The sequence below is a fragment of the Haliotis rufescens genome, unplaced genomic scaffold (genome assembly GCF_023055435.1).
Source record: "Haliotis rufescens isolate VD_foot unplaced genomic scaffold, xgHalRufe1.0.p SCAF_24, whole genome shotgun sequence".
Classification (NCBI taxonomy): Eukaryota; Metazoa; Mollusca; class Gastropoda; order Lepetellida; family Haliotidae; genus Haliotis; species Haliotis rufescens.
Genome location: NW_025963935.1, coordinates 10,153,163 through 10,225,251, shown reverse-complemented (window position 1 = coordinate 10,225,251; position 72,089 = coordinate 10,153,163). Strand labels below are relative to the sequence as shown.

Below are 72,089 nucleotides of genomic sequence, written 5' to 3'. Positions count from 1 at the left end.
TTTCATGACACTTTGCACACACAAAGATCAGGTTATCCACTGGTGCATTTACCTATGAAGGGATTTTTAGAATTTACATATTTGTTTTCGTTTCCATGGCAACAAGTTTGACTTTGACTGTGTTCATAGTGGTGTTTTTGTCCCCTATCCCTAAAACTAATTGGCATTCTTTCAAGAAACTTTCCAAGCACAAAGACCAGTTTGTGAACTTGTACCATGGGCTACTTTGGTAATATTTTTTCCATACACTGATGTTTAGAATTGCGCCCTTTAGCCGTGTCAGGATCCCCTATATAAGCACCAAAGCCATACTCGTGCGTTTCATCAAAGTGATAAAAGCCTTTTAGCGTGACCTTTGTTAAAACAGAATTACCTGCCAGATTATAATTAACATACCGTCATACAACTGAACTGCTGTTTGAAAGGACACATTATTCACTCACTCGCCGACGAGAACCAAGACCTCAATCTCCAGAACGTTATCATTGATTGTCCTATTATATTATGGTCTGTGGATCTACACTCTCTCCAAGGTAATATGCTGGTTAATCGTCCGAAGTCAGTTCTGGAGCAAAGTAACCTTGCGTCATTCTCAAAATCCGGTCCACACAGGGTGCATTTCTGTACTGAATTGTCTCACGGATTGATAATCTTTAGTTTGTGACTGACAATAATGACACAAAAACCTATTTTCTCATGTTTTTCTAAAGCCTTCCTAATGGCGTAATAATTGTACCATCGATCAGCCATTAAGATTTCGTATTGAATCACACACAAATGGGAGGCTGTCATATTGATCAAGTTCAAATTGAATACCTCAACGATGCTTCCTAATGATACCTTATTGCCACAGAGCGCCAACTGTTAAACTGACAAAGCTGCTGAAGACGTGGGATAAGTCATGGTCAATGTGCCTGCAATAACGTAAAATGGTCTTGTCTCACACATATACAGCTGAATCACAAGTCGTATTTAAACGTTCACGGATTCACACATCTCAGCCTTCACACACACACACATACACACACGCATACGCACGCACGCACGCACGCACGCACGCACGCACGCACACACATACATATGCACACACACACACACACATACATACAGCTGTATCACAAGTCGTATTTAAACGTTCACAGACACACACACACCTCAGCTTTCACACACACACACACACACACACACATACGCCCCCCCCCCCCAACACACACACACGCGCGCACGCGCCCATACACACCAGCCTTCCCTCAAACCCACACTCATCCACAATCATTCTCACACACACCTCAACCTTCACACACACACACACACACACATACGCACACACACACATACGCACACACACCAGCCTTCCCTCAAACACACACACACATCTCTCGCGCTCACCCCGCACACACACACACACACACTCACATATACAGAAACACACACAGGGATAGAAGAACACACACAGAGGTAGAAACATTTTGTATATTTATTTCTTGTTTAACGCCTCACTCAGCAATATTCCAGCTATATGATGGCAGTCTGTAAATAATCGAGTCTGGACCAACAAATCCAGTGATAGATAACATGAGCATCGATCCCCGCTATGGGATACAATTACATGCATCAACAAAGTCAGCGAGCCTGACCACCCGATCCCGTTAGACGCCTTGTACGACAAGCATAGTCGCCTTTTATGGCAAACATGGGTTGCTGAAGACCTGTTCTACCCTATCACTCACATACACTCATTCACAAACACATTCACGCACACGCACGCACACACACACACACGCACACGCACACGCAAACACACACACACACTCATCCCACCTCCATCACTGGATAACCAATATCAAGTCTACATGACAACTGGTCGTCGTTCATTGAGGCGCTGAGTAACGTCAAGCATACTACATACAGGATCCCACATGGTATGTTCCACGATAAGATATTCACTACCGTCAAGGCACACGGCACACGTCAAACGTACTTCATACAGGATCCCACACGGTATGTTCCACGATAAGATATTCACTACCGTCACGGCACACCAAACCGATTCAAACACACATTCACAAACACATTCACGCACGCGCACAGACACGCACACACGGTCGTCCCACCCCTTTGTGGCCTTATGTGACATGACAATGAACAGTTTTCAATGCATTTGTACAACGACATTAAATGACTATTGACCTCCAAAATGTCATATTTGTATCTATGATATTCAATTAAATATATCGACTTTATTAGGTACAATAAATTTACTAAAAATGTACCTGTGCATTTCCTTTTTTGAAGAGTGTATGTTCCACGATAAGATGTGTTACGGTCATGGCACACCAAACCCAGCTTCCTCCAGGTTCAGGGGCGGTCGGGTAGCCTAGTGGTTAAAGCGTTCGCTCGTCACGCCGAAGACCCGGGTTCGATTCCCGACATGGGTACAATTTGTGAAGCCCATTTGTGGTGTCCCCCGCCGTGATATTGCTGGAATATTGCTAAAAGCGGCGTAAAACCAAACTTACTCACTCACTCCTCCAGGTTCATAAGCGAATCTGCGTCACATTGCAGTGTTTTCCGTCACAGGTCTGACTCGCTGTTCAATAATTAAAATGCCAATTAGTGACATGCTTCCAAAGCTTCGTCTTTGTTCATGTGTTCATTGTCTTCCAGAAACTTAATAATGTTGGCATGACTGAGGTGAATCCGTTTCGTTTGCTTTGTCAACAATCTTCTTGTTTTTTTAGACGAACTGATTCGAGTCCATCGTTCAGTGTCACATTTGCTGTGTACGTTTGAAATTTGAAATCTGGCCTTGACTGAGTGATTGTTCACTGTTGACAGTCATCCCATGACAGCTGAAGAGGGATCTCTATTGCGTTGCCTGCGACGCCGAAATTCACACGGCCCCGAATGTGCTCAAAACCCTGTTATAGTTGGGTCGAATCATCGACAAACCCTCGTCATAACCTTAATTGGTGTTTAGCGCCTATTTCAGCCATATTCCAGCTATATGACGGCTGTACATAAATACTGCACCCTGGTCTTCGGCGTGACAAGCGATCGCTTTGTACAATAGAAGAATATTGTTTCTTTGTTTGTTTGATGTTCAACGCCGCACACAGCAATATCCAGCTATGCGACGACGAGTTAATATAATCGAGTCTGGACAAGACAGTCCAGTGGTTGACGTCATGAGCATCGATCCGCGCAGTTGGGATACGGTGACATGCATCAACCAGGTAACCCAGCCCGACCAGCCAACCAACTGAGTCGACTTTTTGACGACGATTGTATGTTGCCGGATACCTATATGCTGACCGGTATCCCTACGGGTGTCCTCTTGTATTGAGCTATGACCCTAAAAGCTGAAATAGTATTCAAAGTAGAATGAAATCCAACTGTGTGTAATCTAGGATTGGACCAGGCACTTACAGTTTAAGGTTTCTTGTCGTAAGCTAGGTAACAAAAACTCAAAAAGGGACACTGACTCAATCAGCCTAATTATGCATCCTCTCATTATGCTTGCAACATTGTGCTCATTGAAGTCCGACGGACGGAGCCAGAAACTATATCCCGTATATCCTGCATCAATTAGTTGAAGGTGGTGTTCATGCTTTATTTATGCGTCTTGAAGCAGTGATAAATAATTTGACCCGTAAAGATCCGGGTTAGAATATGTCTCAGCAAACCATGCTTGTGAAAGGCGAATAAGTTGTTATCGTATCCCAATTGCGTGAACCGATGCTCATGATATCAGTCACTGGATTTGTCTGGGCCAGTCTCGATTACATGTACTTACAGACCGCCGTCATTCAGCTGGAATATTGGTGAGTGAGACTTTAAACAACAAACAAACAAAGACATATGAATAATCTCACCATGCCGAGGATGATATTGTTTTCATTCAAACAAATGATTTTATTGATTTTCTAGTCATGTTTATTTTGTCATACTTACTACATTTTTTTTATCTCTAAAGGATCCACTAAATGTCAAATTTCCTCACAAATACGACCAAATCTATTATGAAACTCAATACTTTTATTGTCACACGTTATCAAACCTCGATAACATAATAATCGGCAATATACGACTTTGTGTTGAACTTCATTATAGATGGGGGCACGAGGGGTCCAGTTGTCTAAGTCGCCGCGATTCGCTGTGCAGAGTTGCGTCCCTTCGGCACGCCAGAAACCTATGATCGTGGGTTAAAATCCCGGTTCGCCCCGATTATGTTTCTAGGTGTGACAGCACCATACACGTGCTCCTGGGTTTCACCGAAGTGGTAAACGTCTTTCACCTGCATCACTTCGGGCTTTCCTCCCACTCTAAGCTGACACGCCGTGATATAACTGAAATACTGTTAAAAGCGACTTTAAACCCAACTCACTCACTCATAAAAGCTGAAATGGAGAGAATTATCATTAAACCGTCTACGTGTTATCACAAATGAGCGGGCCACTGTAACTTGATAATGTCCTCATATTGCTTGACGACGGTACATTATCACGCCTTTGTTAGGTGACGTCATAGTGATAGGGAAATGTGACGTCACGTTTAATAGTGACGTCATCGCGACGTCATCTGATTTGTTCTCTGTCTTTATTTGTCATATTTCTTAATGTGGGGCCATGAAATTCGTGTTGATTGCAGTAATTGTTTTAAAACCGAAATTGTTGTTTATTTTATTTGATAACAAATTTCATCCATTGTTGCAATAATAACGGTAATGCTATTTTTTAAGGCATTAGGATTTGTAGAAGCCCTCGGTCTTTCCAACTGACCTCCTTTGTCCGGCAGTTAATGGAAGACCTCGGGCTTCTGCAAATGATTATGCCCTTAAAAAATAGCGTTTCCCTTATAGTAAACAGTTTAACCGAAGTGCAGCGAATCGGTATTCCCAATGTGTCTATACAAGCGTGTTTGCTTATACCAAAACATCAGCCGCAGCGAACATTGGCAAAAAACTTATGTTATACAGGTAACACACTCTATTGATTCAGTTTGTTGATACCTCATAAAAGTATAATTCTAAAAGGGCCGTGGTTGGAAATCCATTCATCATTTTTATAGGAGTCGCTTCGTGCATACTTCCTTGGCAGTGTGGCAATTTACATTCTCAATTCAGAACATGTACAATAGTACGATGATTTTCAAAGGGCGTTAAAAATCAACAACAGAAGACATGACATGATGAGAATTGATTTCTGTGTTGTTCTCGTTGTATCAACAGATTGCTGCTGATTGACTTCATCGGGCATCGATTCTCACGCCGACGGGGAGCTGTGTCGGCATCAGTGAACAGCTTCTCCTTAGAAACCACAAGAACAGTGACGCTGAAACTTCACATGTTTGTTTCTACAAATGATGACACTTGATTTTGATCAATGTGTTCGAATCCGATTGACTTTTTACGGACATTGCTCCACCATTTTTATGTGTCATGTAACGATGAAATGTGTATGTGGAGTGAGTAGTTGATCACGACACATCTTTTCCTTTTTGCGATATATATATGATCTACCTTGATAAAAAACCTTTGCAGTTTGAATAGATTAAGTGTTGGTTGGATTATTTGAATCTTCATGCAAACGTGAAACTACTGTCGAGTAGCATCTTAATGTTAATACATTATTAATTATACAGTCAGGTGCGCTACAGTGATGAGGCACTATCTTTAAAGAAATATGTGTATAGGATCCAGTGAAAAATAACACCAAAATGGGAATATTACTTTTGTATTAATTTAGCTGGAAACATTGGATGTTCTACTGTGGTGTTCATGTTAAATTGATTTCACAACACCAGATCTAGTCTTTGAAAGGCAGGTAAGGGAATTCATGGATGTGACTTCTTTATTATGAGGAACACAACGTTTCGGAGTATATGCTTACTCCTTCGTCAGGTGAATGAATTCTATGAGGCAGAGAGCACATATATGTATATGTAAGGGCAACAAAAGTAATAGGAGAACCAAAGGTTGGAAACGTAACAAGGGAAGATAACAGATAATTGGTGCTGATAGGTGATCAGCAATAGACAATGGAAGCCAACACTTTATAGTTATGAGCCCTGATAGTAATGGACCACTGGAAGCCAGGACTTAAATTATCACTGACTGCTAATTGACAAAGGACAGTGGGCAAGCGGGAAGCCGGAGGTAATTAGCACTGATAGGTAAAAGAATACAAATAGCAATGGACAAATGGACGCCAGCTGGATAATTAGCAAGACAAAGATCACAGCAATAAGGGATGTGGGGATGTATATACCAGATCCCCTCCAATAGTGGCCACCAGTACATTGGTGAAACCCCCAGACCCCCCAACACCCGACTCGAAGAACACCAGACCCATGTCATCAAACAAGAACACATATCTCAGGAACCAAGACACCATGTGGGAAGCCACCAACGTCATGTCTACCAACAACAACTGGAGACAAAAAAAACTATAAGAAGCCATTGACATCAGGAGACACCAGCCAGCCATGAACCGTGACCAGGGAACCTATCTGCCTAGTGCTTGGGAATTGCTTTGAATCTTGTCGGTGCTACTTTTCTCTGACTTTTGTTGCTCTTACATTTATGCTCTCTGCCTCATAGCATTCATTCATGAAGGAGTAAGCATATACTCCGAAACGTTGTGTTCCTCATAAAAAAGATGTCGACATCCCTGAATTCTCTTCCATAATAACAGATCTGTCACACAATTTAACACATATGGAACACATTACCGAACGATTTATACCGTTTTAAAATATGAGGTGATATTTTTTATCAAAAGTCACCAGGATTAAAGTTTGGTCTCAGAATGCAGGATTTGTACGGCAATTAATCTTGTGTGGGAAAAACTGGAACCTGATTAGGCATTCAGCGTTATTATTGATATTCAAAAAGTACAACGGTAGATCGTTACTGATCACACCACCGTGTCTAATTGATTCCAGGAGTATTGCTATAATGATACAAACAACATCCGTCAGGACTTGAGAAAAGCTGATGCTAATTGTAATTCGCATTTAACGACTGTAACACATTTTAGATAAGTGCACAGTTATTTTCCATCTTCTTCATTTAGAGATTTTGTCTGAGATGTTGGCTTTGCGAAATGATACTGCGACGTTGTTGTGTTGGATGTTAATAATAACGTAGCTGTAGTTACGAAGGATAATCCAGTAATTAAACACTAACAGAACAATTCCAACTTTAATGCCAATGACATAGTGTATGCTATTTCTCATGCCACTTTCAATACATTGTAATTTTATGTGTATCATGTTTGGGAGAGGCATTGAGATAAGCAAACCTTGTGTTTTTGCCAATCCCTCAACTGTATAGAAATAACTATGTTTATATCAAGCTTTCCGCGCACCTGGTGTATAGTTTTCTACTGCAGTCAGACAAGAACAATTATTATGCAGAGTGTTCGCTTCTTTATACGGGTATAATCAATATCTAATCATTAACCTGTACATACTCAGATCTCGCACAACTACCCGTTTGTTTGGGTTTCCATAAACTCCGCCCAGTCATGCAACACAAACCTCTTTGGTGATTCGTGGCACTCTTTCCCACTCTCTCTAGTGTCTTCATCTTGGACGTCAGAGACAAAGTGGTAATAACAGATATATCACAACGATTGTTGCTTCATATTGGACGTCAGAGACACAGTGGTGATAACAGATATATCACAACGATTGTTGCTTCATCTTGGACGTCAGAGACACAGTTAGGATAACAGATATATCACAACGATTGTTGCTTCATATTGGACGTCAGAGACACAGTGGTAGTAACAGATATATCACACAAAGTGTTGCTTAATCGTGGGCGTCAGAGGGACAGCGCTAATAACAGATATATCCCACAAATTGTGGCTTCATCTTGGACGTCAGAGACAAAGTGGTAATAACAGATATATCACAACGTTTGTCGCTTCATCTTGGATGTCAGAGACACAGTGGTAATAACAGATATATCACAGATATTATTGCTTCATCTTGGACGTCAGAGACACCGTACACAACAGACAGATATCACACACATGAGACACACCACTAAGGACGATGGCGGTGTTACTTCTCCCCCTTTTCATGACGGCTGTATTTGCTGGCAATACTTGTTACTGGCATATTTTTCAACGGTTTATCACACAGGACGACCTGGCAGCCAATGAGGTCGCATCCGACGTATTCTCAACTCAACATCTGACATCCTGTGCTAAACGTTGTGCCGAGGATGAGAAGTGTGTTGCTTTGACTTATCATGGGGACCAGTGTTCCATCTACAGATCATCTTTGTCGTCATCTGGCATCCCAGGATCCAGATCCTACATCAAGCAAGGAGGTGAGACACTGTTCAGACATGTTTCTTTCCCACAATGTGCATGGCCTCGTATGTGTCCTTAAGTTGTTACAGAATGTAATTGTTTGAATTCGGTTATAATATTATGTTTTGTTTGTTGTTTGACATCACAATGCTCTAGATATGTGACGGTGGTCTGTAAATAATCAAATTTGGACCAGACAACCCGTTGATTAACACCATGAGCATCGATCTACGCAATTATGACACGATGATATGCCTCAACCAAGTCAGCAAGCCATTATACATTTGGGGTGGACATTTTTACGTAAATGGTGTAATGATGTAGCCATTAAAACACTTGAGTCACTTTGAGAGGGCATGGGCTACCTGAAGCACTGCAGTTAGCTTTGTAGAGTTACACGACGTTAGAATGACCGGATCCGATGATCGATGGTACCGAATATCTTATTAGTATCTTATCTTTGCTCGCGGTGTAACTGGATTATGGTATGAACTAGACATAATCGAAACGAGTGAGACCGCCGCATCTATTTCCTAGTTAGATCTATGCATAAAGATCCAGAGTGACAAAACACTCTCCACAAGTCAGTATGACAAAAGGGATGACTTTAACCTTCCAAGAGTCAACTTTCCTTTTATGTAGAACAGTATTTCAGCAGCTCCAAAACGTTTGAGGTACAATCGAGCATGCTTTCAAAAGCGTCATAAGACTATTGTTCAGGAGTTGTTTGATCAAGGTTGCAACATTCAAGGTCTCAGTAAAGATATCAAAACGTTTTATGGTAGACACGTGATGGACAGTTCCAAACTTGACGCGTCCGAAGTAGTTCCCTATTTTGACTCTTTTTTCAGGCGAACAATTTACTTCCCCTTGCATGTGTTTGTGACGGGTGCCACCGATGGAGCAAGATACGCTCACCTTTTCTCGAACACATGGTATCGTCACTATTTGATAGTGATTCATAATCGCGTGCTCATGATACATTCGGCATCGCACAATCGACTCGATTTCCTTTGAGTATGATTTAATTTAGACAAAATTCTCAAAGCAATAATCAGTCTCGATACCAAACCGAAGCAGATTCCATTGGGCGTGATAGGCAATAGAGCAATGGTTTCTGTGGATGGGTCACTGAAAAGAACGTTGAAACCAGGTGTGCACGAAAAGGCTTAGCATGTCCTTCTCTACCCTTAACATCCGGCTCTCACTGACTTGTCTATTTGCGACCTGACGCCGCACAGCTGTACTCGAGTCAATTACTTAAATTGCATATCTAAATAGCTTCCAAACCATGGCTAAATTTTCACAATCATATTATTACTCTTGAAAAACGAAAACGTATTTTCCCGTATACGGTCATTAGACGAGAAAAAACGACGTTTTTTGGACGCTTTCTAACATTCGGTTTTCCGTCCATATCACTGTCAATCAAGCAACAGCGTGTACATATATTTCTATTTCTCAACATTCATTCATTCAATTTTGGAGCTCGATAGTCCTATGTTGTCGTTGTACGAAGGCATTGAAAACTGTTCATTGTCATGTCAAATAAGGCCACAAGGTTGCGCTGAACTCAGTGTCTCGTGGTGACCGCCCCGGGCAGCAATCACGGCACTGCATCCTCTCGGCTCTGACTGGATATGTGTACAAATTCTGTCCTGCGGAATTCTGCGCCATACTGCTTGTAACGCGTTGGCCAGTTGTAGTAGTTCCTGTGGCGTATTCTGACGTTGACGTACACATCGATCGAGTTCATTCCAGAAGTGTTCGATTGGGTTGAGATCTGGAGATCTCGACGGCACGGGTAAGCCGTTGATGTTGGCATTATGAAGATAGACTGCCGGGACACGAGCTGTCTGTGGTGGAGCGTTGTCCTGCTGAAACACCTCCGTCTGGCGGTCAATGGTTGGTTTGGTAGCTCTTGGTCGGCCGGTTCACGGACGGTCTGCAGTGGAATTGAACTGGAATTGAAGTGTATCGGTCACAAAGGCGGACAATGGTGGACGTTGAAGTGGCGTACAACAGAAGACTGTGATTCCCCTCTTTGGATACGTCCTATGGCGATGCTCCGATCGACAGCGCTGAATCTTGTCAGTTTCGAGATTGAAAAATGTTGACAATTGAATGACAAATTATTGGCTTATGCTTGCCTTTTTTATAGCCACTACCACGAGTTACGAATGCCATAACTTGCACGTGCACTTTGCTTAACTGTTTTCCTCCATGACATTTTTGAACAAGTTTGAAAAGAATGCCGTTTAAGACTTTGCAAATCGACAATGCCTGCGTTCGAATATCACACCACCAACATTTTCCAATAACAAATATCCAATTTAGATACCGGATTTTTTGTGTAGTCAGGTTCAATGAACTACATACTACCTGTGCGTCTCTTTTTTTTTGAAGAGTGGAGATGTTAGGAGTCATATGTTTTGGGATACTTTAAACTCTTATTGACATTGGTTCAGTGGCTGACATTGCTGACATATTTAACTGATGACGTCATATAAAGGTATCCCACAGTGACAGGAGACTACGTTTCATATCATTCTTTGTAAATAACTTGTGTCATTATTGTGGATGTGTGTTTAGCTCTCCCGAATGCAGACCCGTGCCCCGTGTCTCAAGGCTACACATCGGTCCTCTACCCACGCTTCTGTTTCAAGCTGTACAACACCAACCCTTGGAAGAACTGGGCAGACAGCCAGGCCCGATGTCAGAGGGAAAACGGACGTCTGATCATCTTGAACACGACAGAGAAACACGACTACATCACTGCGTTCATGACGAAGGCATCTTCTACGAATGGTAGGTAACACCAAACATGTTCCTTTACAATTGGGTGCACGGGTGGCCCAGTCGTCTAAGGCGCAGCGACTCCCTGTTCAGAGTTGCGTCCCTTGGGCACACCAGAAACCTATGATTGTGGGTTCGAATCCCCGATTATGTTTCTAGGTTTGTCAGAACCATACCCGTGCTCGTGGGTTTCACCGAAATGGTAAACGTCTGAGACCTGCATCGCTTCAGGCTTTCCTCCCACATTAAGGTGACACGCTGCGCTATAACTGGAATACTGTTAAAAGCGGCGTTAAACCCAACTCACTCACTCCTTTTCAATTTTTTAGTTAATCTGAATGGAAAATATACTTGATAATAGTGGTGATACGAGTAACATAGACTAAAGCCTACAGTAGAGATGTGAATTATTGGCCCACAACGTCTTCTTCACAGAACCGCCTCCGTGGTCTAGTGGTAGAGCGTCCGCCCGGAGAGCGGAAGGTCCGGAGTTCGATTCCCGGGCGCGTCATACCAAAAGACGTTAAAAGATGGTACTTGCTCTTACTCTGGCACACACTAAGGGGCTAAAACAAGGACTGGTCGGCTCGGAGTCAGTATACTGTGTCTGAGTAGGGTATTCATGTTAAACTGCGGCATGGTATCTCAGTGAGCTGGCACTATATATCGGCATCAGTCCGGACTAGTACAAGCAGTCATACAAACACACACACGTACATGCACGTCGCTATATAAGCGCACTAATCTTGGACGCGACGTTAAACCCCATTTCACCTTACCTCTTCTTCACAGATACACGTACGTGAGATTAACGTCTCAACTGTTTTTGTTCACAGGGGCATTGATTGGACTGCAGGTGACCAGTTTAACCGACTTTGCCTGGACGGACGGATCAACCTTTCTCCGGGCAGGATCAAACGGATATGGTGGCTTTAGCAGTGGATGTGCATTCCTGGTTGAAGAGAGAGTAAAAACCACCTCTTGCTCAACTACAGGATGGTCCTTGTGTGAGTTAGTCTGACGCTTGATCAAAAGGGGAGACAGAAACATCTTTGCTTTGGATTTAATAAACTACACCGTCACATTGATTCCCTTTATGGCCTGTATACTCGAATATCCTTGGTAGTATTTTCTATTTTATTATTATAACTTCGTGTTGAGCCTATCCACATTGCACGAGGGGCGCTAGGGTAGCCTGGTGGTTAAAGCGTTCGCTCGTCAAGCAGAAGACCCGAGTTCGATTCCCCCCATGGTTATAATGTGTTAAACCCATTTCTAGTGTCCCCAACAGTGATGTTGCCGGATTATTGCTAAAAGCGTGGTACAACCATACTCACTCACTCCCATGAGTTGACATTTTGTCTGTGAAATATTGATAAGAGAAACTCACTAATTATTTAGCTACATTAATAACAATGTTATTAGCATCCAAGTTAACTAACACCACCAGTCTGGATACATACTCACAGCCTATGCAGTATATCTTTGAAACAAAAGTCTGTACGCCCTTAGCTACGTTAATAACGGTTATAAACACTCCCTGTTTGAGTGGATAGTGCCCACGTCAGTACAACTTTGAAACAAACAAACTATACCTCGATTTTCCCTAACGACATCAGTTTTACGTCAGTTTTTCTAACATCACTTTTTAGCAAACACGTCCAACATAAAGTACAAATTTCTATTCCTCAAGCTACCTTAATAACACAGTCAGTAGCACTTTCCGTTAAATGAGCTGCCTAGAGATCATGTATAAAAACTGCTAAATTTCGATCGTAACTGCATAAAATATTGTGTTTACATATTGCTGTGGTGATGCCTACGTACCATCGAGTGACCTTCACTTTCATCGTCATCCGGCCACATAATCACAGTTGTTGAGTGGGCTACTTTGAGTTCATTAATTCCCTAGCAAAACTGTGGGCGTGACAGACAAGTTCAATAAATTCCATTTATCAAATATCAAGTTACAGTGTACACAAACTGTTATGTCAAGTTATATTTTTACGAGCTTATAGTGACATTGATCGCATCCTATCATACGTCAGAATAATTCCCTAGGCGTGTATAGGAGGTATAAGAGGTATGAAGTGTCCGGCATCAGTCATACGCACGAGGTTGCGAAAACCAATTGCGGAGGCGAAGCTCAAATTCGAGCAAACGTTAAGGAGCCGGTCTGGCAAATCGTCACGTTAATATTTAGATATATCTTTACGAAAACATGTAATATTTAACTGATGCACTTTAGGTTATATATAACCTGTGATATCGAGCACTGTCCATTGAGCCATTGTCCCACAGAACTATATTATCCACGTCTTTGAAAGGCATTTAGAAGTGATACACATGAGGAGGAGAATGTATTGATGTTAAGTTTTTAATGAGGAACACAACGTTTCGGAGTATATACTTACTCCTTCACCATTCACGTGTTCCTCATAATAAAGAAACTGACCATCCATACTAAATTCGCCTCCTCATGTTACCCGACCCGTGAAGGTCCGGGGTAGAATAGGTCTTCAGCAAGAATTAAACTGACCGCCTCCGTGGTCTAGTGGTGATACGAGTAACATAGACTTAACCCTTTAGTAGAGATGTGATTTATTGGCCCACCACGTCTTCTTCACAGAACCGCCTCCGTTGTCTAGTGGTAGAGCGTCCGCCCGGAGAGCGGAAGGTCCGGAGTTCGATACCCGGCCGCGTCATACCAAAAGACGTTAAAAGATGGTACTTGCTGTTACCCTGTCTGGCACACACTAAGGGCTAAAACAAGGAGTGGTCAGCTCGGAGTCAGTACACTGTGTTTTAGTAGGCATGGTATCTCAGTGAGCTAGCACTATAAATCGGCATCAGTCCGGACTAGTACAAGCAGCCACACAAACACACACACACGTACATGCACGTCGCTATATAAGTGCAATAATCTTAGACGCGACGTTAAACCCCATTTCACCTCACCTCTTCTTTATAACCGTTGTTTTCTGTAGAAATCATAACTGCTCAGTGTCGTTGAAAAAAAACCCAACTGAATTTCTTTTAGAATTGTAAATAAAATTCAGATGCATTTAAAAATACCTTTGTGTTTTATTCCTGATTGGGACCCGTGAAGATGCAGCATAGAATGGGCCTTCAGCAACCCATGCTTACCGTAGAAGGCGACTATGCTTGTCGTTAGAGGGGACTAACAGGATCGGGTGGTCAGGCTCGCTAACTTGGTTCATGCATGTCATCGTATCCCAATTGCGTGGATCCATGTTCATGATATCAATCACTGGATTGTCTGGCCAAGACCGCCGACATATAGTTGGAATATTGCTGAGTGCGGCGTTAACCAACAAACAAACAAACATTCCGGATTGGAGAGGTACACCAGCCTCACTTTTAACTTTACCGTTCGACATTAGGCTTCGTGTTGTTTATTGTATCCACAGTGAGAAGTTTACAGCATTCTTTGTATATACAGTTTAGTTCGAAACAGAAATGAAATCGTGTGATGTGTCACGCAGCAGTTAACAATATGTCAGCTATGACATGACGTACCGCCTCCATGATCCAGTTGTAGAGCATCCGACCCGGTTCGATCCCCGGCCGCGTCATACCAAACGACGTTTAAAGATGGTACTTGTTGTTACCCTGTCTGACGCTCGGCATTAAGGGGCTAAAACAAGGACTGGTCGCCCCGGAGTCTGTATACTGTGTCTGGGTGAGGAATTAATTTAAAACTGCGGCATGGTATCTCAGTGAGCTGGCACTATAAATCGGCATCAGCCCGGACTAGTACTAAGTAGCCACACACACACAAGTGCAGAAATCTTGGACTCGACGTTGAACCCCATTTCACCTCACCTCATCTATGACATGACGGTGTTAAATATCGAGTCTGGGCTCGGCGGTTCTTAAACGCATGATCAGTGTCCTAGCATGGACTAGCGGGACCATATTCTGCCCCGGACAGGGACTGCGACAACATGAACACACATCACACGACGGCGTCTCTCACTAAATCTGACTCGAAATCCTAACAGAGTTATTCTTATTCTGCTACATTCACCACAGCTCACCCCATTCCGGATCCTGCAAGGAGACTCCCTATTATAAGTAATTTCGTGATCAGTTGATATGTTTTGTTTTTAGGTATAGTTTATACATCTAACATTGACCAAACTGACAATCAGTGCCAAACGCGTTTAGAAACTACCCATGAATACCTACAAAGCAAGACCGGGTATGGTACAGCAAGTTGATGGACATGAAGTTATTATTTGTTCTGGATAACAAGTGCTTTGTTGTATGTAGCGACGTTTATGTGCTTCTTCCTGTCCCTTCACCAGTTGGGGGGCACGGGTGGCCAAGTCGTCTAAGGCGCCGCGATTCGCTATGCAGAGTTGCGTCCCTTGGCACGCAAGAAACCTATGATTGTGGGTTCGAATCCCGGTTCGCCCCGATTAGGCTTCTAGGTTTGTCAGCACCATACCCGTGCTTGTGGGTTTCACCGAAGTGGTAAACGTCTGAGACCTGCATCACTCCGGGCTTTCCTCCCACATTAAGCTGACACGCCGTGATATGACTGGAATACTGTTAAAAGCGGCGTTAAACCCAACTTACTCACTCATTCACCAGTTGAAATGACAAGCTGTCTGATCTATTGGCTGAGTCTGTTTTTGCGAAGAGTTTGTTCGTTTATTTGTTTGTGTGTTGTTTAACGCCGCAATATTCCAGCTATATGACGGCCGTCTGTAAAAAAATGAGTCTGAAACAGGCAACCCAGTGATTGACATCATGAGCATCGATCCACACAATTGGGATACGATGACTAGCTGGAATATTGCTGAGTGCGGCGTTTAACAACAAACAAACAATCACAACCGTTGATCAACTTAACGAAATGGTGTGTCCTCTGATGTTCGTATGCAGGATTGTACGTGAGAACTTTCGTTGATTCAGGGATCGTACGTACATAATTGTGCAATGGAAGTAGTCAGAAACATTCTGACAATCTTCGTGTTGTTATTTGTTTCATGTTTTTCATTGTAACCAAGAGAAATAGTCAGAAATACCGACTGTCGCTGTACGAGATTTTGTGTCAGCCATGTCGTCACACAGGACGGAAACTTTGACAATTTCTGTTAAATTTACCAAATCATTGTAATGAATACAATTTCTAATTCCCTAATTCTTTCTACGGCACTCATGCATATTCTAAGCATATTGAGTCATTGTATCTCTCACACAAGGAGACAATGCTGTGTAACAAGTACAGGTTTCCGAGCACAGCAATCGTTTTCACACCTAATTTATTTCGCTAATTCAAATTCATCTGGATACTAGGTATTGGTGACAAAGACCATTGATCATTTAAATTTGATTCTAGAATGCATGAGGAATTCAGGGCTGTCTGTATCGCACATGAGTTTAAAAAATGCATGATGTAATAGGCATCTCATTACCGGCCCACGTGAACGTGATTGTTAACACTGTCCAATATGGCGGAGTGTTCCTTCAAGGTTCGTCTTTGCGTATTTTCCAAAACTCTGTTTCGATTGCAGGGTTATCGGCGACGTTTCACAATGATCATTTGTGATTTGATGTAAAACTAAAACAGAGATCACCGATATACTATTTATGAAATTCCATTCTCCGAGTAAATATGCAATATTTTTATTTCAAATCATACACTAAATATAGCCGTGAATGGGGATTAAGTAATGTGTCAACTATAGTGAGTTTTACGATGTACCTAATTTTCAGAGGTCATTTTCAGTAATTTTCCTTTGCCTAAAATGAGATTGGATGTTATCACAGAACAGGGAACACATTTCATCTCACACCTACGACCTGTGTCACGTTAAAATTCCACAACCTGTGTGACGTTACCTCCCATTTACGACCTGCGTCACGTTTACCTCACATGTATGACCTGCGTCACGTTTACTTCACATCCACGACCTGCGTCATTTTACCTCACATGTATGACCTGCGTCCCGTTTACCTCACACCTACGACCTGCGTCACGTTTACCTCACATGTACGACCTGCGTCACGTTTACCTCACATGTATGACCTGCGTCCCGTTTACCTTACATCTACGACCTGCGTCCCGTTTACCTCACATCTACGACCTGCGTCACGTTTACCTCACATCCACGACCTGCGTTACGTTTACCTCACATCTACAATCTGCATCACGTTTACCTCTCATCCACGATCTGCGTTACGTTTACCTCACATGTATGACCTGCGTCACGTTTACCTCACATGTACGACCTGCGTCACGTTTACCTCACATCTATGACCTGCGTCACGTTTACCTCACATCTACGACCTGTGTAACGTTTACCTCACATCCACGACCTGCGTTACGTTTACCTCACATCCACGACCTGCGTCACGTTTACCTCACATCTACGATCTGCGTCACGTTTACCTCACATCTACGATCTGCGTCACGTTTACCTCACATCTACGATCTGCGTCACGTTTACCTCACATCTACGATCTGCGTCACGTTTACTTCACATCTACGATCTGCGTCACGTTTACCTCACATCTACGACCTGCGTCACGGTTATCTCACACCTACGACCCGCGTCACGTTTACCTCACATCTACGACCTGTGTCACGTTTTCCTCACATATACGACCTGAGTCACGTTTACCTGACACCTACGACCTGTGTCACGTTTATCTCACATATACGACCTGCGTCACGTTTACCTCACATCCACGACCTGTGTCACGTTTACCTCACATCCACGACCTGCGTTACGTTTACCTCACATCTACAATCTGCATCACGTTTTCTTACATCCACGACCTGCGTTACGTTTACCTCACATCTACAATCTGCATCACGTTTACCTCACATCCACGACCTGCGTTACGTTTACCTCACATCCACGACCTGCGTTACGTTTACCTCACATCCACGACCTGCGACACGTTTACCTCACAATTACGACCTGCGACACAACTTCTCCCGTCTATCGTCGTGATAAAACTTAAATATTATTCAACCACCCTCACTTACGCTACTCACAGTCAACAAGTCCCATCAACGTTGGTCGAATTAGGTGGCCTCGATTGGTGTGTGAATTTACATTTTAACTCACTCACTCACAATTGGTGACTTGGATGACTTTTCTGAACAATGTAGACAGTCAAACACCGTTGTGTCGAAGTTAAAGGGACCTACGTAAATACTTCGACTTACCCGAGGTCGACACAACCGAAAATGAGGAAAAGAAAAGGAATACGCAGTGACCAAACTTTTACTTCGAGACAACCGCAAGTTCGACATATAAAAAGTTTCGATACAAAGGTGCTTGACTGTACATACATGTAGGACATTCAAGACGCAAATTTCCACTCAGTGGAACTAAGTTCTCAAGAATTCCTAGCCATTTCTTTTTTGCCAAAGTAAACCGAAAACAAAATCATGACAAATCTGTAGCTATTCTTTCCTACCCTCTTAACATCTTGTTTTCTTTCACTAATTAATGGATACCTTAACCCTCTTTGAAATATCACATCCATAGACATGATTGAGTGTTGACTTCAATATGGATGCCTGCCAAACAACTGTGTATTAATAAGTCACCATTCACAAGTGTACGTGAGTAAAATTTAAATTTAATTCTACCACGATTGGGTTATTCAGCTCTTGAATAGTAAATGGAAGATGGAACTCATTTGTAAACAAAACATCAACAGTCATGATTTTCTAGACATATTACATACCCGCGCCTTGTTATTCAATGTCACCAATCGATGGTGTGACAAAGAAGTGTTATAACGAACCTGAACAAAATGAAAATGTTATGAATGTTTCTTTTCGTGGGTACGTTGCCATTGAGGACATGTCACGAGAACAATGCAAAAGCCTTGGGAACATAACACCATATAATGTGTGTGTGTGTGTGTGTGTGTGTGTGTGTGTGTGTGTGTGTGTGTGTGGGGGGGGGGGGGGGGGGGGGGGCGGGTGTTTGTGAGTGAGTGAGTGAGTGAGTGAGTGAGAGAGAGAGAGAGTGAGAGAGTGAGTAAGAGAGTGAGTGAGTGAGTGAGTGAGTGAGTGAGTGAGTGTGTGTGTGTGTGTGTGTGTGTGTGTGTGTGTGTGTGTGTGAGATTTCAAACGGTACATAAAAAGGTTAAATCAGAGCGTTATGTTTGTAAGTGTGTCTTTGTGAGTTTGTTTGTGTATGTGCGTGTGTGTTAGTGTGTGTGTGTGTGTGATTGTGTGTGTGCGTGTGTGTGTGCTCGTACCTGTGTGTACATAAAAATGTAAAGCGTTTGTGAGTGTGTTTGTGTGTGTGTGTGTGCTTGTGTGTTGTGAGTGTGTTTGTGTGTGTGCCTGTGTGTTTGTGAGTGTGTGTGTATGTTTGTGAGTGTGTGTGTGTTTGTGGGTGTGCGTGTATGTTCATGAGTGTGTTTGTGTGTGTGTGTGTGTGTGAGTGTGTGTGTGTGTGATTTCTAACGGTACATGAAAGGTTCAATCAGAGCGTTGTGTTTGTGAGTGTGTGTGTTTGTGAGTTTGTGTATGTGCGTGTGTGTTTGTGAGTGTATGTATGTGTTTGTGAGTGTGTATGTGTGTGCGTGTGTGTTTATGAGTGTGTTTGTAAATGTATGTGTGAGTGTGTGTGTAAATGTGTGGGTTGTGCTCCTGTGCACGTGTATGTGTGTGTGATTTCTAACGGTAGATAAAAAGGTTCAATCAGAGCGTTACCTTCACGATGGTTGAATTTAGTGTGTGTGTTTTTATGTGTGTGTGTACGTATGTGTGTTCGATTTCTAACGGGAGAAGAAAAGGTTCAATCAGAGCGTTACCTTCGTGACATTTAAATGAGTGTCGATTAGTGTGTGTTGTTTTTTGTTTGTGTGTTTGTCTTTGTGTGTGTGTGTCTTTGTGCGTGTGCAAGTGCGTGTGTGTGTGTGTGTGTGCGTGCGTGCGTGTGTGTGACAGATAGGGTAACGACAAGTACCTTCTTTTAACGTCTTTTGGTATGACACGGCCGGGGATCGAACCCGGTCGGACGCTCTACCACTAGATCATGGAGACGGTCCGTCATGTCATAGCTTACATATTGTTGACTGCTGCGTGACACATTTAAAAAATTCATTTAACTAACATGACATTCTTCGTCATTAGCTGAAAACTGAAATGAAATCGCATGATTATACAACTTTAGAAAAGAATTGGTCAATATTTGACGATCAAAAGCTCACTAACGCCCTTTGATTTCTAACGATAGACGGAAAGGTTAAATCAATGCACAGCGTTGCCTTCGCGTGTGTGTCATTGAGCAATGAAAATAACCGAATGTCAAAGGAAAATAACGGACATACTTATCTCCCTTGCACCATGTGATTGTTGACTGCAAACTGCTAACACGATTGACACAGTTATCTCCCTTGAACTGCCGACGAGCCTCGAATACACGGTTATACTTGTGATCATGTAGGAAAATATTGCATGTAGAATTTTCACGCATAACCTGAAATATATCTGCAAGGTAGATATAGACATAGCTTGATAAAGTAATGTAATATGGAAATACTGAATGGTTATATGGTTTGTTTGTTCGTTTGGTCGGTGTTTTCAGATAGGTATCCCATCCGCACTTGAAATGTAGGAAAATCGCAAGTCCTAGAAGGCCTCAAATCGCCCCTGTCTAACTCCTATATACATGTAAGTACAGCCAGCCGTCAAGAACATCTTATCTCATGGCTGTTTTAGGATCAACTGTGCACTTTGCGTTAAAGGCGTGGACGTTAATAATAGATAAAGGTAATACCATCTTTTTATAGATATGGGCCAATTAAAAATCCAATATGGCAGCCAGACATTCGTTTTAGGTTATATTTTCCAGAAATATGTACGTCATACAAAGTTACTGATTAAAACATTTGCATCTAAGTTAATATTAGTTTGTAAATACCTTAATATTTGATTAAAGATGATTTTTAGTTTTTATTGCTATTTTTGTAAGTGTAAATGAAGTTTCACTTTAAAGAGTCTGCTTTCCAAAGCGCACAAACTGTTTAAGTTGTATAATGATTTGATAAACGTAATGAACAAGTATTGTATATGACTGTATACATAACTTAGGATTTTACAAAATTAATGATACACAAAATGTATTAAAACGTATTGCTATTTTGTTGAAAATCATTACAAATCACATTAAACACATGACTTTTTATCTGGTGCAATGTTTTCTATAATAATATGCTTTGCATTGGAACAATTTAGTTTCTGTACACCATTTGAAACAAGAAAAACAAACTCTACCGGATCAAAGTCAAGTATAACTGTGAAGTATTCGTAAGAATTATTCCTTACACAATGCAACAATACATTTCATAAATACATGCTATAAACTATCAGCTAAACCAGACACTAAGACAAACATGATGTTTTAATGAAAAAAAACAAAAAAAACGTTTTTGAAGATTTGAATAATAATAGACAACTTGCAAAAAACTCTTTGATCTGAAAATGAACCTTGTCCGAGGGTCTACATGAGGATATGTAGGGCCTAGGATCTCGTTTGTAAACAAGACAACAACAGTCATCATTTTCCACACATCTGACATTCAGGTGCTTTGTCATTCAAACTTTTCAATTGATGTTGTAACACAACTTGCAAATATGAATACAAACAACAATAAATGTCATCATTATATACTTTTTTTATTTTAAAGTTTACACGATATACGGCTTTTCCATTGGACAAGAGGTCGGTTACGTGACCGCGAAATTGACGTTCATAAGTGCATGAACGACGCATTTTGACGTTCATACGTTTTTCACGAGAACGTGTTCTTGAAATGACGTAAACACTGACGGACTACTTCACGTTTCTGGGGGAACCCCTAGGAATTCCCTAGCATAAATTTATAGTTACAGAAGCGTTCTTTCTGATCATTTAGACCCGTTAGTCTCGACTCGATCCGTCGCTTGGCGGGCAGTTACAGTGTACAGCAATCTATGCATTTACCTAAGTGTCTATTTGACACATCTTTATTTACCTTTAATGACCGGTTAATTGATCAGTGATGACATGTAACTGCCACAGGTTCATTAACTTCTGATATGTCTCCCGTCACGTTTATCGTGTCGGCCATTTTGACGTCTTGTACTTGATGTAAATGTATTACGACACGCTGTCATTATGACTGACTTACTGAGGTAGTTCTTGACAGACCCTTCTCATCTAGTGGTGATATTTTTGGTGTGTGTGTGTGTGTGTGTGTGTGTGTGTGTGTGTGTGTGTGTGTGTGTGTGTGTGTGTGTGTGTGTGTGTGTGTGTGTGTGGCCGTGCAAGTCTACTCCGAGCTTGACAGCCCAAATACACCAGGCAGGGTAACACCAAATTTCGTATTTTAACGTCTTTTGGTTTGACGTGGCCTACGATCGAACCACCGACCAAATATACGCTCTCCTGGTATCGTTAATGTGAATTTATATCATGTTAAATGTTATCAGTCTAAACACGCGAATGAGCCTAGCTTTTCACTGCCGAAGTATTCGATCACTGGTCGATTGCCTTGCCGGAGTGTTTGTATAACATCGATTGAAGTAGATGCGATAGACAAGAACCGTCCACAACATTATCATTTCTGTTTGCACCCTAGATTCACAAACCTACATTGTACTTTGCTTCTGTGTTCCTCCGTCAACATAATTAGTGGGGAAAAACGAATGAGGAGTGCCTTTATTCCGTTCGGATTCCACATGAGCGATTTCCCAGCTCTGGGACTCTCAAATACATGTCATTCTACCATGAATTTGGAATTTTCTCGATTCTGATTGGTCAATCAGAGGCTATTAAATCACAATTAACCCCCTCTGATTCAAACAGCTGGTTTGACGGCCGCATCACCGCGGAAGCTAATAATCATAGAATGACACTTTTTTCAGTCATTGTCGGTTGGCATATTTAAATAATTATATCTACAATTACAGGTTACACAATGCACAGATGCGGTTACTACAATATTCAAAAGATGTGTGGCAATACATTTCGTGCAGAAAACACGATAGAAATCTACATAGGGAATGTATTTACGTTTTGGAGACAACAGAGAGCTTGGAATTTTGGCGCTTTTCTATATACGATTGTGACGTCATAAATTTTGCGTCACAATGAGCGATATGACGTCATAATGGTGACGCACGATTTAGAGCGAAAGCCTTGCAAAGCTTGCTTTGTTTTCTTTAGGGATGCCCACCTCGTGTTAGGTAAACAAGTTGCCGTGCTTATATGCTTTCAATGCCTGTCATATGCTCGAGTGAAGTATTACCGTGTAAACAAACTGCTTAAGTATATACAGCGTCATATTTTGTTCGGTGATTCCGTAATTCAGATCGATAACCCACTCAAAACACTGAATTCAACCCATGCCGCTTCACTCAGTATATTTGCTAACATGAGGTGAAAGGACGTTTCCGTCGCGTTCAAGATTATTGCACTAATATAGCGACGTGCATGCACATATATAAACACAATATTAAATACTCTCTATGTGCGTGCGTGCGGTCTAATGTGGATTTTTTAGTGCTAGCATACTGAGATACAATGCCGCAGTTTAACATGAATACCCCACTCAGACACAATATACTGACTCCGATCCGATCCGTCCTTGTTTTTTCTCCTTAATGCAAAGCCCTATCCAAGGCAACAACAAGTACAATCTTTTAATATCTTATGGTATGGAGGGTCTGGGCATCGACCCCAAGCGTCCGCTCTCCGGGCAAACGCTATACCACCAGACCACGGATGTGGTCACAGGATGTATCGAAAATGAAGCCAATCATTAAGTGCTTTTTGGTCTTAAATGTACGATAGGGCCAGTGTATGAATGAATAATCTTGTTTTCCTCCATTAGTATCGGAGAGTACAAACATGGAAATTAATCGGTATGTACGTGCATGATAACATATATGTATATAGTCAGGTTACAAATAGGGAATAGACGCCAGCTGCCATGAACTTATTTCTTTGCTGACTATGCTTATGAATTGAGCCCATGTATCGAGTGTCATGTCCTCTACAAGATGCGTTATGCCACCAAGTAGTGTCACAACTCTCACTTCGTTGTGTGTGCAATCTTCTATTTTGAGATATTGGGTAAGGCACAGTAAATCAAACAGTTTTCTCATAGAGGATATTTCTTTCTTGCACCAGACTGTCACAGTTTATTAACTGGTGCAGTACAACATCGTTACATTCTCCGTCACACATCATGCATATACCAGTTGTTATAGGTAAATTAATTAGTTTTACTAGGGCATACATTGGCCTGCTATTCATGTTGTAAAAGTCATATTCCACAATCTGTGTGGAGCTAGTCTTTCATGCACCGTATGAAAACGTTTCAGATATTGGCGAGTAGACACCTTTTCTATCCATCTCTGTCTTTCAAATCGAGCTACCGATTCTTTGGTCGGAAATGCCCTTCAGTGAGATACGTTTGTATGAAATGGAAGAGCTTGTACTTCTTTGTAATGCCTAGCAGATCATGGACAACAGAGGTATCTGAGACACAGTTAAGGTACTGTCCTAGTCTAAAGTAAAATAGAGTTTTAACAAAATAATCTGCTTTACATCTACAAAGTCTACCGAGATAGGCGAGTTTAGTCTTTCAATCACTGATTCCATTGTCCAGAGACCAAGAGTTTGAGTTACATCAGTTGGGGATCGTTTGTGAAAGTTCTGTATTGATCTGGCAAAGTAGCGTTGCAGTAGTTCTAATTCAATGAGTTCATTTGATGATATGTTTGTCCATAGTTCACAAGCATAGAGGGCACTTGGGAGAACAACACGCCGCCATATTTGAACATTGGTCCGTGGATTTAGACCCCCAGCTCTTAACCCAATATCTCTGAGAGAAGCAATGGCGAGTCTTGTCTTAGCGCATGCTCTTGTGGTCCTATCACTCTCTTGCTGTGACGTCATTAGAGACCAGCCGTATATAATACTCCCTTTTTCTGGCAGTTTAGTTCTGTGAAGTTTCAATGTTATGTCTTTTTCAACTATGTGACAGCCTGTATATATGAGAACACAGCTTTACCGTGCATTGTGTGATAAACGCCATTGACAGGCGTATTGAATTAAGTCAAGCGACAACTGGAGACCTGTTTGTGTACAGCCTACTTATCGTGTATAACCTATAATTTGGGGTTCAAATTCCAGTTCGCCCCGATTATCTTTCTAGGTTTGTCAGCACCATACCCGTGCTCGTGGGTTTCACCGAAGTGGTATACGTCTGAGACCTGCATCACTTCGGGCTTTCATCTGCCAGTAATACTGTAGTTACATGTTCACTTCCAATGATAAGACCATTTTTGTTGGTGTCTAGGTTAGTTATCAAGCCATCAATATCGATGAGAATCATCCATGCTGTTAAAACTCGGCCTTGGCCACAGGTGGCCTAGTCGTCTGAGGCGCCGCGATTCGCTGTGCAGAGTTGCGTCCATGGGCACGCCAGAAACCTATAATTTGGGGTTCAAATTCCAGTTCGCCCCGATTATCTTTCTAGGTTTGTCAGCACCATACCCGTGCTCGTGGGTTTCACCGAAGTGGTATACGTCTGAGACCTGCATCACTTCGGGCTTTCATCTGCCAGTAATACTGTAGTTACATGTTCACTTCCAATGATAAGACCATTTTTGTTGGTGTCTAGGTTAGTTATCAAGCCATCAATATCGATGAGAATCATCCATGCTGTTAAAACTCGGCCTTGGCCAACACCTTGTTGGACTTGGAAGAAGTCACTGGTATAGCCATCATATCTCACACAGGCTGTTGATCCGTGATACGAGTGATGTATCACATGCCACGCACGACCATGTATTCCGTATTCGAAGAGTTTTAGTAGAGGTCCATCGTGCCAGATTGGTCAAACGTTTTTTCATTGTCTAGGAATACAGCATATACTCTCGTTTCTCTCTCTACATGGTTTGAGACCACTTCCTTCAGTACATGAATAGCAGTTGTAGCTCCATGTTCTTTTCTAAATCCACACTGAAGTCTGTTGGGAAATGTTGGATTTTGCATAGTCATGTATACTTCTAGTCTGTTTAACAGAATCCTTTCAAAGATCTTCCCGATAGATGAAGTGAGCGTTATACCTCTATAGTTCGTTGGATCGGATCTGTCTTTGTTGTTCCCTTTGTATAAGGGTATAATCATTCCTTTTCGCATACCTCCAGGCAGATAGCATTCACGTATAATCAAGTTGGACATATGTGCGAGGTGTTTATGCAATAGAGAACTAGCGTACTTAATATGCTCATTAGTGACCAGATCAGGGCCTGGTGCTTTCTTGATCTTCGCGTCTTTTACTACATTTTTCACTTCTGACACAGAGACTGGATTCGCCAATATTGGGTCTGTATGTGGCAGAGGGTCTGTCATGCAGATCCTAAAACAAATATATCAATTACAGCCCCTACACGTTTATAATATTTGGCAAGTCTAGATTACTGCAGTATTAGGGTGAAAATGAAGAAAGTCTCTGGGCTCCTTTTTATTAAATTGTATAACTGTTTTTTTTGTAAGATATGTTCATTTCAGAGAGGACACAGGTGGCCTAGTCGTCTGAGGCGCCGCGATTCGCTGTGCAGAGTTGCGTCCATGGGCACGCCAGAAACCTATAATTTGGGGTTCAAATTCCAGTTCGCCCCGATTATCTTTCTAGGTTTGTCAGCACCATACCCGTGCTCGTGGGTTTCACCGAAGTGGTATACGTCTGAGACCTGCATCACTTCGGGCTTTCCTCTCACATTAAGCTGACACGCCGTGATATAACTGGAATGATGCTAAACGCAGCCTTAAGCCCAGCTCACTCACTCACTCATTTCAGAGACTAGATGTTAGTCTGTGGGATTGGTAAGATCAGAAGCACATGGCTATGGACTTTTGTCGACAACACTATCACAGGCTTTTAACTCATGCCAAGTGCTTCTGAGAATGTAAGTCTGATTGAGGGTGCAGAGCAAGCTGTACATGTTTTGTGGTCCAGTTGATCGTACACTGCTTTGCAAATGTTATCGCATTTTATTCTTACAACCCAAACAAAAGATTTGCCCTGTACAGCATATTTCAATAAATACAACAATATTTCGTCGGCATTTTATTGACCACTTGAGTTGATATTTGTGGAGACATGTTTTTTTAATGAAATAAGAGACATAACGAGATGCCAAAGAAGAAAAAAAGTGTGGAATTATTTTTTGCCATTTTCTCACTTAGAATTACCTAAATCAAGATAAATATTCTTTTATAGTTATGTATTTTGCAGATGTACTGCTAGGTCAAATATTCAAAAAAATTCATTTTTCATAACATAATTAGGTTGTGGGTCATGTTCAAACTGGATTTGTTTGGGTGACCCCATAACTTTAATTATTATGCCGCAAAGTGAGATTGACCAATCAGATAGCAGAACTACTAACCCCATGTCAACCTATGTACCGTCAGTAAACATGGTTGATACTGACCTAATATGAGACGATATACCGTCAGTAACAGCCATTTTGGATTTTCACTTGAAAGTTCTGGTACAGAAATTCTTTTTTCCTTCCTGTTTTGTGTTTTACAATTATTAATGGTGATGTGCAAAAACATTATTTATTTCAAAGGAAACCACGTTTGTGACTTTATTGACAAAAACTAAAGAGAAAAAGACTAACAACGGAGGGCACGGAATTCCAAATAGCAACGTCATAGAACATAATATAGGATGACGTCACAAACAGGAAACGTGAGGTCAATGGCGTCACATAGCAATAGAAAAGAAAAGATAGCAGCCCATCGTTAGGGAAAAGCGGACTGCAATTAGGTTACAGTGGCCTCCAGATTTCTGATCACATGCAGACATTTTGAGATAATTCTATCTATTTTAGAATAATACTTGTTAAAACGTTTTCGCGTTAAGTGTATTGTATATTCCATTGTTAACGTTTGTGTTCACATTAAAGCTTTGAATCGGACTGGTCCTGTCAATTATTTCTGTTGTAAGTATCAAGTTTATATTTTGACATACTAAATAGTGTACTTCTTTTCGGTATAATAAATTCGCTATGGTGTCTTCAGGTTCGTTTCCTGGTCATTTTCCGATCTCTGTGGCGGCTTCTCAATACAATTTGCAAAACAATACAAGAAAGCAACGAATGACATAACAAATAAGGTGAAACATAACATTATAGCTTTTCGGTAGCCTTTCAAGTGTATCCACTCCATACTGCGAAAAAGTATCTTACATATATGTAAAACAAACACGTGATGTTTTACACTCGCAAAGTTAACAAGCTTCCTTTCTTCCTTGAGTACTTGCTGTTAAGTTCTAAACTGTAAGTCATGAAAACATTACAGCAACAACGTTAAAATGTTAATGAATGCATAACCATCAGACTTATGATCATCTCCTTGATGTCTCAGAATGGAGAAGATGACATTGACCAAGGTAGAAATAATTAATGTTACGTGGTCCTGGCGCCATGTGACCCCTTCCATCCACGGCTGCCATGTGCAAAGTACCAGCAACTAAGGGAATGGTGTATATCCTCCTTGGGTATCTATAGTTCTTCAAAAAAAAGGCACTGACCTAAAGATTCCAGTATGCTGACAACGTTAATTGCTGGTGATCTGTGCTGCGTATGCTGGTGTGTCATTGTGATTGTGCACAATACTGGTTGTGTTAGGGACCGACCGTTTGAAAAGCTATGCCAACTTCTTTGTTCCAACAAATATGGTAGTAATGTAATAGACGTGAATAGTGTTATTAAGTGCAAATGCATACCAAAGCCTTCAAATAATGATCACTGTCACGAAAGATTCATTCATTGGTGGATAAAACGCGATGGCCACATACGGTATGAAACTTGAAGAACAAATACAGGGAATTGATAGACCTATGTTTTTGGCGTGATTGTTTCGAGACTGTCGGTGCCATTCAAACAGATTCACTTTCATAATAGAAAACAGGGCGATGCAGGACATCAATAAAGGGATGACGAATCGGTCAGAAGTTCACAGGATATTACCGATTACGAGACACGTAAGTTCATGGACCGATATAGTTTTTAACGAACTACTTTGATGTATTGTGACATGTTAAAAGGAAAGGGCAGGCTCGATCACCTTAAACAGATATCTCTGACACTAGCAGAGCAGTGCGGACTTTGAAGTTGACTGAGGCACGTTGCCATCCCTCCATTTCCCCACTCTGTGACGGGCCTACCCTGTCTTGTTTAGTGTTACATCTGAGCGATGGACTGAAGTTATGTAAACGTGTGTGAGTATAACCTTTTGTTGTGTTTAATATTTGTGTGTGTGGGCCGGTACATGGATGCTGATGAGGACCAATCACTCTTGTGTTGTGTTTAATCTTTGTGTGTATGGGCCGGTACATGAATGCTGATGGCCAATCACTCTTGTGTTGTGTTTAATCTTTGTGTGTATGGGCTGATATATGAATGCTGATGAGGATCAATCACTCTTGTGTTGTGTTTAATCTTTGTGTGTATGGGCCAGTACATGAATGCTGATGAGGACCAATCACTCTTGTGTTGTGTTTAATCTTTGTGTGTATGGGACGGTACATGAATGCTGATGACCAATCACTCTTGTGTTGTGTTTAATCTTTGTTTAACCACCTGAGCTACACTACCATGTCACTATTGCCAGTCCAATAGGCGTTATGCCACATCGAGCTAGCTTGAAGACTGAAGAAGACGTTGTAGTGAGTGAGTGAGTTGGGTTTAACGCAGCTTTTAACAGTATTCCAGTTGTATCACAGCGTGTCAGCTTAATGTGGGAGGAAAGCCCGAAGTGATGCAGGTCTCAGACGTTTACCACTTCGGTGAAACCCACGAGCACGGGTATGGTGCTGACAAATTAAACCTAGAAACATTATCGGGGCGAACCAGAATTCGAACCCACAATCATAGGTTCCTGGCGTGCCCAAGGGACGCAAATTTGCACAGCGAATCGCGGCACCTTAGACGACTAGGCCACCCGTACCCCCAGAAGATGATGTAACTGAGCAACACTGACACAACGTGTTTTGACAACTGATTTATTTCTGTATCACTCTGGTGTGTCTACTAGCCAGGCACTTTGTTTCTAGATGTCAGACTTGGCTAAACCTGATAATGATTTGTGTGAAACGTCTTTAGCACATATGAACATGGTAAGAACTAATGATCAATAATATTGGATCTCGTGATAACTACACATATTGGTTGAGAAAAACAGGTTTTCTCGGTCATGTCAAACAGTGCATGCTACTCAACCAGTTTGGTCGTGCATTATGTCATCCGAATAAGCAACATAGCCAGTTAGGCCTCAGAAGAAGGAGGAGGTTAATATGTATAACAGATACTGTTTGTGAACGAGGCTGAAACAGAAGAAGGCTGGTGCTACAGGTACTTCAAGACGAAGGCTGGTACTAAAGCTACTTCAAGACGAAGGCTGGTACTAAAGCTACTTCAAGACGAAGGCTGGTGCTACAGGTACTTCAAGACGAAGGCTGGTACTACAGCTACTTCAAGACGAAGGCTGGTGCTACAGCTACTTCAAGACGACAGCTGGTACTAAAGCTACTTCAAGACGAAGGCTGGTACTACAGCTACTTCAAGACGAAGGCTGGTGCAACAGCTACTTCAAGACGACAGCTGGTGCTACAGCTACTTCAAGACGACAGCTGGTACTACAGCTACTTCAAGACAAAGGCTGGTACTACAGCTTCTTCAAGACGAAGGCTGGTACTACAGCTACTTCAAGACGACAGCTGGTACCACAGCTACTTCAAGACGAAGGCTGGTGCTACAGCTACTTCAAGACAAAGGCTGGTGCTACAGCTACTTCAAGACGACAGCTGGTACTACAGCTACTTCAAGACGAAGGCTGGTACTACAGCTACTTCAAGACGAAGGCTGGTGCTACAGCTACTTCAAGACGAAGGCTGGTACTACAGCTACTTCAAGACGAAGGCTGGTACCACAGCTACTTCAATACGAAGGCTGGTGCTACAGCTACTTCAAGACGAAGAAGAATGAATGAGTTGCTTCACGTTTTCTACCTTTTCCTCTCTGCTGCGTTTGCAATGAACACTTCATCGAGACATTTGTTTTCAAGGGTAGTTACTCTTGACGACCTGAAGGCCGACGAGGTGAGCACTAATCAATCTGGAAGCAAACTTGACTGTGTGGCCCTCTGTTCAAAGGACGCCCTCTGTGTTGCTGCAACATCCTGTCAGGATGAATGCTTCATCTACAGATCATCAGTGTCATCAACGGAGACGACAACCGCGGGGGCCAGAACATTCATTAAACAAGGGGGTGAGCAGTTAATTCTTAAAAAGAATAAGAAAACTTTGTTTTTCAGATGTGATATTGTCTGTTCACAAACTGTTATGATTTAATGCCCTGGGTAAAATGTGTCTTCAGCACACCATTGCTGGTCGTAAGAGGCGACCGTATTGGGCATCCCGTTTGCCGTGCGCCACTGTGTCGGCGGAGGACGGGAATCTGGAACAGGTGTTTCCTTAGCCCAACACACCATTTCAAAGCTCACTTCATCTATATGTGTGGTAGAATTAACCCGATTCTAAAAAAACGGCTGATGACGTCATGCCCTGTGCATGGTAAACTTGTATTTAGAAATATCATATATAAAAGAGTTTATCATGAAATATGACAACGTTACTGATGTAAATTTATATTTTGCCTAGAGTCCTATGCCAGAAGGCGGTGGCGCATGGGCGAGTCTGATGATGCTGTGTTTTATAGGAAAATGCCATGGGCTGAACCAGCCTGACATTTCTTCTTTTCTTTCACTAACAACAGACTTGTGAAGATCCGGGCTAGAATAGTTCTTCAGCAACCCATGCTTGCCGTCAAAGGCGACTAACGGGATCGGGTGGTCAGACTCGCTGACTTGGTTGATGCATGTCATCGTATCCCAATTGGGCGGATCGATGCTCATGATGTTAATCACTTGGTTGTCTGGTCCAGTCTCAATTATTTACAGAACGCGGTCATATAGGTGGAATATTTCTGAGTGCGGTGTTAAACGACAAACAAAAAACTGTGTCTGTATAAGTTGCAATAGCACATAATATAATAATATATATTAGATACTTATTGTAGATATTTTTTACTAGTGGTTGAGAATGGTTTTACAATTCAGTGAGTCCACTGGTATGATAACTCACAAACCTAGCTATCAATTGCATGAATTGATGCTCATGATGTCAATCACTGGATTGTCTGGTCCAGACTCGATTATTTACAGACCGCCGTCATATAGCTGAAATATATGCCGTCTGTAAATAATCGAGTCTGGACCAGACAATCCAGTGATAAATATCATGAGCATCTATCCACGCAATTGGGATCGATGACATGCATCAACCATGTCAGCGAGTCTGACCACCCGATCCCGTTAGTCACTTTTTACGACTAGCATAATCACCTTTTACGGCAAGCATTGGTTGCTGAAGACCAATTCTACCCCGGAATCTTCACGGGTCTGAAAAAAACAATTGAAGTGACAAATCAAGGAGCCACTACAGTTAAGTCTGGAAATAAAGCAAATACTCAGACCTACCTTTTCACTTTCAAGATTTCAACTCTTCCTAAATCAATCAAGGATGGTTTCTTTAACTTCGGAGTGGACGTTTATGTCCCAATTCCACTCCGATGTTACGAGTGTCAGAAATTCATGAAATTGAGCTCGGTGATCTATAGCCTGTTGTTAATAATGTATATTGTAATGTATTGATATGTACAGCGATATATTTTTATGGTAAATTTACATATATGATAAATGGAGGATATTTCATGTGTCGAGTGAAATATCACGTTTCTCTCAAGTGACGGGGGGAAAGGAGATATTTTCACGAGTGGCGTACCCACAAAATCTCCTTTTCCCCCGGCACGAGATTAACAAGTTATTTCACGAGACACATGGAATATCTTATTTTTTATATACTTTTTTTGTGTATTTGTCTACCGGAAAATTAAATTATTTCGATACAAATGTAAAACCTTTAAATGTAAATTCTCACTCACCACCCCTTGTATTTGCGACTAAAAAGGTAGTTTCATGTTTACAAAATCTTAAGATATATTTTCAAAAGTAACACAAAATATTTAGGGTCACGAAAATTCTATATCATGCATAAAGATATGATTACATACAAAATCAACTTTAACAAAAAATATGCTTGTAAACTTCGAGACCGCTGTTGGAATTGGAAGAATACAGGCCGGTCAAGTCACAAAAATCGCGCATCATAAGAGAATAACAAACGGCATAAAGAGATATTAACTCCATAGATGACCATCTGTTATTATTTTGCCTTGTCAGTGTTGAAGTAACGTTAAAAGGAGGACAACAGTTTGTGTTGGGGCCAGGTGTTTACGATAGGGGGAGACAGTTTGAGGGGAGATCACTCTTGTATGACTATAGTTCCGTCAAAGTGTCATGTTCACGGCAGTGAAGTATCAAATCTTTTGTTTACTGCCGTGAAATATCAATTATGTTCACTGCAATTAAAATGTCACTTTTCTCAACTTAGGAAAACTTTGACACTTAAGTATATTATAAGTCTAGTTATTTTACTGTCCTTTGTGGACAAGTTAACATATAGTCTAATTGTACTTCTTGTGTAAAACATATAATAGTCACAATATGGCTGCAATACTGCCTTCAAATTTTAATGCGCTCACTTAGGGTTTATGAGCACTGATATTGTTCTCTGTTTTCTGTCTACACCCTATGTATGAGCGTCAAATCAACACTAAATGTTCATAATTTGCAGTTTGTTTCAAATATTGCGGATCTGATAATGCATGTAAACTTTTGTGAAACACAAACGTTTGCTGGCATACTTGTAGATTCCAAGGTTGTGAACATATATGATAAAGACGAATAGGTTATTGGGTGTTCTGAAAGCCAAACGTCATAGATTACTAAGCACATTGGTTTCATGTCCTTGTAGTCGTTATATGTTTGAAGTCGAATAGGCAGGCACTTTCTTTATATCAATAGATGCGCATGTGCTCAAACAGCCTTCGTCTAAACATGGTAATATCATGTAAAAGTAAAATCATGACAGCCACACAAAAGGATAGTTCAGTTCCCTAATGCTGTGGTTTCTATATGGCTGAAATAACGCCGAAGTGACGTTAAATTGTAACTCATTCACCCTAATGCTGTGTTTTCTGAGTACTGAGTAAACAAAGTTTTTCAGGATTGTTCTTTGTACTGTTAAAATCTACTGTTGGTTGGGATAAACACTGATCGCTGAAGAAGGAAGGTTTGAAAGCGTCCAAAAAACGTCGTTTTTTCCGTCCAATGACCATATAAGGAAAAAAACGACGTTTTCGTGCTTGCAGTGTGATGTTAAATAGAATCTTTTCTTTCTCATTGTACTGTAACTAGGTTATCAAGTAAGTTAAAATATTGCATCCGTGTCGCGATGAGAACAAGTTAGGTATTTTTAATTACCTGTCGACAAAGGACAGTAAAGCATCGATGTATCAACACATAGAGGTCAGGGGGGAGTAGCCTTCAGGACAAAGTGAGACGTGTGCAAGCCGCACCCAGATTGGCAGAAGGGGTTAAAATATATTTATCCAATGAATTAAGGTATTCTAGTCGTTGCACTTGACAAACCGTTACTACTGAGGCCACAACAGATAGGTCACATGTGTTAACGATGAAGTGTACAAAGCACAGCCCATAATTCAGAGGGCCAAGCGATGGTTAAAGAGAATGACTAGCTGTCTCTGTAATTAACGCACTCGACACTCCTTGAACCTTACAGAGCAAGTTGTGTATATATGCATACACCATTTCCGATTCGTATAAAACATCACTAAACAAAGCAAAACGTGTGCAGGGCACACTAATATACCCTATGCTTGTCGCAAAAGGCGACTAACGGGATCGGGTGGTCAGGCTCGCTGACTTGGTTGATGCATGTCATCGTCTCCCCATTGCGTGGAGCGATGTCACTGTCACTTGATTGTCTGGTCCAGACTCGATTATTTACAGACCGCCGTCATGTAGCTGGAACATTTTTGTTAAAATACAAACAAACAAACAAACAAACAAACACACCGTTGGCGTTTGTTTGGGCTTCCCCCAAAGTTTAATCCAACACGTATCCAACAATGCGCATGTAAACAACAAACAAAGAAACAAAACTAATATACCCGGCCTCGATTCCAACATCAACAAGAACAATTTTGATATTGGAGATATTTTGATTGCTTAACGTTTGGAGCCGGTTTCTCGTACAAAGCACAGTAATATAACATAGTAATGGCATGATTCAAATATACACCGGCGCATTATCGGCAAGCTTTGCCAGATACGGAACTCTTGCCATGAAAAAAGCAATATTTTCTCATAAAATCCATTTATCGAAATCAATCTTTGCACAGCACCATTCCTACTGTTTTAACAAAAACTGTATCGGAAATCCATGAAGTGGTTTCCTAGTTACTTCAGCTATCACACAAAGCAAATATGTGATAATCTAGTTATTGCACTATCCATCGTCGACACAAGCATTGCTAGAACAGATTACATAACATCACTGTACTGCTTCGTATCTAACTGCCATTAGGAACATATGTTATACCTAACATTTGGCACTGAAAGACATTGTAGCATATTCCAATATCAACAATGCCAAGCATGATTCAAAACATGAGGCCCTAAAATTAATATAAATGCATTTTTTTTAATCATATCTACTATGAGCCCCTCTTGTGGAACAGTGTATACTGAGACAATTGGTCCTGTTTTGGTTAAAACACAGTGTATATTCTACACGCAATTCATTGCTTTGGGACCCGTGAAGATTCCGGGGTAGAATAGGTCTTCAGCAACCCATACTTGCCGTAATAGGCGACTATGCTTGTCGTAAAAGGCGACTAACGGGATCGGGTGGTCAGGCTCGCTGACTCGGTTGATGCATGTCATCGATCCCAATTGCGTGGATCGATGCTCATGAAATTAATCACTGGATTGTCTGGTCCAGACTCGATTATTTACAGACCGCCGTCATATAGCTGGAATATTGCTGAGTGCGGCGTTAAACAACAAACCTACCAACCAACCAATTATTGCTTTGGACTACTGTTATAACGGTCTGAATTGATCACATGACTTTGTTACAGCTCTACCAACACCAGACCCGTGTCCCGTGTCTCAAGGCTACACATCAGTCCTGTCTCCACGCTTGTGTTACAAGCTGAGCGATGTCAAAATGAACTGGGCGGAGAGTCGAGCTCTGTGTCAGAGCGAGGGCGGGCGCCTGATGATCCTCAACACAGATGAGAACTACGACTACATCCTTTCTTACATAAAGCAAAAAAGTCTTTGTGAGAAACGAATTTTATTATTTATAAATAATGTTATGGGGGTTAAAGTATCGTAAAATCATTGTCCCCCTGTGTGACACGTAATCCTGTCATAATTGATGTAACTATCATCAACCAGTGTTTTAAAGGCAACTCATTGCTGAGTATTTTTTTTTATATTGGCTAGTATTGTGCACAAACACCAGTAGCTAAAGTGATGACGTAAATCCTGCTGGGGTATCATGCAGGAAGCACAGGTACTGTTAGTCCCCATGATCCCCAGCGAGGTGGCCTAGCTTTGGTTACTGGTGGCCTTTTGCCCGTGTTTTAAAACTGTATATATAATATTGTAATGCTCAAATACGTTTCATAAATGTAAATGTATCCTTGCATAAATGACTCAATTGTAAACATAATAACTTGGTTTCGTCGCTATATGGCTGAAATAATGCCGATGCGACGTTACAATTTAACTCACTCACTCACTCATTTACTCACTAACGGGATCGGGTGGTCAGGCTCGCAGACCTGGTTGATGCATGTCATCGATCCCAATTGCGTTCATTGATGCTCATGATATAAAATCACTGGATTGTCTGGTCCAGACTCGATTATTTACAGACCGCCGTCATATAGCTGGAATATTGCTGAGTGCGGCGTTAAACAACAAACAAACAAACAAACAAACAAACAAAGCTCCTCCGTTTCACTTTTTGCAACACATAATCTTATCCTTGGTACAGAGCGACCTTTTTTCCGCCTCGTATTTCACAGTTGCATGGCTCGGTCTGGAGATGTGGAGTGAATCATCGTATGCCTGGACGGACGGTTCTACCTACATCAAGGAAGAAGCAAAGAGCCATGCTAGGTTTTACAAGGGCTACAACGCATGCGGAATCCTGACCTCTTGGGAAATACGAAGTAATGAATGTGTGAAAGCAAGGTACCCCTTGTGTGAGATTCCGGTATAAAATCAAACAACGTAAGGAAAATATTAATATTCTCCTGTTTGTACATAACTTATTTTAGACCACTTTTGCAATGGTATGGGAACACAATATTTTCACACACAGAATATGTCTAGACATGATCTCGAGGACTTAACAGTTACCTGATTACAAATAGCTAGAGACCCGTGAAGATCCGGGGTAGAATAGGTCTTCAGCAACCCATACATGCCTTAGGAGGCGACTAACGGGATCGGATGGTCAGACTCGCTGACTTGGTTGATGCATGTAATCGTATCCCAATTGCGTGAATCGATGCTCAATCACTGAATTGTCTGGTCCAGACTCGATTATTTACAGACCGCCGTCATATAGCTAGAACATTGCTGAGTGCGGCGTCAAACAAACAAACAAACAAGCAAACGGCAAACAGTGGGTGCTGAAGATCTATTCTACCCCGGATCTTCACGGGTCGACACCAGGTTAGGGCAGCAGCAACGTACATGTCTGCTTGTGGTACGTGGCGACTTGATTGATTGAGTTATCTATCAGGCTCGGCTGCTTGGTTAATCATGTGTCATAAATTGTCGATTTAATAATTGTCATCAATTTCGTATGCCACTCTGTCAACTGCAGATATTTATTGCCAAAAATTGATTTATTTGCAGATATACAATCGATGTTGCAGCTGAAGACTTCAGCTACGCTCTTTACTCACGAATTTGCTGGAAATCCTTTTTCAACAATTTGTATTGATCCAATCGAATGCCATTACAGTTGTGAGGCATAGATGTCTGCAAGTTGTTGGCAGTCCCAAATGTTTGAAGGACACATGCAATATATATCCTTGAAGGTTCCAAACGATTTTCAGTTCTTGAAGACAGACATGAATCAAACTGTTTTTATCATCCACACACAGTGTACCCAATGAAAAGGTATATCCCCTTTGAATAAAACTGTACGTCATTTCTTAACTGGTCGTTTCATTGATTATGTTGAGTGGATAATGGCATTGTTCAATTTGTGATTAATGAATTTCTTATCTCTGACATGAAGATATTCCTCGTCTATCTAACGCGAATGTGATCTTTGGTCTGTAAGCATCATAACTAATTAACCGAATTGATATAATTCAATGTCTAGGATATTCATTTATTTAGACATTGAATTATATCAAAATCTGAATAAATGTATATCCTAGACATTGAATTATATCCATTCGGTGAATTAGTTATTGTGCTCAATTTTAGTAATCTGTGACCTACTTATGTCAGAAGCTTATAGTCATGGCCAAGTCGTCTAAGGCGCCGCGATTCGCTGTGCAGAGTTGCGTCCCTTGGGCACGCCAGGAACCTATGATTGTGGGTTCGAATCCTGGTTCGTCCCGATTATGTTTCCAGGTTTGTTAGCACCATACCCGTGGGTTTCACCGAAGTGGTAAACGTCTGAGACCTGCATCACTTCAGGCTTTCCTCCAACATTAAGCTGACACGCCGTGATATAACTGGAATACTGTTAAAAGCTGCGTTAAACCCAACTCACTCACTCACTACAACGTCTTCTTCAGTCTTCAAGCTAGCTCGATGTGGAGTAGCGCCTATTGGACTGACAATAATGACATGGTAGTGTAGCTCAAGTGGTTATTTGACCCGTGAAGATCCGGGGTAGAAGAGGTCTTCAGCAACCCATGCTTGTCGTAAAAGGCGACTAACGGGATTTGGGTGGTCAGGCTCGCTGACTTGGTTGAAGCATGTCATCGATCCCAATTGCGTGGATCGATGCTCATGATGTCAATCACTGTATTGTCTGGTCCAGACTCGATTATTTACAGACCGACGTCATATAGATTGAATATTGCTGAGTGCGGCGTTTAAAACAAACAAACAAACAATATAAATCGATGTCTAATTGAGGGAGCAAGATGGTCGGCTATTGTGTGAAAACGTCACATTTCAAAACGTCCACGTCATACCCCAGACTCTGCACGACGTACTTGCTGGTAAGACAGCCATGAGTAAGAGATGAAGCGTACTTAAAGGAAACAATAGGAGACAAGGTTTGGAATATTTTATATTTAATATATCGACGACAGTGTGTTTAAAACAGCCATAAGAATGTCTTTGCTCCAATATGTTTAATTTGAGCGATTGTACGGAAGCCTTTTGGGGCCATTTGTTTTTTTAAATATTTTTGTATTGAAATTTCAAGATATTATGTGGAAATTTCAAGATACATAAAGTGAAATTTCAGGATATATAAGTTGAAATTTAAAGATAATGATCTTTAAATTTCAAGATACAAAGTTGAAATTTCTAGATACTAACTTTAAATTTCAAGATAAAAAGTATAAATTTCTAGATAATAACTTGAAATTTCAACTTAGTATCTTGAAAGTTCAACTTAGTATCTTGAAATTTCAACTTAGTTACTTGAAATAACAAGATAGTATCGAAAAAAAGAAATAAACAAATGGCCCTCAAAGGCTTCCGTACGATTGCCATATTGACAAATCATAAAATTAGACATATCATGTATTACTGTATTTTGTCTCATATCACCCGAGCATAAAAATATAATTTTCTGAGGTGATCTTAGAGTTCTATAGTGCAATATATCGGTAAATGCTCAATATCGATTTTATGGATATTTGCCATATTACGCTATGGTGAGTAAAAAGGCGAGTTAATTAACAAGTGTGTTTGTTTGTTGTTTAACGCCGCACTCAGCAATATTCCAGCTATATGACGGAGGTCTGTAAATAATCGAGTCTGGACCAGACAATCCTGTGATTGACATCATGATCATCGATCCACGCAATTGGGATCGATGACATGCTTCAACCAAGTCAGCGAGCCTTACAAAACGATCTCGTTAGTCGCGTTTTACGACAAACATAGTCGCCTTTTACGGCAAGCATGGGTTGCTGAAGACCTATTCTAACCAGCATCTTCAGGGGTCTAATTGACAAGTGAAAACACTTTTCTGCTGATGGTGACATCATGTGGTTAATACGGGTCTTGCTCAGAAGTTGTTTGATCAAGATTACAAAGCTTTCAAAATGTTTTATGGTAGACATGTGAAGGACATTTCCAAATTTTGAGGCATTTGTGACACAAATGATGTCCGATACAATCTCTATTTTGACTTGTACCATATGTTCCCCTGTTTTATTCAGTTGAACAATGGACTTGCATTTGCATGTGTTTGTGACAGGTGCAACCAGTAGGGCAGGATACGCTGACCTTTTTTCGGGAACACCTGGTATCATTACTATTGGACAGTGATTCATAAACACGTGTTCATGATATAGTCAGAAACGTACAATCGACTCAGCTTTATGCAGATTGCATATGGAAAGGCTTTTGCCGCTTTGTTTATTTAAAATCATTAGATTTCAGTGTTAGTGATAGGTTGTTTGTTGTTTAAAGCCACACTCAGCAATATTCCAGCTATATGACGGCAGTCTGTAAATAATCGTGTCTGGACCAGACAATCCAGTGATTAAAATGATGAGCATCGATCCTGGCAATTGGGATCCGATGGCTAATCAGCGAACCCGACCACCCGATCCCGTTAGCCGCCTCTTACGACAAGCAAAGTCGCCTCTTACGACAGTGTTAGTACTTATGCAGATAATATTTGAACATCAAAACTCTGTGTCCCTCTTTGTTGCAATGTTATACTGCTGGTTTTTATAACCAGATGAGCTACAATGCCATGGCACTATTGTCAATCCAAGCGGCGTTACAGCTCTAACAAGACGTACTGGTTACTATGCAACAGGGACAAAACACGACTAGACAAGTGAGTTATTTCTGTATCACACTCGCGTTTACTTGATAATGTATTGGTGTAAAAAAATCTTCAGCACACATGAACATCTAACGATCTAAAAGCATTATCTGGATGTTAATAGCTACTTCAAATATTGGTTGAGAAAAGGCGTTCCATTTGATGGTAAAACACATCTCACTTAAGCCAATCAGGGAGTAAACAGTGCATACTATCGAAACAGGTTCGCTTTCTTTTTGTGTCATGCACTGTTGTTTCTTATTATTCGATGAAGGCCGTGTCTGGCACGGATGTGGTATGACGTAATCCTTTGAAAAACACACGCGCACGGCATACGCACGCACACACACACACACACACACGCACACACACACACGTACGCACATTTGTGAACGACGCGGATACAGACATCTTCAGAAAACACAATATGTGACAATTGAGCAGCCTAATGTATTATTGTAAGATTATTATTATTTCAGTTGGTTGGTTTGTTGTTTAACGCCGCACTCAGCAATATTCCAGCTATATGACGGCGTTCTGTAAATAATCGAGTCTGGACCAGACAATCCAGTGATTAATATCATGAGCATCGATCCACGCAATTGGGATCGATGACATGCATCAACCACGTCAGCGAGCCAGACCACCCGATCCCGTTAGTCGCCTCTTACGACAAGCATAGCCACCTTTTACGGCATGCATGGGTTGCTGAAGACCTATTCTACCCCGGTATCTTCACGGGTATACAGCTTCAGACGAAGCCGAATGAACGTGTTCTTAATTTCTCCATTTGCTGCGTTTGTAACGAACAGTGCATCTGTTTTCAAGGGTAATTTCTCGTGACGAGGCCAAGGCAAACACCAGTCAGTTGGACGCTATTCAGGACTGTAGGGCCTCTGTCTTGTTTGTTTGTTTGTTGTTTAACGCCGCGCTCAGCAATAGTCCAGCTATATGACGGCGGTCTTTAAATATTCGAGTCTGGACCAGACAATCCAGTGATTGACATCATGAGCATCGATCCACGCAATTGGAATCGATGACATGCATCGACCAAGTCAGCTAGCCTGACCACCCGATCCCGTTTGTCGCCTTTCACGGCAGCATGGGTTGCTGAAGAGCTATTCTACCCCTGATCTTCCAGGGTCCTCTGTACAATGCCTGTGTACATGTTAATGTAACACACTGTGTACATGTTAATGTAACACATTATTAGAATCAGCGCTTCCTCCTCAGATCACAGGTGTCAACATCTTTGTGGACAATCACTGGCTCCAGAACTTTCATTGAGCAATGGGCTGAACTAATATTTCCTAAAATGTATAACTATGTATATCAAAACCAAATTAGAATACTTTCTTCACTCAGATCTGATATTGTCTCTTCACAAGCTGTTTGTTTGTTTCTTTGTTTGTTTGTTCCTTAACTCCGCATTGGGCTATGGTATTGTGAGTGAGTGAGTGAGTTTAGTCTTACGTCGCTTTTAGCAATATTCCAGCCAAAACACGGCGTGAGAAACCAGAAATGGGCTTCACACATTGTACCCATGTCGGGAGTCAAACCTTAGACCTCGGCGTGACGAGTGAACGCTTTAGACAGTAGGCTACCCGGCTGCGTGGATCGATGATCATGATGTCAATCACTGGATTGTCTGGTCCAGACTCGATTATTTACAGACCGCCGTCATTGCTGAGTGCGGCGTTAAACAACAAACCAAACCAAACCATTGGTAGACTGGTTTCTTAGGAGAAGTTGTTTATGACGAATTACGGACAAACAGGCCATGACATAAGCTCCCTTGATTTTCTGTCGGGTGAGTACAAATTCAGAATTTTCCATTCGTCATTTTAGTGATATGCTTTGGTGTGTCTGTTTGTTGTTTAACGCCGCACTCAGCAATATTCCAGCTATATGAAGGCGGTCTGTAAATAATCGAGTCTGGACAAGACAATCCAGTGATTGACATCATGATCATCGATCTACGCAATTCGGATACGAAGACACGTATCAGCCAAGATAGCGAGTCTGACCACTCGATCCCGTTAGTCTACCAACTTGAGCATCGATCCACGCAATTGGGATCGATGACATGTATCAACCAAGTCAGCGAGCCTGACCACCCGATCCCGTTAGTCGCCCTGTGAGATGCACTGCTTGGAGTACCGGTGATGCTATATCATGTAATTGGTCGATGTGATGTGATGTAATGAGCCTGGATTACGCGTCACTGAACATGTATTACTACTTTGGATAAGGCAGGGCTGGTTGGTTTGTTGTTTGCCGCCGCGCTCAGCAATATTCCAGCCATATGACGGCGGTGTGTAAATAATCGAGCCTGAACCAGACAATCCAATGATTGACATCATGAGCATCGATCCACGCAATTGGGATCGATGACATGCATTAACCAAGTCAGCAAGATTGACCACCCGATTCCGTTAGTCGCCTTTTACGACAAGCATAGTCACATTTTATGGCAAGCATGGGTTGCTGAAGACCTATTCTACTCCGAAATCTTCAGGGATCGGATAAGGCAGGGAAATTATTTGCGCGTTGTCGCGTTTGAGTGATTATCAGGCTCCGCAATAATAAACGAAACCTTAGACTGAATATTTTCACGACATTCCTGATTTGTAGAAATCCATAAACAAAGTAATAAAAGCTAAAACGCATTTAGAAAATTAATAGTTATAATAACACGTCATACAACATGATACATTCGTCCATTCAAAAACCAAATAGGCTTCGTTTCCTGCCAGAGGCGGTCGGGTAGCCTAGTGGTTAAAGTGTTCGCTCGTCACGCCGAAGACCCGGGTTCTATTCCCGACATGGGTACAATGTGTGAAGCCCATACGGGTGTCCCCCACCGTGATATTGCTGGAATATTGCTAAAAGCGGCGTAAAACCATACTCACTCACTCGTTTCCTGCCATGGAGGAGCTTCATCCGTATAAATAAAAAAGTCCATTGTACGATTCCCAATACATCATTAACATATGTCAATGCATTAAAGAAATTACAGATGGGTTGTCAGGAAAACGATGATTGGTGACAGAAGCAAGCAGAGACAGAGATTGGATTGACATTAATGAAAATTAGATTTTGTCAAGTTCTTCCTCCGCCAGCTGGAGTCTCTCTTGACGTGACTTGCATTCCCTCCTCTTATAGGCCATGTCTGCATCTTCCTCGATGTGGTCCATGGTCTTTTCATCAGAAGCAATGTCCATCAGCTGGGTTCGCATGTCCTCCACCTGTTCCTTGAACACTTGCAGCTGAATGATCATGGGGATGACGTCACAGAGACGCTGTGCAGCAATCTGAAACAAATGTACACGAGTATTGGTACACAGATAGCAGCAGTTCTCTCTCCTTTACCACGCGAAAGAATTACATGAAAAGATTCCACTTTCACTGAAGAAACACGAATACTTTCATTTTATATTTTGATTGTTTGTGGTTTAACGCCGCACTCAGCAGTATTCCAGCTATAGGACGGCGGTCTGTAAATAATCGAGTCCGAACCAGACAATCCTTTGATTGACATCATGAGCATCGATCCTCGCAATTGGGATTCGATGAGAAGCACCAACCAAGTCAGCGAGCCTGACCACCTGATCCCGTTAGTCGCCTCTCACGACAAGTATAGTCGCCTTTTACGGCAAACATGGGTTGCTGAAGACCTATTCTAACCCGGATCTTCACGGGTCTTGACCACATGGAAGAATATCATGAAAAGAATCCACTTTCACCGAAGACACATAAATACATACGTTTCATTTATTCATTGTAGAATGCAATGCAAATACTCCCGGCAAACCACAAAACTAGCACAGGGTACATTTTAGACCTTCCGAATTGGTTGCATCTTCAGATACGGGGTTCACACTTAATCTTTTAATGAAAAGGCTTGGATGAAGCTGGTGTGAAAACATGGGCAGGGGACGTTGGATACTATCATTTACTCTTCAGTGTCGGTTTTGGTGATGTATGGCTATCCCAGAACATTGGTGATTTTAATCTCTTCTTGGTAGTATTCAAGAATCGTTTACGTGAGCGTAACATCTAGATTCTTACTGATAAAATGAATTCAGCTACAATGGGACGGAATTATGTACAAGTCAAAACAATGTTAGAGACTGGGTATTACGTAATGAATATAAGAGACAGAGACGACAGGGTCAGTTTTTTATGCTTATTGAAATTAGACGAGTTGCCTATTCAGACAACTGTGGGGCGAGCGAGGGTGTTGATGAATCTCAGTGTGCTTGTAAAGTTTGTTATCTTAATGAAGTGAAAATGTCATATATTTTTCGTTTGTCTGCCCTATCGATACTACAATAAGAAACAGGTATATACCAGTTTACTGCTATGACAATCCAACATTCTACTCCTACAAGAAACTAGGGGCACGGGTGGCCCAGTCGTCTAAGGCGCGGCGATTCGCTGTGCAGAGTTGCGTCCCTTGGGCACGCCAGAAACCTATGATTGTGGGTTTGAATCCCGGTTCGCCCCGATTATGTTTCTAGGTTTGTCAGCACCATACCCGTGCTCATGGGTTTCACCGAAGTGGTAAACGTCTGAGACCTGCATCACTTCGGGCTTTCCGCCCACATTAAGCTGACACGCCGTGATATAACTGAAATACTGTTAAAAGCGGCGTTAAACCCAACTCACTCACTCACTCACTACAAGAAACTAGTAGGCAACAATTCCTGTCATATTCTTATGTATTTAGCAAAATATGTCGAGGAATGTTTGACTATACCAGCGGTAGAAATTGACACTAGTCCTATCGTTCTTGCCAAACTGCCCACTAGTTAGTTTTTAAAGGGTTTTGCTATATGTCATCATTATAAGGACCTCTCGGAAATATGTAACTGTTTATGTATGAAATGCACAAAGCAATTGAAATTGAGTGTTGATTGATAAGTTCTAAGCCTCAAATATTTTGTTGATGTCAGATAGGTATATCGACAAAAGCTTGAGTTAATCGATAAAATTCTTCGCAAAGATAAGCTGTTGTTTGGAAAATGAGGAAAAACTTGAAGAACGTAACGTCGACCTTCAGTGTCGCACTATCATGTCTTATAATGTCTCCAGTGTTATATGGGAGCTGTATCGGGTTTGAAGTCTATGCATGACATATGTTGAGAAAAACAATTGCCGGGCTGGTCAAATTGAAAAGACACATTCATCATGGAGTAAGATATAGCAATGTACCTGGTAATAGGATTTGAGACTCAGCAATGCCTTGCCGATACCGTTCACATCTTCATCCTTTACAGAGCCTGAAATGTAGAAACATTCTTATAAACATGTTATAAAAATCATATTGTGTAACTATGTACTCGGTAGATGCATATTCATTATCAGAAGGAGTAGCTTCAGCCTGTATATTGTTTCTATATACACACTATTCGAGGAACTATGTTAATTTTAATAAAGTTATAAACAACACCACATATAGTGACTAGGTTCAAATCGCAGGAGTCAAGCCGATATTACATTCTGATGTATTAAATTAGAAGTCCTTTTCGTGATCGTGACGCTATCAATACGCCAGTACCTATCTGAAGGCTATCTGCTTCATTATCCTCTTCTCCCCTTCGTTTCTCCTCTTCTTTTCCTAGAACGGACAATAACCATCGCAAAAGGACTACATTACATGTTCACTACTGAGAAATAAACAGGTTTTGATGGTTACCATGGTAACAGAGCCAAAAATTTTAGAATTAACAAGAAACAGCGTTATCACCATCACCCGCCATTTGGAACATTAGAATTTTGTTTGTTCCTAAAGTAGTGAATATAAACTATAAAGAAAGAGTCCTATAAAGCCTTAAGAACGGATAGTCACAAGGGTCGCTGGAGTGTCATCAGAAAAAAATATTAAATGTGAAAATTTATACACACAAAAGGCCCCTTCTCTGGAAAAAAACTTTCATTCTTAATAAGTATCAATTAGATAAGCTAACCTCAGTAGTTTCTTTGAACATGTATCCCTATCGTAGACACTATACTCTTTACAAACATGGATCGAGGGCCGTAACTGTGTATTCGCTAACTCTAAAAGCATCAAGCTCCTCACATCGTCATCCCTTACTTACTTACTTACATTGGAGATTTTAAGTGCGCTTTCCGACTTTAGCGTATTTCGCACACGCATCGTCACCCCGTTCGCGGAGCTCTCTATACTATCGCTGCCACCAGACAAAGCTCCCCACTGTGATAGGTGGCTACAACCATGCTTGGAGTTGAACTCGCATCCGACTGACCGTTATGTTTACAACCAAGTTATGACTGCCGTGACACCGAATACTCTTACCCCAGCTAAATTATTTTCTTTGTTTGTCAGTTTGAATTTGTATTTCAGTTCAACTATCATGTAATTGTATACATACAATTTTCGAAATCAGTCTTGACAAGTATCTCTTATATAAGCATGCCGTCTTGGGCGCCGCGATTCGCTGTGCAGAGTTGCGTTCCTTGGGCACGCCAGAAACCTATGATTGTGGGTTCGAATCCCGGTTCGCCCCGATTATGTTTCTAGGTTTGTCAGCACCATACCCGTGCTCGTGGGTTTCACCGAAGTGGTAAACGTCTGAGACCTGCATCACTTCGGGCTTTCCTCCCACATTAAGCTGACACGCCGCGATATAACTGGAATACTGTTTAAAGCGGCGTAAAACCCAACTCACTCACTCATTCATGTAATTGAGTAGAAAATCTGTCACCATTTCACGCAGTATGGACCAATTTGAAATGCACGGAGCAAGGGTCATAACTCATTTAAGACCACTAATACAGTGTGTAAAATTTCATTTCTCTAACTTTAAATTATGGTTAAGAAAATTTGTCTCCTTTGAGAAGCGAGCGGATGGACGATATCCGATGCTAGTTTCATTGTTGACTTTGTTCATTTGCTTGATTGATTATTCTAAAGCGAACTTCGGCGCAGCCAAATATACAAATGCATTTAGACAACGCTTATTTAGTGATTACTAACACAGTCCTTTTAGAAAATGAATATCTCCAAAGCGTATTTTGGTATCAAATAAATCAATACTCGTCTGTGAAAGTAAATATGATGTATGTCCAGTCATGCGAACACTATTCTAACCATGGAAATCAAGTGAGGTGAAATTGGGTTTGAAGTCGCGTCCAAGATTATCGCACTTATACTGAGTCAAATAAAAAACTTCACATTTCTAAAAGTAGTCCCATATATGATATACAACGGACAAATGTATCAGAGAAGGTAATTTTTAATCATTAATGTCCAAAGAAGAATTTTAATTAACGGCGGTAACCATAATTTGTTCCAAGCACCTACGGTATTCGGTAATAACATCAACAGTTTAAATCATAAGTCCAAAGCACGAGAATCTGATGGCACACAAGTTCAGTAGCGTGTATGGCCACCATGTGCGTTGACAACTGCCACACAACGACTCCGCATGGACATTGTGATTCTTGTGAATACATGATTGTGAAGACGACGCCATTGTTGCTGCAAAATGGTGCCAAGATCTTGCAAATTCTGTGGTTGGTTCTTGAGAGTGCGCAGACTTCTGCCAAGAGCATCCCAGACGTGTTCGATGGGATTGAGGTCGGGAGACCTTGACGGCCAGTCCATGACGTTGACTCCCGCATTCTGAAGGAAATTCCTTGTCAAAATTGCTGTATGGGACCTGGCATTGTCGCGTTCGAAGATCAAACCGGGTCCATGTGCTGCCATCAAAGCAGAAGTTCTGGTGCCAGTACCTGGTCGCGATAAGCAGCAGCGTTGAGGTTGCCACCGATGACAATAAGCCTGGAACGTGCATTTGCAGAAAGCACACCACACCACTGCATGTGACGTCACACGTGGTCGACCTGGCCGAGGGCGATCAGCGGTGGTACCCGATTGCTGTAGACGCGTCTGTAAAACATAAACAGTCCGTCGACTACAACCCATCGTCCTTGCGACTTCAGCTACGGACGTTCCCGTCTGCAACATGCCGATGGCACGTTCACGTTGCACATTTGAAAGGCGTGGCATGACAAATGGCCGTAAAGACTTTTGTTTTCTTGTGTTTCTCTTTTTTTATTAATGACTGCTAAAACGTATGGCTGAAAACACGTGCGGTATTATGGCCACGTGACCAGTTGCACGTGAAAAAACACTTTTGCCACTATAGTGCTGAGCAGATGATTTTGATCGATTCACCTGCACAAAAACGGGTGTTATCTGAAGACAATACGTGGCCATTACTGTTTAAATACACAATAAGGGCCCACAATGATAACTAGTCAAAATGTGAAAATTTTAGGATAGTGAAGTTTTTAATTTGGTTCAGTATATATAGCGACATGCATGTACGTGTGTGTGTGTGTGTGTGTGTGTGTATGTGTGCGTGAGTGTGTGTGGCTGCTTGTATTAGTCCGGACTGATTTCGAATAGTGCTAGCCCACTGAGATACCATGCCGAAGTTTAACATGAATACCCCCACTCAGACACATTATACCGACCCGACAAGTCATGTTTTAGCCCTTAATGCCCAGCGCCAGACAGATACCATCTTTTACCGTCTTCTGGTATGACGCGGCCGGGGATCGAACCCCGGACCTTCCGCTCTCCGGGCGGACGCTCTACCTCTAGGCCACGGAGGCGGTCGAAAATCAAGTGTTTTCTCTGAAAATTGTAAAGTTGCATAACGACCCAAGAAAAACTCGACGAGCACTTATTCATAGAATACACTATTGAAGATGCATCTTGGAAGCAGCATAACCAGTTGCAAGCCAAGTGAATTCAGAAAACTTTTCGGAGACCAGTCAATGGAATGACGTCAGTATACTTGTATTGTAACAGGTACACTTAACACAGGCTTCTTGGTGTTTGTTTTTCTCTCGAAAAATGTTTCGTTATAAACTGTAAATGTCTCATTTAACTCGCCAATCGAGACTGTTCGTTTCGCAAAGCACCATTTTCATTACATGACCAGCTTGTATTCCTTCCCATGAAACAGGAGTCTCGTAGATTTCAAGGGTAATTTGTTAGAGTTGATTTTGTATACAATCATATCCAAATGTATGATAAAGAACTTTCGTGACGCTCAATATTTTTTTAGACTTTTTTATATATTTTTTTGAGAATTTGCAAACTCAGAACTACTTTTTAAGCCGCAACCACAAGGGGTGGTGAGACGGCCCTTCGTGTCGGGTAGGGAGAATTTACGTTTCAAGATTTACATTTGGAATGTAGAAAACTAAACAAAAAGTATATATAAATAGGATATTCCATGTGTCTCGTGAAATATCATGTTTCTCTTATCTCGTGACAGGGGAAAGGAGAAATCTTCACTCGTGAAAATATCTCCTTTCCCCTTCACTCGATAAGGAGACATGATATTTCACTCGACACGTGATATATCTTCTATATATTCATAACTCTATTTGCTGTACGAGCCAGTTTGTAGATATGTCAAAACATGTCGGTCGTATAGTAGTCGAGTAAATAGTCGAGTCGGCACTCGTACATTTAGAAATATTCTTATAGATACTGAGAGACCAGTCAATGGGATGATAACTGTATTCACTGACTCCACTTACGTAACTCGCCGCCATACGTTTGATCCTGGGAGTACACTAGATTCTCCATCTTGAAATACCTCTGTATTTCCTCTTTGCAGTCATTTTGAGTCGCTTTCCTTGTCTTCATGATAATTTCCTGAATGACGTAGACAACAGAAATGTTTCAAGCATTACAATAATACATACATTGCACATGTAAGATGTCTACTAATGTCTATCTGATATTATAGCTAAAATGGATAGAATTATCATAAAAACGCCCGCATGTTATCAGAAATGAGCGGGCCACTGTAACCTGATAATGCCCTCATATTGCTTGACAACGGGCAATTATCAAGCCCGTTGTTAAGTAACGTCATAGGGTAGGGAAAGTGACGTCACGTATTTTAGTGATTTCATTTGGTTTGTTTCTTGACGTTTCCATATTTGTAAAAGTGGGTCGGTGACATTCGTGTTGATTGCAGTAAATGATTCAAAACCGATATTGTTGTTTCTTTTTAATTGATAACAAATTCCATCCATTTTAGCTATAATAACGGTAACGCTCTTTTTCAGGGCATTATCATTTGCAGAAGCCCTCAGTCTTTTCAACTGCCCTCCTTCATCGGTCAGTTAATGGAAGACCTCGGGCTTCTGCAAATGACAATGCCCTGAAAAATAGCGTTACCCTTATATTATAGCTAAAATGGATAGAATTATCATTAAACCGCCAGCCTGTTATCAAAATTGAGCGGGCTACTGTAACTTGATAATACCCTCATATTCATAAAAATCATATGTGCCCTGGGGTCATATCAATGTATACAACAATGTATTGTTTCCGTTATCCAGAGGGCATTGTTGACGTCATTCTAATCTTATTGTGACGTAAGGTCGGAATGACGTCACACTAAAACTGACATCATAGCTGAAGATTGTTGACGTCATACTCCAAATTCTGGATACAGTGTAACAGAAGTTAATGACGTATTGCTGTGAAACGTAATAGGAACATGTTCTCCTTATATTGAAGTACCCTGAGGTTGATGACGTCTCACCTCAGTAAAGCCTGCAGATACAGGACCGGTGATGTGTGGTAAATTAAGCTTAGAGGTATTGAGTGTGTTCAGAAATGGATGCTGTGTGGACAAGTCAGATATAGATAATACTACTGAGTTGCATTTTTCAATAATAGGTTGCACTGGTGCGTGTTTTTTTTAAAAGCTCGAGTCCTGTGAAGATTTCTTATTGGTCGCATTAGCTCATGACTGTGTGAAAGAATACGATTAACTAAAGAGAAGGAATTAAAATGTGTTAAAGACCTTTGCTCTGTCTGCAAAATCAGGGAATTTCTCGAAACACTTTTCTGCTAGAATCTTTAGAATGTCTATCGTCTTGCTATGTACTTCGTCGAAGCAGCGAAGCGCAGGTGTTTCCAATTTCAAGACGTATTCCCGAGCATAACTTTCCACCAGTTCAAATTTGCCCAGAAAATTACAGAACTCTCGACCTCGGGACGCTTCCATTCTCTGTTGTAGTTCGGTCTTCAGTGTCCGATCCTTTGTGTCTAGCAGGAGAAAATACGTACATGTATGTGTCAGTCAATGTATTGTGAAGATAAGCACCTGAGGTCAGTTTAAAAGTCCCTAACAAACAATTCAGTATGTTAATCCTAAATTCAAAACAAATAAGCCATGGTTCGGTTCAGCTATTGCCACTCGTTGAACTGTTATCATGGTTGATAACGAAAGACTACGATAAATGATTCCCTCTATTCTTTACGTGCTTTCCTTACATTCCAATAACGTGTATTAGTAATATTATAATTAGTGAATTGTGAAATATCTCTAAAATTAAATTTTACAAACGAATATCAAAAGCATTCCTGAATTGATCCCATGCATGTGACCGCCACCGTGGTCCAGTGGTAGAGCATCTGCCCGGAGAGTAGAAGGTCGTGGGTTCGATCCCGTCATACCATAAAGGCATTAAAAGATGGTACTTGTTGTTACCATGTCTGGCGCTCGGCATTAAGGGCCTGAGACAAGGAGTGGTCGGCTGGGAGTCACACACACACACACACACACACACACACACGCGCGCGCATCAGTTTAGATCATGTGTAGGCAAAGTTCATGAAGAAATATTGAACTGTTAATATTGAGTTATTGATTACTGTGGGGATTGATATTTCTTATATTTTTCTTCCCCTCGTTCAGTTTCAATTGTTTACCATGCTCTCTGTGCTAAAATGCAATGTGTAAATCAGTCTTGTGTAATATAGCACAAAGTCGCTAAAATGTAAATGCCTATAAAATATTCTTAAGTAGTTATGCAATCTACATGCCTGGTTGCTCTTGAGCAGCGGTATTATGCAACTCTGCGAAAGACCGGCGAGCAACACTGAATAAGGTGTTAATCTGTGGCGGAAACTTGGGGTCATCGCAACGTTGTCCATTCGTCAACGTGGTGGCAATGTGGATAAACTCGGTGACCATCTGTGACAACATAACACCTCACAAAATATTGCTTCCATGAAATTACTTTGGTGTTTCCTCTAAATAAGTTTATAGATTTGGGACCATGTGTAAACTTATAAGAGTATGAATACATGTATACTCTGAATCGGCTTGTAAACGGAAACAATTTCGACACATCCGTTCAAAGTTCATAAATGGCATACAATTGTTATTTTGTTATTGCATCGTCATCATGGATTAATTGTTATTGGTTTATACTATCTTACCTGTTTTATCTGTTGAGTCATTTTAGTCAATGTTTAGTGCAACTAATTTTATATACTGGGATAACACTTTCTTAGTAAACTACATATTTACGTACTTGTTTGGGTTGAGTCCCATCCGTGATTCGAACCCTCACTGCCACCAATATGTAACATTATTTACATTTGACCACTTTCTAAATGGCAATCGTGTTCATAGCTTTCAAGCATGGGAGTCCTGGCAATTTACACTTGTCAGAGGGGTACACAAAGTATGTGATCTTGACTACCAGTTGCCGGACTTTCATTATTGTGGAAGCCTCGGTGGCTGGGTGGGTTAGATCGCTGACTTTGTGTGCTGGCGATTCGGTGCCTCACTCTGGCAGTATTGGTTCGAATCCCGGATGGGACTCAACCCAATAAAGTACGAGAATGTGAACTTTACTAAGAAAGTGTTATCCCGATATATAAAATTAGTTACATTTGACCACTTTCGTGTGTTCAATGTATATTTAATTCCTACAAGAAATTACATTGGCGTAGCCTCTCTACTAACTGACTTCGATTACCCACATGGGGATGAAGCCTTTATTACATTATATGCCCGTGAAATGAATATTTCTAAAGGGGTTATTTAAACCCAACTCAGTCACTTACCCGGAGAGCCATCTGCCGCTTCTCTGAGGCTGTCGCTGGCGGATCCTCGCCAAGTTCATGTAAGTCACGCTCCGTCTCAAGAAGTTTGCTGCGCACATCCTCTTTCAGGCCCGGTAACAGTTTCTACAACATTGTTCACGATGAGCAGTGTAAAATAGAATCCCTGTTTGTAAGTACACCCTTCACTGTCATTTCACCAAGACCACAGAAACCATTACATGTACTTCCGTTTGGGAAAACATTGGTCTTCTAAAATAACGCTCATATCAGATCTTAAAGGACACGTCTCCAGCTAATCTACTTCAATCATTTCTAGTTTCAAGTTTCAAACTAGTTTCAAACAGAAATCCCCAATGCGTCTAGCTACCTTGATAAGAGAGTACTGTCACTTACGTTTAACCATATCGTTCCCTTACAACAAAAATGTTCAGTACTTCGAAACTTGGCTCACACTGCCTGAATGAGAGAATAATACGCACTTCCAGTTAATGCAAGCATTTCCGGTTTGAGGAAACACTTCCCAATGCTGTACAACTTGAAAGGAATGCCTCTAGCTGCCTTGATAATAGTTTTGTGCATTTTTATCACAGAATTTCATGACATTCTTCGCAGTTTGGTTATATGCACTTATAATTTTATAGTTGTAAACATTGAAGCTAGCTCTCATAAACATGTCATACAACAGATATTTGTTTCAGTACCTAAATAGTCAGAACTACTTCGAGAATGAAGGTCACTTGAAACTGAAACTTGAATGTCTTACTCTAGGAATAATATGTACAAAGTTGCTCTTGTTGAGTTATCGGACATAGAATATTTCTTTCAACACATTTATTTGAAGGTTACTTTGGCCTTCAATATTAGTCACATGTTGTAGAGTTACCAAGAGTTATTGTTTGTTTGTTGTTTAACCCCGCACTCAGCAATATTCCAGCTATATGACGGCCGTCTGTAAATAAACGAGTCTGGACCAGACAATCCAGTGATTGACATCATGATTAACGATCTACGCAGTTCGGATACGAAGACATGGGGGGGATCTAACAGGGCGAAAATCCAAAGGTAAATGTTGTGTAAGTGCGTAAAATATATTCCCGAGAAAGCTAGAGTAACTCTAACTTTTTTGTTATACAAACCTTGATGTGTTTCTTCAGCTCACGTGACAGTCTAGCTGATAAGTTGGGGATTCCCCACTGAGATGGTCTCAAGGAGCTGGGACATAGGAATTTCTGTTGTTGTTTAACGCCGCACTCAGCAATATTCCATCTATATGATGGCGGTCTGTAAATATCGAGTCTGGACCAGACAATCCAGTGATTGATATCATGAGCATCGATCCACGAAATGACATGCATCAACCAAGTCAGCAAGCCTGACCACCCGATACCGTTAGGCACCTCTTACGACAAGCATAGTCACCTTTTATGGCAAGCATGGGTTGCTGAAGACCTATTCTAACCCGGATAACATACATGTAACAATATCTCATTAAATTAGATGCATGTTTAAATAGGTATAATAATTCCCGAACTAAAACTTTATATGGCATCTTTCATATTTATCCCCATTTTGCAAGTTGGTTGGTTGTTGGTTTGTTGTTTAACGCCGCACTCAGCAATATTCCAGCTATATGACGGCGGTCTGTAAATAATCAATTCTGGACAAGACAATCCAGTGATTAATATCATGAATAGACCAGTCCAGTCCCGACCGATAAGCCCCGCCCACTACTGCCGTCCTCGTTTTAAGCGTTAGGGAGGACAACCACTGGCTATTCGCTATGTCGTCACAGCCGGCAAAAGTTGAATGCGCGGGCGATGTCGATAGTTGAGCGCAATCACACCCGGTCTGATACAGATATACTGGTCTGACGCCTAAACTGCAGATAATGGTGGTTTCATAAATGTATGTACAAAGTTGCATGCCTTTCAGTGCGGTGATAACACTACCTAAAATGTCTGTGACTTTTGAAGAAATCTTCTTCTACTTCTAGCGCCTGTTTCAAGGATTGGCCGTACGATATAGCCTCCTGGCCTCGACACTTGACAATGATGTAGCCCTTGGACAGTGTGAACTCCATGTTGTTGAGGATCCTCACCACGCCCGCCTCGGCTCCCTTGTCCAGCAAGTCCGGCTTTGTTAGAACTCCTGTGCAGATTCATTTTAATATTAAAATTCCATTAATAACATATGTACATGAGAGTATCAACACAAATGTAGAGATCAATATCATTTCAATACATTTTCTGATTGCCTTTTAAACATTTAACGAAAGTGATCAACCTACCCAGAGTTCTGCCACCTTCGGCATCAAACTCCTTTGCCATTTTGAGTGCCTCACATGTGGCTATATCCACATTACACTGTAGAACAGCAAGGATGATAGTTTCCTGGCGTCCAATGTATCTACGGATCATATTTTTAATCTGAAAAAAATGATAACTGATATATTAGTACTGCAGATCATAATAAATATGTAACAAAAACTATTTAATCTTCAAAAATTGTTTTATATTGCTGAGAGGGTGTAGATCATATTTTAAAATACACCGGGTGTATTATGTATTGGGCAACTATGCTATGAACATTCTCGATTCTGATTGGTTTATCAGTGGTTTAAAATGACAATAATAACCTATAACGAAACATCTGATATGGCGTCTGCATCACTGGATTACGTGATTGCCACATTCTATACCTTTCGATGTTTAAAATAACAATTTCAAAAAATCTGTTTCTCAATTTTATTTTAACAACAGTTTGGAATAAATTTGGTAAAATATAGTATTACGGAAACTTGAAAGACATGTTATGATAGTGATGACGTCTTACCCTCGCTTCAATATCAAACGGCTGACCCTCGACGGCGTTCCGTGCAATACCTGGCAGGTCTATGACGGTAAGGTCAGGGACATCTGATGACGTCACTTCCAGAGTAATGAGTTCATCACTGATACCCTTCGCACTATCTGTCATTTCCTTCTGAGCTGTATAGAACATAGCAATAGCACGTGTCAAGACAGCAGTCTACAGTCCTTAAAAATCAGATGCTTATTTTCATTGCATAAGTAAATATATACGTAATTAAATAAGCGCTGTGAAGTGAAATTTAATTTATTCTGTCTGAATTACTCTTATTACATTAAATCAATTTATTTAATTGTTTAACAAAATGTTGAAGCAATGTTCTCTCAAACCAACAAACATCGATATAATTAATTGTTTCAAACCTTTCCGCACGAGCTCTCCGACGCTCTCTCTGTTCAGAATGATTTCCTCATGGGCCATGTCATGCATGTCTTTGTACATTATCTTTCCCTCCCACATGTCCTCATCCTCTGAATGCTTCATCCGCATCTCCAACGGGCACCTTGTTACTATACCTATAAACACGAATGTAGACTACGTGTTTTCATTTTGAATATTATCACATGTGGTTGATTACCTCGATTTTGTGTCTGTTCTATAGGACTAAAGTAACTGGATCAATATTTGTCAAAGGCAAAGTCGAGCAATCATTCCAGGTCATTAGCACATAATATTGTGTGACCGCCTCCGTGGTCTAGTGGTAGAGCATCCGACCGGAGAGCGGAAGGTCCGGGGTTCGATGCCCGACCGCGTCATACCAAAAGACGTTAAAAGATGGTACTTGTTGTTACCCTGTCTGGCGCTCGGCAATAAGGGGCTTAAACAAGGACTGGTCGGCTCGGAGTCAGTATACTGTGTCTGAGTGGGGTATTCATGTTAAACTGCGGCATGGTATCTCAGTGAGCTAGCACTATAAATCGACATCAGTCCATACACGTGCATGCACGTCGCTATATAAGTGCAATAATCTTGGACGCGACGTTAAACCCCATTTCACCTCACCTCCGTATTTTGAACGAATTGGTTGAAGGTTATTCTTGGAATTGGCTAGATTCAGGCATGATCAAGGGAATTGGACTTTTGAAACTGCTCAATATGATTTCTATGACATTTGACTTGTGTTTAAATATATCTGGAAGACGGCTTATAGACAGAATACCCACAAATAACTCTGTTCTCTGTCCAAGTTATCAACAAACCAGTCTCAGTCTCAGGTAATACCCATGTACATCTACCTTCCTTACATCATATTTAGCCTTCGTAGTCTAATTGTGTTGTTTTGCATAACACCTGCCTCTGAAACACAAGGGCGGTCGGGTAGCCTAGCCGAAGACCCGGGTTCGATTCCCGACATGGGTACAATGTGTGAAGCCCATTTCTGGTGTCCCCCGCCGTGATATTGCTGGAATATTGCTAAAAGCGGCGTAAAACCATACTCACTCACTCTGAAACACAACTTACCCGTTCCTCTTGGCAGTTGAACGCCAGAGATTGCTTCAAGAACAGAGCTCTTGCCGGCACTCTGGTCCCCGATGACGGCGACGGCAGGGAGGTTGATGTCACTGTCCAGACCATACCCTCGGAGTCTGTCCACCAGGTCTATCAGAGGGCGCACCTCAGCGTCGAAGCACGAGGCTAAGGCTTTAGTTCTCTCCTCTGGCGACACTATAGTCTTTTGCTCTGTGAAAAGGATGACAATTTATCAGTGAGTAATTGGGGTTAACGCCACATTAAACAGTATTTTAAAGTATCATGTTTAATGGCATTGCTTCCGGATTAAAAAAAAGTCTTTTGCAAAAATTGACTTTGAAAGAAATAAAAACAAGCTTGTAGCTACATTATTAACAAAGTAAAATAGCTTCCGGTTTGAGCAAAGCATTGCCGCCATAAACGGCGACTATGCTTGTCGTAAGAGGCGACTAACGGGATTGGGTGATCAGGCTCGCTGACTTGGTTGATGCATGTCATCGATCCCCATTGCGTGGATCAATGTTCATGATGTAAATCACTGGATCGTCTGGTCCAGACTCGATTATTTACAGACCGCCGTCATATAGCTTGAGTTTTGCTGAGAGCGGCGCTAAACAACAAATAAACAAACAATCATTCGGACTTGAATAGAACCGAAATGTCCTCGCGTCGGAGCCATGTTTTATAATGCGATATCAGGTGAGCTTTGCTTCATACGGACGTCCCCCATACCTTGTTTTTATTACCATTGGGAGCCACCCCTGAAGATAGTACATGATAGATGTCGTCAAATTCCAATCTATGTGCCAAGATTGCCGACGACATATCGTACGGGGGCACGGGTGGCCCAGTCGTCTAAGGCGCCGCGATTCGCTGTGCAGAGTTGCCTCCCCTTTGGCACGCCAGAAACCTATGATTGTGGGTTCGAATCCCGGTTCGCCCCGATTATGTTTCTAGGTTTGTCAGCACCATACCCGTGCTCGTGGGTTTCACCGAAGTGGTAAACGTCTGAGACCTGCATCTCTTCGGGCTTTCCTCCCATATTAAGCTGACACGCCGCGATATAACTGGAATACTGTTTAAAGCGGCGTTAAACCCAACTCACTCACTACTCACTCACTCACATATCGTACGGATCTCGAGATCTGCTCCGGAAACGATAACTACTCCCATTTTCAGTTCAAGTCAAAGTTGTTGCCATGGAAACTCGTAAAGTAGCATTTTTTAAATCAAAAACTCTCAAAAGACACCAGTTCACCACTAGACCAATCTATTTGCCAAGTTTGCTGAAGTACGTTTTTCAAGATATGTTACGGAAACGAGGACTACCGCCATTTTAAGTCAAAGTCAAAGTTTTTGCTATGGAAACTCGAAAAATTAATATTTTTTTAAATCCCAAACTATAAAAGGCACTAGTTTACCTCAAGATCTATCTATGTGCAATGTTTCGTGAATAAATATTGTACGCTTTTCAAGATCTGCTTTAGAAACGACAGCTTTCACGAACGCACGGACGAACGGACGGACGGACGGTGTCCATTTAAATAAACATTGGAATTCGGGTTTTTTTAGCTGGCATTTCGCTTCATATTCCTTAAGCTTCCAGACAAAATGTCACAACTCTTAAACGTTACGACTTAACAACGTACGCAAACTGGAACTTTCAGTTCAGGTGAGCTAAAATTAGAAGTCTTCAGAAAGTGTTCGGAGTTGAGAAAATTGAAATAAGAATTAGACACGATATTGTACTGAATGATTATAACATGTTCACTGACGGACAATTTGAATGGCTTTGAAATCCTGCTGAATAAGGAACTATTTTCAAATGAATTAGAAAAATGTTTATAAGCTCACACTAGAAATAGCTTAAGGTGAAGTATGTTATCATGTATGGTCTAAGGGAGGTAACTAGGAGTAGATTAGTTTGTTCAGTGGAGGGTTAGTATAATACAAGTAGAGATTGCTGCAGAGCATCAATTGTTCCCCGCCATAAATGTCATATGCAGAGAAAGGAAGTGTAATCTATGGGAGGAGAGGATTGGTATAAAGTACAAATTGGTTGTTATTAATGTAGTTGTCTTTGGAAAGCAACAATTTATTTAAATGGTCAGTACAAGGAAAATCAATACCACTGTTGACAGATACACATACATGTATCTATGTACACAAAATTGGAAAGCTCAAACGTTATACACAGTCACTCACTGGGAAAGCCATAGGTGCTTACCATAGATTAAAACATCAGTTTTTCATGATGATATACTGGTAAAGTTAGCAATAATAAAATCCTCATAGATCCAATAATGTAATACAATTATGAATTTTGGGGTCTAGATTGCGAAATGTTAAAACATATTGATACACTTCTTCCAGAAAGACTTCAGTTTTGTAAACTATTCTTAGTGGTAGGCAAGAAAACACATAACTGGGCCTATTATGCAGAACTTGGTAAATAACCACAATTAGTACCAATAATAAAGACAAATTGATCACAAGTCCTATATAGATAACACAACAAATGATGTGGCAGAAAATATCAATATTTCTGTTGGCTGGGAAAACAAACTTTTGAACTAGTGAACACAAATAAATGTAATGAATCCACTGTAAATAAACTCAAGTCCAAATGTCAAAATATGTTCAAGCATTCATTAAGGGATTCCCATATATCCAATACACTGTCTGGCGCTCGGCATTAAGGGGCTAAAACAAGGACTGGTCGGCTCGGAGTCAGTAAACTGAGTCTGAGTGGGGTATTCATGTTAAACTGCGGCATGGTATCTCAATGAGCTAGCACTATAAATCGGCATCAGTCCGGACTAGTACAAGCAGCCACACACACACACACACACACACGTGCATGCACGTCGCTATATAAGTGCAATAATCTTGGACGCGACGTTAAACCCAATTTCACCTCACCTCACCCATATATCCAACAGCAAGTTAAGAACATACATGTTGGCCAGCTCATCGGTAAATAATGAGAATTATCTTACATATTTTAAAAACAAAGCTCATAGGTCACGTTTCTCAAAACATCGTTTTAGTAATCACCAACTAAAACTTAAAACTGACAGATACACAAAAACACTGTGAAACATGTGATGTCTTAGAAGATGAGCAACACTGTGCACTTGTATAAAAATACAACCAAGAAAGAGAATCACCTCAACAAATAATCCTCAATCATGATAATTTGGCACACTCTACTGAAAGGAACAATTCTTACTAATTTTTACCAACAGTTATCCAGGAACAATTTCGAAGATATGTTATCATATCTACAAGTATAAACAAATTCTCTTATGTACAGCATTACTACAGTTTTTCTCAATTCTCATATTGTTTCCATGTCATTGTAATAAAAAAAATTCAATGCAACTGTCACCTCCATATATTTTGTAGTTTGTAATAGTGTAATATTGCCACTGTTTCTTCATGGACTTTGAATATCTCATCTAATAAGTTTTTGTTGTATGATAGTTTGTTGTAGTTGTATGATAGTTGGTTGTAGTTGGATACGGAGCACGGTTTGCACAATCGCCTAAGGCGGTGCTATTTGCTATGCAGAGTTGTGTCCCTTGAGCACACCAGAAACCCATGACAGTGTGTTCGAATCCCGGTTCGCCCCGATTACGTTCAAGGTTTGTCAGCACCATACCCGTGCTGGTGGGTTTCAGCAAGGTGATGAACGTCTAAGACCTGGATCCTCCCACACCAAGCTGACATGCTGTGATATACTAGTAACTGGAACACTATTCAAAGCGGCGTTAAAACCAACTCACTCACTCACTCATAACTCTTGTGTACGGTTCCGTTTGGTTAACTGGGTTTGTGTTGTGATTACTTCTGGTTTAGATTTGAAGTATGTTTAAAAGATTGTTGCCATGTTGAGCCCAAACATTTTGTTTTTTTTAGGAAAACATGCTAACTACAGGCCAGCCTGTTGACTTCCTTTTTATCCAGAAGCAATAAACATATACGGTTTTATAATCTCTGCTGGAAGTTAAAAAAACTGTCAAAGCAATAAGTCATGCAGAACCGTAAACCGCCGCATAAAACGGTATGAATCATATCTTACATACAGTGAACTACTTGAAACAATACTGTGCTCAACTATGCACAGCAAACACCATACATATAATTATGAAGACAACTAATTTCAAAGTTGTAATATCAAACCCGTTGTTTTACATGTTTTGTTTATTGAACAAAGTCATCGTAAAGAAGCCTGGTATTTAATCGTGTTGAACAATATTTAAAGTTGCAATAGCAGTGTCAAGGGAGAAAAATTGCGTGCGCTTCACATTCTTCATCTGAATTCCTCACTGGAACCTGTCTCGCGGGCTGCGACCGCCTCCGTGGTCTAGTGGTGGAGCGTCCGCCCGGAGAGCGGAAGGTCCGGGGTTCGAACCCCGGCCGCGTCATACCAAAAGACGTTAAAAGATGGTACTTGTTGTTACCCTGTCTGGCGCTCGGCATTAAGGGGTTAAAACAAGGACTGGTCGGCTCGGAGTCAGTATACTGTGTCTGAGTGGGTGGGGTATCCATGTTAAACTGCGGCATGGTATCTCAGTGTGTTAGCACTATAAATCGGCATCAGTCCGGACTAGTACAAGCAGCCACACACACACGTGCATGAACGTCGCTATATAAGTGCAATAATCTTGGACGCGACGTTAAACCCCATTTCACCTCACCTCACCTCACCTCTCGCGGGCTGCCTGAATAACATACGATACATTGCAAAGGTACTGCACAATAGAGCTATTCGGTTAAGGAAGATAATCACTCACTCTCCAAACCCGCGGCAGCTTACAGCTTGAATAAGATACGATGAACAGCATTGCAAAGTCAGTGCGTGACGATGCTAAGCTACATGTACGCCCATATAACGTAGTCACTCACTCTGACTCACTCAACAAAATCTGATAACATCAACATATTGATAATAAATAATTGATATAGACCGTGTATTGTCACATTCGATGCTTGAGTGTCAGATTGGTGAATTTACGTCACACACAACCTTTCACCGTGCAGACAAAACAGCTGCATATGTAGGTTATCTGGACGTAAAGATTTAGTAGACAGTGATCAAGTGCAGTGCACTGAAGACCCGACTGCAATCTACACGTGTACGTAGACGGTTCAATGTCACCACCCTGCGGGCGCGGTAATCAAACGATAACAGGTGTTGACGCTCCTTCAAGTCATGTTACTCACATGTTAAAAAAAATAATCTGCTTTATAAACCTTAAAACATATATGGCTTATATGTTCAGTATAGCACTGACATACGCAAGGGTTATATTATGTAAATTAGGAATTTACTGGATCAACAAAACAATAACGCACAATTGTCTTTGTCTGATTTCAAATGCATCGATTCTACCTATCCTTACCTGTATTATCAGGCGAGGGTGTCGTCGGAATAGAATAGCGGTTCTTCTTCTTGTGTCCCCCCATCGTATCTGTCTGAGATTCTTGGGGCTGGGTCCTCCTCCGTCTAAAGAGCACAATTTACGAAGCTTGCAAGCTTTGAGCTGGCTCTTAGCGATCGCTGTTTTGTACTTGTATTCGTTAGTGGAAAACCCGTCACTTTCAGTTCTTGGAAAACGCGTCCTAGTTTCGGTTTCCAGAAAAGGAGAACAGTATTCAACATGGCTGACCCCATGAGTTGTGTATATCATTATTAGTATCTAAATATGATTTCTTGAATTCCACAATTCACTTTTCGCCAATTAGACATGACATATTAAAGCTTTTTTTAAGCTTAGGCTTATCGAGAATTGTTTGTTTGTTTGTTTGTTACTGTTTAATGCCGCATTCAGCAATATTCAAACTATATGGCGGGGGTCTGTATATAATGTCTCGACCAGGCAATCGAGTGAGTGATATAATGAGCATCGATCCACGTAATTGGGATTCGGTGACATGCATCGACCAAGTCAGCGAGCCTGACCACCCGATCCCGTTAATCACCTCTCACGACAAGCATTGTCACCTTTTACGGCAAGTATGGGTTGCTGAAGACCTATTAGCTGTTATAACATTTGACAAGTTATTGGTTATGAATCATATCTTGATTCATATCTTGATGTTATGGTTGTGCACTTTTGATCGACCAGACACACACACACACACACACACACACACACACACACACATCCACACCCCTTTTGAAAACCAAATGTAGAATGTTGTAGGCAGTAAAAGTATCTGTGAGAGGATGTTTGATATTTTCAACCGCTCCCTTTTAAAATGCTGGATCCACTCTTGCTGAGGTTGATATGTGTTACCATGGTCGTACTTTAGTTGATGATGTACACTGCATCAATATGTGTATACTTTATTATATGTAAACAGCCAGTGGAATCCTTAGCTCTATCTTTATGGTTAACATTTCAGATTTTCAGATTTCCATAGACGCTGATGATAGTAAACGCGATTATTACCATTCGTGACCAACTCGTGTTATTCCGGGACAAGCCGCAGGTTACGGAAAGGGGCGGGTGGTGACGAATGGATTATTACATAACACCCAAGGGACACAGCTCTGTAATCAGTATTGTGGCAATACTCGTACAGCGGTAGAGCTATCTGTCTTACATTCATAACACGTTTTTTATTATTAAGAGCCCATAATATAGCGTGTCCATATATGGCATATCTGTTTATAGCAGGAGCTGTAACACATGCAGATAACACAGGGAAAGATGGGTGGAAGAAGTGATAACTGAGGGACGAATAAATGGTGGACGGATGAATTGGTAGGTATGATTCATTCAACAGTGAATGTGTGGGGGACTTTCACTTTCATCACATTAGAGTGCCTGGTCAGATTAATTTCACACAAAGTGATGCTGTAATTTGATCGACCAGTTGTTAGTGTCGGAATCGTAACACTGATATGTGTTATCCTTGATATGTGGATATATTACCATGATTGCATTTTAGTCCACTATGTACACTGCATCAGTACACAGGTTAATAAATTGACATTATTAGTTAGTGAGTGAGTTGGGTTTAACCCTCTGGATGCCGAGTTTTTTTTCTGACGCACATTTTCCTAAGATCGGAAAAGTGAAGGTTGTGCGAGAATTGCGCTCACGCGGCAGTGGATCTACCTCTGGCTATAAAATTACGCAGAGGTGGAGAATATTAAATTTCCTATTTGATGGTGTAAAGTTAACTGCAAATATTAAACAGGTTTTAAAAAAATACACTTCTAAGTGTTGCCCGAGAATTTGTCCTGCCTTGAAAACAGTAAATTTCTCCGCTTTTTATCGTACACCCATAAAAGTACTGTGCGACGATTTTTTTTATATACAAGCTTTACGGAATTTGTGAGCGAACAAATTACTGCCTAATATCTGAACTTCATAACTATATACCAAATGGAGTTATATGCGTATGTATAACGACAAACATGCAATGCCAAAAATAGCTTGCCGTAAATGAAGAAAACTGATTTTTCTCTATGACGTCAAAAGGCGACAGAGGTTACACGCGTACAAAGAAAAGGGGGGATAACTCCGCTAAGCTTAGCACTAGTTTATTGTAACTCAGGTCACTTGGTGAGAATTAGCTGTGGGTAAGGATAATATATTTTCGAGGTGTTTTGTTCACGGGGAACCAAACTATTCCAACACAAATATCGATAAAGAAACTGTATACGTTTAGTTGTAAAAAAACCCCATAAGAAATGATGAAATCTTGCTTCATAAAAAAGAGGTAATAGAGAAATGGATGGCCCTATCTTACCTATAACTTAGTCCTTAGATTCCAACATTCTCCGGAATGTGTAAGTGTAATTTGACTTATGTTGCACCATTATAAATTGAGCACTAGCCTTATCATCAAATGTAATGAAATACCCCCAAAACTAACACTGGTTTTATGTCTTTCATAACGTCGGAGAAAGATGTCTCTGGTATTTTGTTTAATATATATCTCCCCTAATTTTCGTTCATGATATGGAAAATCTCGATGTGGAAAACGGAATTTGACGCTTTTTCGACACAACATAAAATGACTGCCTTCAACAATTAAATAATGTCTTGAATATGTAAACAATTAGCTAGTTTATCGTGTGTCTTAATTGGACAAGGCACGCACCTGTTTGACATCAATTTACGTAATGATCGAAATACCCAAAAGAATATTTTAAAACAACCAAATAATATTCAATATTGGACAGATATTGTTATTATTTCTCTTCATCTCGTCTCAGAATTACACACTAGAAGATGCGAAGAAAGCTCTATTAGTATAGAATTGTTAGGATAATCCTATACGGTTGAACCAACAGCTAGCTAGGGTACTTGGCATGGGTTTTATTTTTATACATTTTACAATGCCTGGAGAAATAAAGTGAACAGTTTAATATCTTGTGATCACAATATTAAAATAAGAATGAACCCATTGATTATATAATGCAAAACGAGAGGATTAATTCGTAAATTTTTTGTGGCTAACATGCACCTGGCGAATCGTTAGATATCACGGCTTTGTGTATCAAACGACAAAAAAAACCAATTCCAAAACCAAGACAATTCTTTCAGAAATGTGTGCATATCTTTTTACGAAAAATATTATCCATTTTGTTAAAAATAATATAGATCTATTCAGTTTTAGTTATAAAATAAAATGAAACAGCTATTCAAAGATGAATATGTAGTTTTTTCGGTAATAACTGAACACAGTGGTTAATCCTTTTTCTCCCATTACAATACGCCATAAAAAGTCAAGCTCGTAGTTGAAGATTACCCGTGTTTCAGTAACCACTCGGGATTTCCCCCAGCCTCGTTTTCGAATATGCTCAGTGAGACAACTGCACCATAAGCAGGTAAAAAGGACCCAGCGAAGACAACTCACACGAGTTTTCCGTGACAGGCAAGCCCCTTGTTAGCATTCATGTTATGTTTTTTTGTTAACTATTAAAAGCTGATGTGAGTAACGTTTTGAAAATTAGTAAGGTGATTTGATATTTGTAAATGGTTTTGGATTACTCGGCCCATAACTTTATTTTCATTCGTCTCGCCGTGACTGTCATTCTCAATGCGCAACACTAAATAGGCCCACCTTTTTAGTGTATGTAATTACGTTATTCGTTTATTTTTAGCTAGAAACAAATGTTATTAACCCTATTAACAGGAAATTAAATATTGTCTTAAATATTGTGAAATATTGTTAACGATAAACAAGGCAAACTCAGGCAACTGATCAGCTGATTAAATCTTCTCAAATCCATCAATGGATTGTAATATTTTTAGACGAATTTTCCTCTTTAAAACTAATTTTACAGTGAATAATGCAATATGTAAAATGATGATTATTTCATGTCTTTTTTTTGTTTTTGTTTTGTTCCTGAACATGGTGAGCACATGTGTTTTTATTAAAAAAAAACAAAAAAAACTTATTCAATGGACAATTTTTTTTTTGAACATAATATTTAACATCATGACACCAAAAATGTTACTAAATGAGTCATCTAATTTCCCCATATTTGTGAATGACAAGAAACAATGTGAATTTGACAAGCACAATAATTTATTGTGTGTGAAACATAAAATGCATAGGATATATGTAAACAATAAATTATCATTTCAGTAGTTCTACAAATATTTGCATTTTAATACCCTTGTAACTTTACATTGTTATTTTACTGCAACAGTTACCTCCAAACTTTATTCTTTTGTTATTTTATCAGATTAGAAGTTAAGACTTACTGATAATAGGTAATTTAAAATTAACTTTTTCTTCTTTTTATCTTCATGAAAACAAGACATAATAATAAATATGTATTTTAGTGACCTGTTCATATGTGATTTTGTTTTGGTAAAACGTATTAAAATTAAAATTAGACATTGCTAATGTAAAGAAATGAGGTTTATGGCAAAACGTTAGTCATTTCTTCATCACCCATAAATATGAGTTTTTCTTTACTTACCATGAATAATTTAAGGTCTCTGATTAAAATAGCGACACAGCTTTCCACTCCCAGACAGCCAATTAGATTATGTGAAAAAAATAAACCACTGTTAAGCTTGTAATGGGAGAATAAGAAATAAAAATACATTTCTTATTTTGTCATATGTCCAGTTTGTCATCCCAAGTAATGCTAATTAATTATCATTAAAATTAAGCTAGCTATGCATATTGGGGCTCTTTATCTGCTATGATAACATAACAATTGCATTATTAAAGAAGTAGTTTTTTTCAGTGAATATGGTAAATAATAAATCTTTGGTTTAAAGAATATACTTGAGACAAACATAATTCTACATGTCTTAATACTATGTATTGTCTGTTAATTCTGAAAATAATTAACTGTGATATTGAGTTTCTACCTAAAACTAATAATTTGAAATTAATTTTGAGATTATTTCATCCTATCTAAAATACAAATGTACACCATTGTTAAAAATAATAATATTGTTTTTGAAAAAATACCTAATAAGGTTGATTGGTGCCCACCATCTTCATCTTCATCATTTTGTCTGCTCCCTATAATAAATGAAAATAGTTAAGAAAAAATATAAATGCATATATTACTTTACTTTATTTAGATTTAGGTATGACATAATACAGCACGAGCAGAAACGCATTCAGATAATACAAGAATATCCAGCATACAGATATTAGTTGTATGTTGATGGGTGGTTGGAAGAAAGGATGAATGGTACATGGCATGAGTGAGTGAGTGAGTTGGGTTTAACGCCGCTCTTAACAATATTCCAGTTATATCACGGCGTGTCAGCTTAATGTGGGAGGAAAGCCCGAAGTGATGCAGGTCTAAGACGTTTACCACTACGGTGAAACACACGATCACGGGTATAGTGCTGACAAACTTAGAAACATAATCGGGTTGAACCGGGATTCGACCCCACAACCATAGGTTTCTGACGTGTCCTGGGGACGCAACTCTGCACCGCGAATCGCGGCGCCTTAGACGACTGGGCCACCCGTGCCCCCGTACATGGCATGAAATAAATGGACATATATGAGAGTGTAATGCACCTGCACCCTTGTATTCTTCATAAAGAAGTGTGAGCGTGAAGGGACGCAAGAAACCTACGAGACACGTGAAGATCCGGGAAAGAATAGATCTTCAGCAACCCATGCTTGCCGAAAAAGGCGACTCGGGTGGTCAGGCTCGCTGACTTGGTTGATGCATGTCATCGATCCCAATTGGGTGGGTCGATGCTCATGATACCAATCACTGGATTGTCTGGTCCAGACTCGATTATTTACAGACTGCCGTCATACAGCTGGAATATTGCTGAGTGCGGCGTTAAACAACAAACCAACCAACCAATTGCGTGGATCGATGCTCATGATATTCATCACTGGGTTGTCTGGTCCAGACTCGTTTATTTACAGACCGCCGTCATATAGCTTGAATATTGCTGAGTGCGGCGTAAAACAACAAACATCTCCCCCCCAAAAAACAAAATATAGGTGTCTTTCAGCATGTGAAGCTTAAGGTTCTGGGGTTCTGGGTTGAAAAAATAATAAATCCCCAGGTAAAGATGGGATGTCAGTTGAAATTTGAAATTTTTCTTGAAAGATATCTCTGTTTGTGTTTATAGATTTATAAAGGATACCTTTGAGAATAATCGACTAACATTTACTATGAATAGGGGCGTTATTACTACCATATCTAAACCACAAAAAGCCAGAATAGTACTTAAAATTGGAGCCCCATTACATCATTAAATACTTAGTACAAAATTCTAAGTTGCTGCATAGCAAATCGTATCATTAGATCATTGCCAAAACTAATACATGAAAACCAAACAGGTTTTATATCAGGGCCGGACAACGGACAAGGGGGTACTGACACAAGTTTACTTGAAAAAATCAGTCAGGTGAGCTAAAACTTAATCACGTCTCAATTTTCCAATATTTTATTCACAAATTTAAGCTAAATTGTCTTTGGAAAAAAAAGTAAAAAATGATTTCACTAGTGAAATATGATACATGATCTATGAAGAACAAATTTTGAATTTTGAATTGTTTTAAATTAGTGTGATATTATTTACAACTGACATTATTGAAGGCGGTGCTACTCAGGGGGATTAAAGTAGCATAAAATTATTGTCCTCTTGACTCTGGCACGCAAGCCCATCTAAATAAAAGTGTGTAATATCAACTAGTGTTTTAACTACTTGACTATGTTTTGATCTTTTAATATTGGTTAGCATTGAAGATGACCACTTGTGACCAAAGTGATGACATAAATCCTGCTTGGAATCATGCAGGTAGCAAAGGCACTGTAAGTCCCCATGATCCCCAGTTAGGTGGTCTAGCTTTGGTTGCCAGAGGTATATAGCCCAGTTTTATCTCGTACCAAATCTACTGAAGAATTCTTTGTTTTTATTGTGAACTGGTTTGTTTTTTACCTTAGCTGTGCTACATGACTTACTGTTTTACTGTCCTTTGTCGACGGGTATTTTATCATAATTAACTTGTTTTCATCGCAATATGGCTGCAATATTGCCGATGCGATGTAAAACTTTAACTCACTCACTCACTCACTCACTCATGGGTATTGTACGACGCTTCAGTATTGGGCAGTCACGAGTTACTTCCCTTTGGAAGTTCTCCCGGCGAGAGAGATAAGATTTGCGTTTTCACGCTGAAAAGCACGTTGTGTTTGACTGCTATTTCTTTAGCTATAACAGAATTCAACACGTTTTATACAGTCCCCACAGTGTAAGTACAATCATTTGTCATTCCCTGATAATATTTGTTGGCATGCAAAATACTGTTAACGCAAAATTTGTTTAGTTTTCTCAAAGTTTCGTTGTTGCCTTATCGAAGTTGAAGTGTGTGAAGTGTCGTAAAATATCAAAGAATACTTTCTTAAGATGGTTTTGTTCCAAAATAATATTTATAAAGATAGGCAACTTTCAAACTATAATAAAAGACTTAATTAGGCTTTATTTGTATTGTTCAGCCTTTTTACCACTCTACCATAACCACTAAATCATGATTATCATGCCACCAACAGAATAAAAGTGATGTCGGTTATAGCTGGCTGTGTTTTTTTGTTTATGGAACAACTGGTCACAGTACAACCCTAAATAATAACGAACATAATAACATACTCTCACATTTCAGATTTATCCATGAAGACAATTCCCGCAAAACATTGGAGTGCATGGGTGGCCCGAGGCGATTCGCTTTGCAGAGTTGCGCCCCTTGACCATAAACCTATGATTGTGGGTTTGAATCCCGATTCGCCCCGATTATGTTTCTAGGTTTGTCAGCACCATACCCGTGCTCGTGGGTTTCACCGAATTGGTAAAAGTCAGAGACATGCATTACTTTGGGCTTTCCTCCTACAATAAGCTGACACGCGGCGATATGTTTTGAACACTGTTAAAAACCGCGTTAACTCACTCACTCTCTCGCGAGACGTTGACACAACCTGGTTAAAGACAATTACTTGAGGCGACATTGGCTTTAAAGGCAGGGTAGAATATGTCCACAGCACCCCATTGCTGGTCGTAAAAGGCTACCGAATTAGGCAACCCGTTTGCCGTGGGTTGCGCCCCTGTGTC

General features: G+C 40.7%; 3 protein-coding genes across 3 annotated transcripts; 2 read left to right on the top strand and 1 right to left on the bottom strand.

The window, feature by feature from the left end:
• The first annotated feature begins 7,587 nt into the window (after window positions 1-7,587).
• LOC124120453 lies at window positions 7,588-13,826 on the top strand. The gene is made up of 3 exons (XM_046483274.2): window positions 7,588-8,344; window positions 10,920-11,135; window positions 11,960-13,826. Exons 1-3 carry the CDS (start codon window positions 8,065-8,067, stop codon window positions 12,142-12,144), a joined length of 681 nt encoding a protein of 226 aa, XP_046339230.2. The 5' UTR covers window positions 7,588-8,064; the 3' UTR covers window positions 12,145-13,826.
• Window positions 13,827-30,422: 16,596 nt separating this feature from the next.
• On the top strand, window positions 30,423-38,428 carry LOC124120440 (macrophage mannose receptor 1-like). The gene is made up of 4 exons (XM_046483263.2): window positions 30,423-31,467; window positions 36,325-36,528; window positions 37,282-37,489; window positions 38,123-38,428. The coding sequence occupies exons 1-3, from the start codon at window positions 31,182-31,184 to the stop codon at window positions 37,476-37,478; spliced, it is 687 nt and encodes a 228-aa protein (XP_046339219.2). The 5' UTR covers window positions 30,423-31,181; the 3' UTR covers window positions 37,479-37,489; window positions 38,123-38,428.
• Window positions 38,429-44,187: 5,759 nt separating this feature from the next.
• LOC124120435 (interferon-induced GTP-binding protein Mx-like) lies at window positions 44,188-64,104 on the bottom strand. The gene is made up of 14 exons (XM_048402154.1): window positions 63,921-64,104; window positions 58,504-58,722; window positions 57,405-57,557; window positions 57,007-57,161; window positions 56,462-56,600; window positions 56,124-56,322; window positions 55,311-55,386; window positions 54,175-54,297; window positions 53,143-53,293; window positions 52,118-52,362; window positions 50,835-50,952; window positions 46,810-46,869; window positions 46,464-46,531; window positions 44,188-44,560 (listed from the first exon to the last, which is right to left on the bottom strand). The coding sequence occupies exons 1-14, from the start codon at window positions 63,982-63,984 to the stop codon at window positions 44,339-44,341; spliced, it is 1,992 nt and encodes a 663-aa protein (XP_048258111.1). The 5' UTR covers window positions 63,985-64,104; the 3' UTR covers window positions 44,188-44,338.
• Window positions 64,105-72,089: the final 7,985 nt, after the last annotated feature.

Bases quoted from the DNA above. Each gene is read 5' to 3' on its own strand.
- LOC124120440 (XM_046483263.2), top strand. From the start codon at position 31,182: ATGAATGAGTTGCTTCACGTTTTCTACCTTTTCCTCTCTGCTGCGTTT. The intron at 31,468-36,324 runs GTGAGCAGTTAA...ACTTTGTTACAG, and splicing joins AACATTCATTAAACAAGGGG to CTCTACCAACACCAGACCCG. The intron at 36,529-37,281 runs GTGAGAAACGAA...CGTATTTCACAG, and splicing joins CATAAAGCAAAAAAGTCTTT to TTGCATGGCTCGGTCTGGAG.
- LOC124120435 (XM_048402154.1), bottom strand. From the start codon at position 63,984: ATGGGGGGACACAAGAAGAAGAACCGCTATTCTATTCCGACGACACCC. The intron at 55,387-56,123 runs GTAGTGTTATCA...CCTATGTCCCAG, and splicing joins AAAAGTCACAGACATTTTAG to CTCCTTGAGACCATCTCAGT. The intron at 50,953-52,117 runs GTCTTTAACACA...TACGTCATTCAG, and splicing joins ATTTTGCAGACAGAGCAAAG to GAAATTATCATGAAGACAAG.
- LOC124120453 (XM_046483274.2), top strand. From the start codon at position 8,065: ATGGCGGTGTTACTTCTCCCCCTTTTCATGACGGCTGTATTTGCTGGC. The intron at 8,345-10,919 runs GTGAGACACTGT...ATGTGTGTTTAG, and splicing joins ATCCTACATCAAGCAAGGAG to CTCTCCCGAATGCAGACCCG. The intron at 11,136-11,959 runs GTAGGTAACACC...TTTTGTTCACAG, and splicing joins GAAGGCATCTTCTACGAATG to GGGCATTGATTGGACTGCAG.